This window comes from Cannabis sativa, chromosome 8 (assembly GCF_029168945.1).
Source record: "Cannabis sativa cultivar Pink pepper isolate KNU-18-1 chromosome 8, ASM2916894v1, whole genome shotgun sequence".
NCBI lineage: Eukaryota > Viridiplantae > Streptophyta > Magnoliopsida > Rosales > Cannabaceae > Cannabis > Cannabis sativa.
This window is the reverse complement of record NC_083608.1, coordinates 39,062,492-39,134,580: the sequence shown is the minus strand read 5'-3', so window position 1 is coordinate 39,134,580 and position 72,089 is coordinate 39,062,492. Positions and strand designations below refer to the sequence as shown.

The window sequence follows — 72,089 nt, the reverse complement described above, 5'->3', positions numbered from 1 at the left end:
ACGCGAGTGAAGGACAAAGCCTTCAGAGTTGCCTAACGCTCACAGATTGTAGCGTCAGAACGCAGCAGAATTTCAACGTGTAGGACTTCTTTTCTCAGCGCAAAACAACTAAACAACAACACAAAAACAACTAGAAAACAACTTAACCATAACATATAAATCAATTAAATTTTATCATATTATGCAAACAAAAATAAATTTATAAGACAAAAAACTTAAAAAAATACAATACTGAAATAACTTAATAGCAACGAATAAACAACACGATAACAATTCTATTATTTTAATATAAAAATTAATTGAGCATCAACTTAAAAAATAAAATAAAAACAACACACAAATAAAAAAACATATATATATATACATTTATTTCTCTGAGTTAAACAACTAAATAACAACAAAAAACAACTGCATAAACTCCACTACAATATGCAAATTACATAGGCATACATGAAAACAACTCTAAGAAAAATAAAAAACATGTATATATATATATTTATTTTTATTTGATTGAATTGTGTGTGCATGTGGTAAAATAGTAATAAAATATAGAAGATAAGTAAAAAACTTGGTTTAACCGTGTATAGGTATTTATGTAATAAATTTATCATTTTATAGATTTTTGGTGTAAAAATTTCTATCTAAAAATACATTAATTTCTAAAAAAAAAAAATAAAATAACTTTATCTAAAATTTTAATAAAATGAATGTGATATATTTTTATTTGAAATAATTTTGTAGGAAAAATAATTTTGCGGCACATTGTAAAAAAATAGGAAAGAAGAAAATACTGTTTTTAAAAATTAAATAATAAAATTTTAATCTAAAAATAATATTATTAGTTGGTCAATGTAAAATAACATTTTATTGGTCAAACAAAAATATAATTTGATATTACTTTTAATATTTTTAGAAACAAATAATTTTTTAGTCAACTAATATTATATTATTATATTTACCTTTTACTCTTAGAAAAAGAGAAATAATGTTAGGAAAAAATTACAATGTTAAGTTTTTTCTTTTTGAAACTCACAATGTTATGTAAAATATATTTTTTATTAAAAAAAAAAAAGAAAGCAAAATAACTCCAATAAACCAGTCAATAAACTCAGTAAGAAAAATAATAAAGAAGGATACATTAAATAACTAATTATACATTTCATTATTATAAAATGATTAAACTATAATAGTCAATAAACTAGTCATATGCATAGAAATAGGTATACTTACATATTTGCATTGCCTAATCAGGTAAGTTTGTGTCATAATGCAGCATCATATATAATATCACTAAACCACCTAATCAGGTAAGCTCGTGCCATAACTTGGTACCAATATATCGCATCACCTAATCAAACGAGCTCGTACCTATGCCCGGTACTCACATGTCACTAACGCGCGTACCTATGCCCTGTACATTGCCAGGAAAAAATCCAACAACAATTTTAATCTGTGCCATAACTAGCATTCTCATATCACTGCCACCCGTACCTATGCCCGGTACGTCGCCAGGTATATCACATCACCTAATCAGGTGAGCCCGTATTTCACATTCATGGTGTCATCACATCGTCATTGCCTAATCAGGCAATCGATAATTACAAAACCTATCATGCCATGTGGTACATTATACTTTTCTTACCTCAAATTCTGGTTCAGGTATGTTGGCCAACCTGCCTGGAGAAAGATCGATGATCTCGAGCCCTATGTCATAACAATGATAAACCAATAAGTGTTTATCCCAAAACACTACTTAACAGTTGCAAAGGACAACCTAGGGTTTTCTACCAAACCCCATAGTACAAATACACTAAAATAAAACTTATATTCTATCTCTAAAACATACACCATATTGTAAAGCTCGTCGGAAGCTTCGAAATAGTATATCGAACGTCCAAAATGGACACCCGTGTAAAAAGTTATGATAAAAATATAATTTTTGGTCTCCTTGGAATTTAAAGAAACGGTAAGCCGTTTTTACCAAAACAGCCGACCATTTTTTGGCATGCAAATCCCAAATTTTGCACTAACCAAAACTTCCCCAAAACCTATCCAAATCATTCCAAACTTCACAGGGCACATATATACTATAAATACAACAATCCTTATGTAACAGAAATTAAAATCAAGCCCTTAAATGGAAAACACCATTAATGTTCAGAATTAAGCTTTTAAAAGTTTCAAACTCAATTTCTAACTCAAAATCACCTTAGATTCCACAAGAAAATATCGGAACTAGTCCCATGACTACCCGAGAACAATTCTATAAGGTCAGAATCTCCATAACTATTCTAATTCACGAAACTCCTATATAAAACTAATCATTTTTAGCTTAAAATAAAATTAAACCATACCTTAAGCTTTCCTCCTCCAAATATTTGCTATCCCGCTATTGCCGAAGCTTAAATCGCTAGGTTTCGGGTTAAAAATTAAAAAAAAAAAAGGAAAAAAGATTTTTGTCGAAGAAGGAAGAAGATTTCGTTCAATTTAGTTTACAAACTTAAATCATATATATAACTTATTGATTTTATAAGTTTTATTATAAAAACTTTAATAATAATGTTAATAAAAACTTTATTTTTTATGATTATCTTATCATTTCTTAGCCACTCAAAAATTTATATTTTTAGGGCGCTAAGTCAAATTTCACATACTCCTAATTATCCCAATACCTACATTATTAACTTATCATAACATTCCTGTCAAACCTATTAATTAAATCTGTTATGATATTTCTGGCCCTCGATCGAGTCTCCAATGTCGCCAAACCTAAAAATATTTTTTGTAATATCCTAAGATTAAGAAAATAGATTAGCGAACCCTAACTAGGTAATGTGTATTTATTATGGAATTATATTATTATATAATTTATTATATGTGAATTAATTTGATAAAGGACATGTTAAGACCCCGTTGGTGAGCCAGGGACATTTTTTTTGTAATTTTGACACGAGAAGGGTAAAACTGTAAATTTAATGTAATTGTGTGCTTATGGACTATATTATTATATATATTGTATACTTGTTTTGTCCTATTTGAGGTGTTTACTGACAAGTTGGCGCGGTATAGTCACAATTGAGTATTTGGGCCGAACTGGGTTCGGGGCCGAAATATATTTTTAGAATTTTATATTAGAATGTTATTGATATATGAATAATCTAAATTTAATTGAATGTGGTATGTGATAAAAATGATATTATTGCCCTTGAGTGTATGTATGTGTGGTATATATGGCCTTAGGGCATTTTGGTCTTTTCAACCATTTAATGTATATTCAATAAAAGAAAATTTTGAAGAAAAAAGGATTATTTTTTTTTTTTGGACTTTTCCTCAGCCATAAACCAACCTCCTCTCTCTCTTTTACTTCGTCTCTTCAATTGCTAAGTGTTGGAGGAATTGTCTTGGAGGCTTGGATTTTTGGTGAGTTTTGGTGCTTATTTGTGTAGAGAGCTTGAGGTAGTTCTTATCCTTTTTACTTTTTGAATTTGTTGCTGGTGTGAGGATTGAAAAGCATGCTTTTATGTGTTTATGTTCTTGAAAATGCATGGATGAGAATTGGTATGAAATGATGATATTCTAGTTTGATTCCCTTGTTGTTGTTAACTCTAGCTAAGTTTTGGATGTTTAGGAACTTAGGTTGAGTTTTGAATGTGAGAATTTGGAGATTATAATTGATATTTCCTTGCTGTGGAACTTTGATAGTGATGCTCAAGTTTGTGGAGTGGTATTTTGTTAGATTTGAGTTCTTAACTTTGATGTTGTTGCTCATGTTGAGTTGTTGATTTTTGATGCATGATTGTTGAGTTTGAGCTTAATTTATGTGTCCTAATGGTTTGTTTTAATACCTATTTAACTATGGATTATGGTTTTGAAGTATGTGCATGATTGGGGTGAATTAGGTGTGATTTGGATTGATTTTCGTGTGGCTAGAATTGCAGTTTCCTGGGTTGGTGATGCTTGTACATGTTTGAGCCACACTAGACCAAGCGGGTTGGGGTCTACTAGTGATGTATTTTGTAATTCTAGTTTTTCCGCTTAGGTCGGCTCGTCAAATGAACTTGTAATATTTTTGTGAAAATATTTGCGGGATCCCGAAACATGTATCTTTTGGTTTATAAAGTTTAAGGTTATTACAAGTTTAATTTTCATTCTGTTTCAAATAAAGTTTAAAATTTCCCGGGCGTATTTTTCTAGTAATCCCGGATTAGGGGATTAGGGTTTCATATATAGTTGTCGTGACGTGCCTAATTGTTAGGGTGTTACATTTTTATTCAACATATATCTCATATTATATTCACACATGCTATATAAATTTCGTAATTAATAAATTACGCTTATTTACCCACTTATAGCAGATTTAAAATTTATGCTAAAATAGATTAGTAGGATCATAATCCAACTTATTACCTGATTAATCGATAATATAAATATAACTCCTAATTATTTACTGCTAGGCTTATTGAGATATTACACTATTAATAATCCTAAGACAATACATATATAAAAGAAATATCAATAAAATGATTACAATAAGCAAGGATATCTATGATAAGACAACCTAAATAAGACTAATCAACCTTACTATGAAAAATGACATTAATAACATTAAGGCAATCAGACTCCAACACCACTCTCTAATAGCCAAGACGACAAGCAAGCAAGACCCCAGAGTAGATACCCAAAGCCCCAGCAACGCCAGGAGAAAAATAACCATTCCAAGTCCAAGTACTATAAGCTAGGACGAAACCAGTATTATCACGAAACACCACCCCAGTCCCAGATTTACCCAACTCTAGATTCAACCCTGGATCACGAATTCGATTTGCACCACCTTAGCGGGTGGTTAAGACCATCTGACAATTGACTACTGATTCTCTAAAAGATTATCAAGACTAGGAATACAACTATTGGCATAAGAGTATCGTTGTAGATAATACATACTTCAATCAAACAAAAGGTCAATCATCCTTCACACAAAATTTTTCATTCATTCATTTATTAAACCGATACCAAATTCTTCAAAGATAGACTATGAACTTTTCAAACAAGGCAATAGACATAACATCTAGACAAGCATGAAAGAACTCATAGATTTCCCAACAAAGAAAAATAGGTGCCTGAAGATGGAGGGTAATAACCTCACGGATAGAAGAAAGCTTATTACAATCCCAAAGGGCATGCAAGGATGTCTCGATACCAATCAAACAAAAAGGGAAGGTAGTAGTAGCAGGGACACCACAGTGACTTATATTATCATTAGTAGGCAACTAATTATGAGAGGCCTTCCAAAGTAAAAGTTTGACCTTCGCATGGAGATGCAATCGCCAAACCTTATTCCATAATTCAAATTCACCATTGGAACTAGAACCTTCCCCAATGCCAAGAATACGTATAGTATCCCAGTACCCTCTCTTGACTGAGTAAAGACTTGATCTCTTAAAATGCCACACCAGATTATCAAAATGTGAAATATGATCCTGAGCTATGGCAAGTATAGCCCTAGCCTCATGCACATAGAAAGGGATAGCAACAGCTCATTCACAGTAGCATCATCAGGTAGAAAACGAGGAGAGTAAGACTTTTACCATCTAAACTAGAATTCCATCGGTCATGATAAATAGAAACATTAGCTCCATTGCTAATAAGCCAAAAACTATAAGTTTCAAAAATCTCCTAATCCCATAAAATAAACCTCTAAATAAAAAAGAATCTTTGACTCGCCCGTCATGAAAAACTAGGAGCTAGGATTGTAAATAGTCTTCATAACTCTAGCCACTAGAAAATGAGAAACATAATACAATCTCGCTGCTTGCTTAACCAAAAGAGCTTAATTAAAAAGAGGTAAGTCTCATAAACTCATACCTTTATTAGATTTGTGCCAACACAATTTCTCTTAAGATGTACTTTTTTAGGTTTCACCAAGCCACCTATAAAGAATTTTCATTATTATTTTTATTTATTTATTATAATTATTATTGCTTTGATCCATATTTGCTTAATTTTAAATTATTGAAGTAGTTGGTAGTTAACAAATTTGTTGCCTAAATAAACTAATATTTAGATAAAAAAGCTCCATATTTTTAGGGTGAACCGGTGGATATATAATAATGTTAAAATGTTATTTATTTATTTACTTAATTTAAAGTGGATAATCATTCTTTCAAAAAAAAAAGTGGATAATAATAATAATAATAATAATAATAATAATAATAATAATTAACTATTTACTTATATTTGATATTATTTATAATCAACATTATAATGGGACACTATTTATTATAATTCAAAATTATGAGAATTAATCTTATACATAAATTCTTGATTATAAATGTAACACTACCGCAAAATACTTGTGTGTGTTGTTTTATATTATTTATGTGTGAATAATTTGTGGTGTTTATATTATATATATTTTTTAAATAGGTGTTCATATTACATTTAGTAACTATTAAATTATAATTTTATTATAAAATTTTAATAATTGGAAAAATATTTGGTGTGATTTATAAAATAAGTATATTATATATATAATACCACCGAGATGGTATGTTATGAGTATTTGTTACATGCACGAAGGGGCCAAACAACACAACACAAAGAAAAGTTACGTATTAACATTAATGATGCAATTTTTCATGTATATCAATCAATTCACGAAGACCATTATCGATATATACTAATTTCATACGGTCGAAACTCGAAACAAACTCCCTCCAAAATTATTATTATTATCACTATTATTATTATTTTGCATACACTCCAGAATTTAAAAAAATAATAATAATAATAGGTAAGCATTTTCTAATAATATCACCCCACTAAAGACAAATATAGTACCAATTCAAATTTAATGGTACGACTTTCAAAATTACAATACATGATGATGATGATGATGATTTGGATAAAATCACAAATGTATATTTTTACAGAAGATAAAAGAAAAATTTATCATAATAACTACTATCTAGCTACTTGGTGATCAAAACAATAAATTACATGTAATTGGTCCTTCCACCTCCTAGGGTTAGGGTGTCTAATAATAAAACAAAGAAACTAACTTCTATAAGTTCTATTAGGTTCAAGTACAAGATCTACATAAATGTAGAAGATGTATATATACACATAATTGTAATAATAATAAATACATATATATAATATATAATCCCCAAAAGTACCCCAACTCTATTTTTGTGTCTATAGCTAAGCTATCCATAACCATAAATAATATCACTCAATACACTTTGTGACCTCCACATTACTCAAACTCATAATAATATAATAAATAAAAATTAAAAATAGAAAAGAGTTTGATAATAAGGAAGGAGACAAGAGATGAGAAGGTGGGATGGGATTGTGAAGTTGCCACATAGCCAAAGTTGCATGCTGATCCCTAATACTATGCAGCCACGCACCTATTTGCCCATACCTATTCTCCATCCTTGTCATCATTTTTAATTTTTGTATATCTATTTGTTCTCCTATATATAAAACCCTATTCTTTCTTCTTTGTTCCCCACCTCATCAACATTATATTCAACACCGCCTCACTCACTCACTCACTCACTCTCATTCTCTCTCAATAAATATATACAGTACTACTATATATATCATCATCATCTGATCTCACCTAGCTAATAATTAAATAAGTATATAATGACCACCGGAGTTTGTTCTGATCAGCAAAAGCTCCACCACCTTCTCCTTTGAGATATCAACATTCCGCCCAGAAAGCTCGTCGGCCGACGCCACCACGAGCTCGCTGCCGCAGCCGACATGTTTTCAAATGGGTCACCGAGGTTGATCTCCCCAGGCCACGACGACACCACCACCAGCGCTCTCTTTCAGAAGTTCCTTCCCTACAACAACCCCGGCGAAGGAGAATCCGACGACGATGCCGGAGGATCTGACCCTTATTCTTCCGATCACTTTCGGATGTACGAGTTTAAAGTCCGGAGGTGTACCCGGAGTCGGAGCCACGACTGGACTGACTGCCCTTTTGCTCATCCGGGAGAGAAGGCTCGCCGGAGAGACCCGCGCCGCCACCACTACTCCGGCATGGTTTGTCCGGATTACCGACGCGGCGGATGCGGTAGAGGAGATAGCTGTGAGTTCGCTCACGGCGTGTTCGAGTGTTGGCTTCATCCGGCGAGGTACAGAACTGAGGCTTGTAAAGATGGGAAGAATTGTAAGAGAAAGGTTTGTTTCTTTGCCCATACTCCTCGTCAGCTTCGGATCTTGCCTCTTCATTCTAATGGGTCTTCATCGGAAATGGCTTCTCCGGTTACTTCCAAGAAAAAAATCAAATACCCAATATCCCTCAATAATAATAACTCGCCTAATTCCAACCACTGCTGCGCTTTCTGTTCCTGCCATAACAACTCTTCTCCCACCTCTACTCTCATGGGCATTTCCCATTTCTCACCGCCCATGTCGCCGGAGAAATTTTCTCCCATTTCAGCCTACAAAGAACATTACGCCGCCGCCGCCGCTGCCGCAGCGAACGGTCACTATTCCGGTCAAGGAGCTGTTAGTTACAAGGAAGCCCTCACCGATCTGATGAGTTCCATAGAGTCGATGAATTTCAACGAAGCAGCTTCACCAATTTCTCCCATGTCGGTCGCCACCACCGGCGACCGTAATCATCCTTGGGTGGACGTCTTGCCGTTCAACTCCGGCGCCGAAGACCAACAACAATTTGTTCTTTCTCCCTCTACTCCGAGTTACCCATCTGGGTCTGAGAATTTCAGCCATTGGTCTAGCAAGAGGTACAATGATATTGTTAATGAGAATCATAATAATAAGCTTAATAAGCTAAACGAGGTTAACAATGCCGGGTCGGGTTCGGATCCGGATCTCGGGTGGGTCAACGATCTCTTGATGTAGAAGATGAAGAAGAAGAGAAGAAGAAGGGATTAGAGATCTCATACATATTATACCATGACGAATGAAGTTTCTGACAATGCAAAATATTTTGGTGATTTTCAGAAGTGTATATATATATGGATGCACCAGCCGTATATATACATGCATGATCATTATGACTCTTATTATGATATATATAAATATATCTATTTAGTAGTGTTTGTTATTTTAATCGTTGTACTATATTAATCTTCATTTGGATTATAATTACTATTGTTTTTTAAATTAATAAGATGTCTTCAGATGTGAATGTGATGTGATGATCTTCTTAATGTTGGAAGATCATTACTAAACTATGGTATCATTAGTTTTTTTTTTTTTTTTAATTAGAGCTTAGTTTTGATCTTTTGTATTTTGATCAAGATTTTTCTGAAGAGAAATGGAAAACTGATCTGTGTATTATATATTTTCTATGATCTTGTATATTGTGTTCTTTTTGTTTTTTAATTTTTATTTTAATGCAGTAATATTTACGTGCTTAACCTAACTTAATTAATAAATGGAAGCTATATGTTTTTATTTTGTTGGGTTAGAATATTATTGGATTGGCTCTTTACTTTTGGATTGGGTAGAGAAGTATAGTTGAAGATTGTGTTCATGTGGTACACTTGGCAAAGGTGAATTATTCTATATGTACATGACTCTGTTGTGATGAGTTGAGTTAGTTTTGGAGATCTGTGAGGATTTTGTGATGAAGAGACTGGTTATTGGACTCTCTCTGTATAATATTTTCGAACATAAATTGTGAGAATGACACTTGTGATTCTAGATAGTACGTCTAGTTAGATTCGATTGAGAAAAAGTTGCAAGTCAAAAAAAAAAAAAAAAGTTGGGAGGGTGTTAAAAGAACAAGTTCAGATTATGTATTTATAAAGAGTCTATATACTAGCTAGTACTACGGCTGGTGCCAAGTTAAAATTTATTTTAGAGAGAAGCTTTAGGAAAAACTAAGTTGACCTTTATGGCCTTACAATAAATAATAGATGTAACAATAATATTATTCTTAATTTCTAGCACAAAAAAAAAAAAAACAATATTATCCTTAACTAATAATTAAGAAAAGAAGGGGAAATGTTATTTTCTCAGCTTTAAAAGGGGAAGGATTAGACTAGAAAGGACTAAATTTGTTATGATTGTTTAAGACGTTTGTGGTTTTGGATATATGGATAAGATCATAAGAAGTAATTAGAACATTATCTTTGATCATTTAATTTGTGTTAACATACATGTATTAATTTTAAAAGTAAAGGCTAGACATGGTCATAATATCGGTTCCCTTGAATTACAAATTTCAGTTAAGCAAAAATAAATGTCACAAATATTAATTATATTATTAACTGTCAACGTATGTGATAAAATATATATGTTGAACCATCATTATAGTTAACTGAATAAATATATTAAGCGTTAAGCAATCACGTATATATATATCAAACAAATGATTTTTTTTTTCTAAAAATAAACAAATGATTAAAGTTTGTCATTATCTTTATATTGTTTGTATTATGTATGGTGGATTAGCCTTTAATCAAAAAAGCTCCCTTCCAAACAAAAAAAAAATCATAAAAGCTAAATAGCTATTTACTTAAAGGTATTTGATGAAACATATAAATCCTTCCAATTAAATAAAAGAATTTCAATTAATTAAGTTGATCAAACATTATTAATTGATAAATCAATCTTTTAATTAATTATAGAGAAAATTATATAAAATATTAAAAATTATGTGAAAGTCAAAGATAACCAATTACATTCTATTGTTAATTTTTCTCGTACTTTTTTTTCTTTAAAATAATTCTCACAAAATAATTTTTTTTGAAAAAATAAAAACTACATTTTTGCCAATTCTTACCTTAAAAACCGTAAAATTAAAAAAAAAATAATAATTAACCTTACAAATTAAAAGATGACTGAAAATCTAGTACTCATAAAGACAAGTACGGAATCTTTTTTTTTTATAACCAAAAGTAATAATCAGGAAAGATCAAGAATTACAGCGAGAATTGATAGTAATATCATAAACTATTCAAAGAGAAACATAGTTTAGTGTTTGTGCAATTCCACATCTTAAAATTTCCAACCAGCCCACATATTAATGCAACTCTTCACATAATTCAAAACAGTTTCAACTGCAAATTCTTATGCAGGCATGTGTGCATGAAGTCACATTCAAATAATAAGAATCAATATGCATGTATGTATGTATGAATAATGATACATGCACTCTAATTACACACTATATATGTAAATCTAATCTCAACCACACAATTAATAATGATATGGTTTCAATTATAAAATATCAATAGTTAAATATGTTAGTAAAACTAAGACAGCAAATTAGTTTTTCTTCTTTTTTATCTGTTAGTTTCTTAAGAGTTTAGTTAGGCTGCTAGTAAATAACAGAATTTGTTATTTTGCCTAAGAGTTTCGTTAGCCAGTACTGATGTATATACAAAGACCTCTCTTTAATAATAAAACTTAGAATATTCATTCAGATATTTCTCAACTGGTATCAAAGCAGAGGAGCTGATATATCGTGCGACATGCCAAAAGCATGTTTTCGAAGATAGAATTGGAAAACCAGCTCATTAGAAATCTAGACGAAGCCAGTGGTGAAACTCATGATTTGGAATTTGTTGTGTGCGATCAGTTGGATCTTGAATTGTTGGCAGTGGTCGAACACGCTCTCCAGTGAGAATCCCTCAAGATCATGTGTGTGAACAGATGGGAGCACCTGGGATCGCCAATACGGGTAATTTGTGTAGGTGAGTCTGAGATTCAGTGGAGTCATATTCCACTACAAGAAATGTCACTTTTACTAGCACAGTTCGCTACTGCGCTGGTAAAAGTAACGTTTACCAGTGCATTTCGCAAACTGCGCTGCAAAGAGGTCAAAGTTTTACTAGCGTACATTTGCATGGCTAAAATCTAACTTTTACAAGCGCATTTACGCGCTGAGAAAAGTCATTTTTGCCAGCGCTTTTCATTTTATGCTGGTAAAAGTTCTAATACCAACATTGATTTGCCAACCCCCTTTTGCCAACACATCCCAAGTAAATTCTATTTTACCAACGCAATACCAACTTTTGCCAGCACATTTTTGTGCTGGCAAAAGTGACATTTCTTGTAGTGTTTGTTGGGATGACTAGGACTGGAGCTAGGTTTGAATCAGGATTAGGCTGAGTATTTAGGCAAGGGTTTTTTGGAGGTGCTGTCATTGCAGAGAAAGAAGAGGATATTTCGTCAAGAATCGATGAGAGAGAATTTGACCTAGGTCAATCTAATACCAATTGGGATTTTGTTATTCTCTTTCTATTATTGAGCATTGTACATAAAGTTATAACACTCTTGGGATTTTGTTGTTCTCTTTCTGTTATTGAGCATTGTATATAAAATTATAACACTCTTTTCAATTCAATAATACAAACAGTTTCTCTTCTTCTATTATTCTTTCATTTCTTCTCATTCTTTGAATCTAATATCCTTACATGGTATCAGAGCATCATCATTTTTTCTATGGATCTTGCCTCAACATATCATTTGTGGTTCTTTGAATCCTACCACTTTATTTCAACAACTAGGAGCTCATCATCTTCCTGAAACCAATCTTGTATAGCTTTTTCTTATTCTTAGTCTGTTCATTTGGATGAAACAAACTACCATGGAAACAGCAAGTTATTGCAATAATAAAAAGGAGTCATCTCCAGAAATCTCTTTATCCAAATAGTGTGCCTCAGCAGTTCCTTACAGATGAAGATCAAAGAGTAAATCGTCTTAATCCAGATTTTGAAGATTGAGAGCAACAAGACAATGTTCTTGTGTCATGGTTACTTTTTTCCATGTTTGAATGAGCTCTTAGTGCTGCACAAATCTGGACTATCTTGAGAGAACACTACACTACTCTGAATCGAGCTAATATTGGTCATTACAAAACCTTACTTTGCAATACAACCCTCTCAATGACTATCTGCTCAAGATCAAAAGCCTAATCGACAGTTTAGCCTCAATATGACACTAAACCTCTACTCAAGATCACATAGAGGAAATCTTTATGGACTAACCAGTGAATATAATGTATTCATCACATCTATCAATACCAGAACAGATGCTTACACAGTTATAGAGATTGAAGGTTTACTAATGGCTTAGGAGGTCTATATTGGCAAGGCTGGAAGGGAGCTAGATATAACCAAGAATGAAGCAAATCTAGATCATACCAAATCTTTTCCAGGGTGTGGATCTTCATCTGTTGGGTTTCGACCTCGAACTAACTTTGGAAACAATTTGTCTGCAACAAATGGTCCACTAGGTTTTCCCTCCACTCCTCAGTATGGTTCTTCCTTTGCATATGGCTACTTCAGAAGTGACCTTGCCTCCTTTCGTGGTTCCTATGGCAATTTCAGAGGCGGTCTCTCTAGTAAATGGGTCTATTCGTTGTCTGGGATCAAAAGATTCAATGCCAACTTTGTCACAAAGTTGATCACACAATTCAACAGTGTTAATATCAGTTTGATAAGAGCTTTCTTGGACCTGAATCTAATCAAAATTTCTCTAATAATGTTAGTGCTAACATTGCTGAAATGCAGGCATACTTTGCTGCACCAGAAAGTGTTCTTGATCCCAATTAGTACCCTGATCCAGGTGCCACAAATCATCTCACCCCAATGCTCAGAGTTTGACCACAAGTTCTGAATTTCTTAGAGACCAACAAATACATATTGGCAATAGAGTAGGTTTGCATATTAGTAACATTGATCATTCCTCTTTTCTTTCTCCATATGAGTCTCAGCATCTTGTTCTTAATCAATTACTTTATGTGCCTCTATAACTAAAATTTTACTCAAGTTTCTCAGTTTACTTTAGACAACAATGCCTTCTTTGAATTTCACCCTTTTGTGTTGTCAAAGACCAGGTTTTACAGAAGACTTTAATGCTTAGGAAGCTTGACAAAGGCCTTTACAAATTCGATTCCACTCAACTCAATTTATTGGCCTTCACTTCTCAAACATCTCATTCCTCATTTGGTGCCAAACCAGAAATCAAACTCAGTTGTAATTCCCATACTTTGTATGTCTCAAATAATGTTCATTGAGGCATGTGAGGCTTGGACATCCTTCATCTTGAGTTGTTCAAGTTTTCCTCTCATCATGTAACATCAAATCAACAATAAAAATATTTCATCTTTTGATCTTTGTACTACAGGTTTTCTTGGAAAGCATCAAAAACTTCCATTTTCAATTTCTCAAACTGTTTACACTAAACCATTACAATTGCTTCATTTTGATTTATGGGGTCCAGTCCCTATAACTTCACCTAATGGCTATAGATACTATATAAGCTTCTGTTGGAAATCATATTTAACCAGGATCTTATTTTTACTAAACAAGTATGTTGATTATTACTAATCTAACGTCCTAAACATGGAACCTTAAACAATTCAAATTAAACACATAAAAGTTTAAGAAAACTTTACAGTGATTGTAGTGGAATTAAATACCTCCTTCTATTATGTTCTCTCACTCTTGTTTTCTTTCTGTCACAGAGTATAATCGAGAGCAGAACATGGATCTTTTTTGTAATGTGAAAGACTACACAGTCTTCTACACTATTCTGAGTACTCCCTTGATTTGTGCGGGCAAAGCTTAATAATACTATGCGCACAAAATTTAGAGAAGAAAACAATAGGAAAACTATTTTTATATTGTGATATTTCGAAAACATAATTGTGAATAATTAGAGTTTATTATATATTATGGATTAATCAGTGAGATTATAATCCTACTAATTTGTTTCAGCATAAATTATGAATTTTGCCATAAGTGAATAAATAAACGTAATTTATTAATTACAAAGATTTATTTAGAATATGTGAATATAATGTGAGTTATTTTTGGAATAAAAATATTTTTAGGTTTGACGACCTTGGAAACCCAAGCCAAAATACCCTAAGGTTAAGAAAATTTAGTGGCTAAGAAATTATATATAATTTATTATTATTATTATCTGAATATATATATATATATGATAAGTTTTAAAACAAAAACACATAACGCTAACCCTTAAACTCTCCTTCTCTCGTACAACCGAACCACTACCACTATCAACTCTTTTTTAATTTCTCACTCTAGAACCAATCTCTTCCAACTCTATTAATAGCTAGAATTGAAGCTAGTAGAGGTTAGAACTTGAGGTAAGTGTATAGTCTATTTTATTCTTTGAAAGTTTAGGTTTTAAAGTTTGACTGTATTTTTTGGCTATTATGGAGTGTGTGAGCGTTTAGTTTTGTTTCTAAGGTGCTATGGGATTGATTTTGATGTTTATTTGATAGCTTTGTTGTAGCTTTGAGGTGATAATCACATTTGAGGTGTTAAGCTCAAAGCTTGAGCTTTAATGGTAATTTTTATTTAAGAGCATGGTTCTGAATCCTGTCACGTAGAGATTTTTTATATGGATGTTATGTAAGTGTTTTGTGAAGTTTGGAATCAATTGGTTAGCTTTTGGTGGAGTTTTTAGAAGTTGAAACTCGAGTTTTTTTGTCCCTGCAAAAAACAATTAATCGTTTTTGGAGCAGAAAAAAACAGTTAACCGTTTTTGGTTTTTTTCAAGAGGAACGAAATTTATATTTTGGCCATAACTTTTCACTCAGGTGTCCATTTTAGACGTTATCTATACTGTTTCGAAGCTTGTAATGAGATCTACAGTATAGTATATACTTTAGAGCCAAAGTATAAGTTTTATTTTAAGGTGTTTATATCACGAGGTTTGGTAGAAAATCCTAGATTGTTTTAGGTGAATATTAAGCAGTGTTTTAGGATAGACACTTATTGATTTACCGTTGTTGCGACATAGGGCCGAGATCATCAGGAATTTTTCTCCACTCAAGTTGGCCGACATGCATGAATCTGGATCAAAGGTAAAAAAGAATATTTGTACTACATAGCATGTTATGTTAGGATATAATTATTATCGTTGTGAATCGATTAATATCGAGATTAAAATGTAATTATTACCATTATGTGATGAAAAGAGTTGTCTTATTAGACAATGATGTAAAGGTTGTCTTATTAAATAATGATAAAAAGATTTTCTTATTAGATAATGATAAAAATGTTGTCTTATTAGATAATGATAAAAAGGTGTCTTATTAGACAATAATATTTGAGTACCAAAGGATTAGGTATCAAAAGTCATGACTATACACGAAAATTATTGTTAGGTTTTCTATTTGTCGATTATCTTATTAGACAATGACAGATATAAGGATGACGGGTTAGGACATCAACCTTGTCTTATTAGGTAATGAGATATATAGATGTTAGAATAGCGTATCAATGTTGCCTTATTAGGCGATGAGACATGTGGATGCCGGATTAGAGCATCAAGGTTATCTTATTAGGCACCATTAGAAAATGGTTACTTTATGAAGTAACAAATATGGTTGGTATTATTAAACTAGATTGGTATATTATTAAATGTTTATACTGATGTTAAATTTGAATGAATGTTTGTATTGACTTGGACTTATGCATGCGAGTAATGTACGAATATTGATTATGATCACTTTATAAAGTAATGGATATGACTTGTGTTATTAGGTCACTAATTTTGTACATGTGAATATCTTTATACTAACGTTTATTTGCAACTCATATTAGTAGTGATTTAGATTTAATCTTGTGAGTAATGTGTGAACATCTGATCCTGATTTTTTGAGTATAATTGATAATATATGAATAATAATTTGTGATATTTTGTTGAGTCCTTATGACTCACGAGTGTTATATGGTGTAGGTAATAGGTAAAAATATTTAGACAACCATGAGTCAGGAATCTTCTCCAACAAATGTACATATGAGCTTATCTGGCAAGTGGTGATGAGTTGTTGCCAGGAATTGTATTTCAAATTTTATGAACTTTTACATGTATTTTTATGATAATATTGTAATGACATGTCTTGTAATATTTCAAATAGGGATCCCCAATTGTAAATGAATTATGCCATGATTTTATAATTTAGATTAGTTAGAAAAATTTTATTAAATCATATTTTACATAAATTGTTAGTTTATTATCATAAATTAGTTTATAAATGCACACACGTGGCGTCTCCTAAACATAGAGCGTTACATATATACTATAATATTATAACTCTCAAAACCTCACTTATCTGGCTAGAATTCTATCATCACTCTAAGTTGTATACACTGTATATACTAATGTATATAGGCGTGTACACTAGAGAGAAAAGAACATAGGAATTCAAAATTTATTATAACCAAGTGAAGGGTTATATCTAATGTGTAGATGGTGTTATTGACTGAGAACTATATAGAAGTTTATTTATAGTAATTTCTTAGGGTTAGGGTTAGAACTAAATAGAATTAAAAAAGATAAAATAGTCACCTTATTTTACTAATCCTTGGCCGAACTTATAGGTAAAGCCCATGGGTTTTATAAAGAGGAAATTACACTTAGTATGAGATTTTAAAAGTTCTTATGATAAATATGGCACATTTAAGTTTGGCCAATTTATATAGTATTTTTTTGTTTTTAGATTTTTTTATGGTATTTGATATGCCATATATATATGTAATTAGGTTTCTAAATCCCATATTTAATGTTTTTATTTATTTAGGAAGTTTTATTTGTCATTGATGCCGGAAAAGTCACCAGAATTTACTGCCGGTGCCGGAAAAGTCGCCGGAGTAGCGGTTCGTCCCGGAAAAGTCGTCGGAGTTGCTGCCGGTGCCGGAAAATTCGTCGGAATTGGCATTGTCACCGGAAAAATCACTGAAAAATCACCAAGAAACCGGTTTCTTGAAGTCTAAGAAACCAGTTTCTTGGTGATTTTTCCGTTGACAATGCCAATTCTGACGACTTTTCTGACGTTAGAGGCTACTCCGGTGACTTTTCCCAAGACCGACAAGAACTTCAGAAAAGTCATCAGAATTGGCATAGTCGCCGGAAAAATTATCAAGAAACTGGTTTCTGGTTTCTTGATGAAGAAACCAGTTTTTTGGTAATTTTTCCGGTAATTTTTATGACGACAATGGCAATTCTGACGAATTTTCTAGAGTTGGTAGCAACTCTGACGACTAATACACTAGCAGCTACTCCGGTGACTTTTTCAGTACCGACAGTAAACTCTGGGAAATTCGTCAGAATTGGCATTGTCCCCGAAAAAATTATCGAAAAAATCACCAAGAAACTAGTTTTTTTTGTTCATCAAGAAACCAATTTCTTGATGAAGAAACCGATTTCTTGGTAATTTTTTGTATTTTTTTTTCTCTATTTGGTTGATTGATGAAACTGGTTTCAATTATTTTCAGTGTATATCATTTTTGTTTTGTTTTCATAATCTTTATTATTGTTGTGTAACAAAATTAGTTCTTTGATGAAGAAACCACTTTCTTAGTGAAGTTCTTGATGAAAAAACCACTTTCTTGGTGATTTTCTAATGATTTTGCTGGCGACAATACCAATTCTGACGACTTTTTTTACGCCAGCAATAACTCCGGCGGTTTTTCCAACACTAGGAACTACTCCGGCAACTTTTTTAGCACCGACATCAAACTCCAGAATAGTCGTCGGACTTGGCATTGTCACCGGTAAAATTACCAGAAAAATCACTAAGAAACCGGTTTCTTCATCAAGAAACCAGTTTCTTGGTGATTTTTCCAAATACAATGCTAATTCGACGACTTTTTCGCCAAGCAGAACGCCGATGACTTTTCCGCACGGCGGCTACTCGACGACTTTTCGGCGCCAAGAAGAACTCCGGTGACTTTTCCAGCACGAGTGACAACTTCAGCAATCACTATAGTTTTATTTGTTTTATTTTTTTAAAAAAAAATAAATATGAAGGGAATTTTAATATTTTTTTATAGTAATTTAATTAAGTTTTTATTTTTTATGAATTTTAAATTCATATTTCTTTTTAATGTTTTATATGGTTTTTTTTTAGAAAAAAAGCCATATTTTTAGTTTGATTGGTTAGATAATACCATATTTAATGACACTTACTTTTTATGCCATATTTATCATAACCTTAATAATTTTTCCCATATTTTTGAAAATAGCCCTTTTATAAATGACATTTTAATTCTAGGCTTATCTCTTTACAAACATACTATTTTTCTATTCTAAGCCCTTTAATGTTAATTTTTTCTATTTAATAATTATATTTAATTATCAAATAAAATTACAATTTAACATAATTATTAGTTAGATTCTCCCAAGTCTCTTAATTAATACCTAAACTCTAGATTTCCTTTTTCTTCTTAAAATTTCCCTTACATGGTAAAATTCATAAATAAAACATAGAATTATTTAGAATCCTAATTGATTAACTAACACCAACTAATTGAGTCTTCAAGGCAATAAGATCTCAGGTAGTGTGAGGACCATGAGTCTATATAATTAAGCTCTTAATAATTAGTTATAGAATTTATCAAGTAAATTCTCTAGCTTATTAATTTCTCCCGACTCCGCTATAGATTTAGAATTGCACTATTGATTACATAGAACACTCTATTCTCTAAGAATAAACACGCTATTAGTTATCTATTATTTCAATCTAAATAATCAATGATCCTCTATAGATGATCTACATTGAATAGAAAATAAATTATCGTTTTACCCTTCAATGTATTTTATCCTTAAAATACTTAGCTATTTGTAAATGATATTTTGGAAAACTAATATAACTACCGAAGTGAGGCCTCAATCATTTAAACTCATTTAGCCAAGCTCTAAAGAAATCATCATTTCACTTCTAGGTACTTCTAGAAGCTATATCTATGACTAGTGCTCCCACTCAATTACACTATCATGTTCTCAAGATGTAAGTACATTAGCTAAACCATCGGGAAAAATTTTAACGAACAAATCAAAGAATATGTGAAACACAATTGAGCTACAACCTAATCATCTCAAGATTAAGATCACTGCTCTAAGATCAACTTTTAGATATTTACCTAGAAAATATATTACGGTAAGTTTACGATATCTTTCTACTGTGAATATTAGTCTAGTCTGATGTATAGCCAATACATTTGATGCTAGTTTACTTTACTAATGTCCTGAAGAAGACATTCCACTTATCCAAGTGTAAGTAAACCCCATCACTAATTATCACGTTAGTGTAAATTCAGTGCACTAATAAATCATGAGACTAAATAATTTGAAGCATATAATCACAATTACTTTCCAATGTGATGACATCTCTGTAATTGTGAATAACTATATGTTCATGATTAAATAGAACTTATATATTAAACATATAATCATGTGTAAAATATGTGAGCAAAGCTTATGACTGAGTCAAGATATGATTTTTGATCTTTATTGAAGGTAAATAAGATTACAATGAACTTGAATTTTATTTAGGACATAAAATCGCAACAGTTTCATAGATGCTTTCTCTAGGCATACATTGATATACCTGTTGAGAACAAAATATAAAGCCTTGTTTACTTTCATCACCTTCAAAACACAAGTTAAACTGCAACTAAATAAGAAAATCAAACTCATCTAATCTGATTGGGGAGATGAGTATCAAGCCTTCACAAGTTTTCTCAATGATTCAGCCATTTTTCATAAAGTTTCATGCCTTCATACTCATAAGAAAAATGGTGTTGCTGAACGCAAACACAGACACATAATTGAAAGTGGCCTCACCCTTCTTGCTCAAGCCTTCTTTGCTCTCAAATATTGAAATGAAGCTTATATGTCTTTTGTTTTTCTCATTAATAGGATGCCCTCTCGTCTTCTCAAATATCAATCACCTTTAGAGAAACTTTTTTAAACTCAGCCTGACTATTCTACTCTTAAAGTCTTTGGTTGTCTTTGTTACCCTAACCTAATACCTGTTAGGCTAAAATTAGTCTAAGTTTCGGGTCATATTTTCGGTTAGTTTTCACTCTTTGTTTCTAGTTTTAGGGCTATATTACGCTTGATTCTTTGGTTTCAGGTCCTCGGGCATTTAAAGAAAGTATGTACAAGAATTGAGGAAAAATGGTGAAAGAATCGAGAACAAAAACCAAGATTGGTGTCGCTGCCTGTTCCAGTCGCGACGGGAACTGGCAGAAAGTTTTCAAGAAGTCGAAGTTTAACTCCCGTCGCGACGGGGGCTTTGCCAGTCGCGACGGGGACCCCAATGACGAGATTTTTGGGCAGTTTCGTAATTTCACGAATTTTAAAGATGAGAATTGGTTTAAATAGAGGGAGTTCGTGAAAATTAGGATTCATTCAGAATTGGAGCCCTAGAAACAAAGGAGGAGGCTAGAAGAGCGACTTGTGGCGACCCGGATCAATTGCTTCAACTAGTTCTTTCTCTTCTCTTTAATTTTTCTATGTTCTTTTCTATTTCAATGTTAATTATGGATTTGATTATGGATGTTTTGAACTAAACTCCTATTTAGGGAGAATGATGAATGTTGTTTAAGTTTTTCCTAGTTAATGAATAATTGCCATTCCTCCATCTTGATTGTGAACACTATTCATATTTGTGTTTAATTTCCATGTGCAAGATTGATCACCTTTTACACGTTTTATGATCTCAATTCGAAATCTGAAAAGTGAGAATTGAGAATGCTAAAATTGGATAGTCTAGGTTTTGATGTGAAACGAGAGTATTTACATATCCTTTGTGACCAATAGATTATTGCTTAATGCTGATTTCATGTTAGTTTAATTAAGAGATTAATTAAAGAGCATGTGATTTAGAACCTAAAAGATCTGAAAAGAGTTAGGTTAATTTATAATCTGTCATTCACTTCAAGAGAAGGATAGCAATTAGACATTAACATTGGTAACTTAACAACATGATTCGTCTCCCTATTTTCTTATCTTGATTAATCTTCCTTTGTTATTTTTAATTTTCTGAATTGTCTTATTTAATTCATAAAAAGTATTATTTTACCAGATAGAATCATAAGTATAATTTAGTAGTAATTAGTCCAATTCCCTGTGGTTCGACCTCACCTGTGTGAGTTTACTACTTGATTGCGTATACTTGCATAGTGATCATAATTTTCGTAACAAGTTTTTCGCGCCGTTGTCGGGGAGTTGTATAAAGATTAATATTACCCAAAATTATACTAACTTCTACTTTGGTTTATTTTTCTTGCTAATTACTAATCTTTTTCTTGCAATATTTTCATTATCTATTTCAGGAACCCTAGTGTATGCGCCGTCAAGGACAAGCTGTCATATTACTAGTTGATCCTGAAATCGAGAAAACTTGTAGGAGAAACTGAAAGAATAAGAGGCAAGAAGGAGTTTCAGCAACTGCTGAAACTTTAGAAATCATGGCTGCTAATGTGAATGCTAATGCTGCAAACAATGGAGGTAATAACGGTAATAATGGTGGCGCCGTCGAAGATCAAGCTAATGGCCGTAGCTTGAGAGATTACATTCTCCCTACTCTGACGGGAGTGCAGTCATGTATCAGGCCACCGGCAGTGGATGCGAACAACTTTGAGATTAAACCTGCCATACTTCAAATGATGGAGTCTTCAGTTCAGTTTGGTGGCCTCCCTTCTGAAGATCCTAATCTGCATCTCTCTAACTTCATGGAACTTTGTAAAACTTTTAAAGTTAATGGAGTTAGTGATGATGCCATTCGACTGAGACTGTTCCCATTCTCGCTCAGAGAACGAGCCAAGAGTTGGTTAAACTCCTTGCCACCCAACTCTATTGCCACCTGGAATGATCTGGCAACAAATTCTTGTCAAAGTTCTTTCCTCCAGCAAAGTCTGCAAAGCTAAGAGGAGAAATCAACAACTTTTGCCAACAAGATAATGAATCTCTCCATGAGGCTTGGGAGAGGTTTAAAGATCTGATCAGAAAGTGCCCTCATCATGGTATAGAGAAGTGGATGCTGGTCCACAACTTCTATAATGGGTTGGTTGGTAACACTAGAACTCTAATAGATGCAGCAGCTGGCGGAGCCTTTATGAGAAAGAGTGCTAATGAGGCTTATGATCTATTGGAGGAGATGGCTCTAAACAATCAGAAGTGGCCAACTGAAAGGAGTCAATCTAAGAAGGTAGCTGGTGTGTTAGAGGTTGATGCCATCACTAAGTTGACAGCTCAGGTTGAGGCATTGACAAAGCTAATTGCAGGGCAAGCTAAACAAGCCCAAGTTGTTTGTGAGATATGTGGAGGAAATCATCACTTTTCAGAGTGTCAAGCAGATGTGGATGATTTGCCAATGGATGAAGCTAAAGCCATTGGAAATTTTTCGCAGAATAACAACAACAATTATGGGTTCAACCAGGGTAATAACCGAAGAAACAGTGGGTTCTATCAGCAACAAAATCAGAACCAGAATCAGAACCAACAATTTAATCAGCAACAAGCCTCTGGTGGAAATTCTAGTTTGCAAACAGATTTACTGCTTCAATTCATGACTGAAACTAAATCTTCAATCAAAGACCTGCAGACTCAGATGGGCCAACTAGCGACTCAAGTAGCAACTCGTCCTCAAGGGAATTTGCCTAGCACAACTGAAGTAAACCCCAAAGAAGAGAAAGATGGAGGATTATGAGACAGTGGCTCTAACTGAAGAGTGCAGCGCCATTCTACAGAAGAAACTCCCTCCCAAACTCAGAGATCTAGGGAGTTTCACTATTCCTTGTACTATCGGGAGAATTGAAGGAATAAATGCACTATGTGACTTGGGAGCCAGCATTAACTTGATGCCTCTATCAATGTTTAAAAGATTGCAGCTGGGTGAAGCAAAGCCAACCACGGTAACTCTCCAATTGGCGAATCGATCACTAGCTCATCCTAGAGGAGTCATTGATGATGTGTTAGTTAAAGTTGACAAGTTCATCTTTCCAGCTGATTTCATTGTTCTGGATATGGAAGAAGATAGCAATGTCCCAATCATTCTTGGGAGACCATTCTTGGCAACTGGCCAAGCCTTGATCGATGTTCAAAAGGGTGAATTAAAGCTGAGAGTCTAAGGAGAAGAAGTGGTCTTTAATGTACTAAAGGCTATGACATACCCAAAGGCAAGTGATAACTGTTTCTTCATTGATTTGATTGACGAATTTGTGGGTGAGAAAAAGCTGCTTGATGATCCTCTCGAACTGAGTTTAACTAAAGATGAATTGACGGAGTAAGAGGGACAAGAGGTCATGGGTTATGTGAAGTGGCTTGATTCCTATGGGCCCTTGAACAGAAGGTATTATGAGGAATTGGGAGCGGTTCCAAAAGAGTTGATGCCATCTACAGAAAAGCCTCTAGAACTTGAATTGAAGGTGCTTCCTAGTCACTTGAGGTATGAGTTTTTGGGTCAAGATAAAAAGCTGCCAGTTATTGTTTCAGCTTCTCTTTCTGATGTGGAAACTGATAGACTTCTGAGGGTACTCCGAGCTCACAATAAGGCCATCGCTTGGACACTAGGTGATGTCAAAGGAATCAGTCCTTCAACAGTGATGCACCGAATTCTAATGGAAGACAATGCCAAACCGACAATCGACGCTCAACGAAGACTCAATCCACCCATGAAAGAAGTTGTCAAAAAAGGAGTAGTCAAGTGGTTGGATGCTGGAGTTGCTTATCCCATTTCAGATAGTAAGTGGGTCAGCCCGGTGCAAGTGGTTCCAAAGAAAGGTGGAATGACTGTGATCAAGAATGAAAAGAATGAGTTGATTCCCACAAGAACAGTCACTGGTTGGAGGATTTGCATCGATTACAGGAAACTCAACAAAGCAACACGAAAAGATCACTTCCATTTGCCCTTCATTGATCAAATGCTAGACAGATTGGCGGGGCAAGAATATTACTGCTTCCTTGATGGCTACTCTGGATACCACCAAATAGCTATAGCACCTGAAGATCAGGAAAAGACTACTTTCACATGTCCCTACGGTACATTTGCTTTCAGAAGTATGCCATTCGGTTTGTGTAACGCCCCTGCTACTTTTCAAAGGTGTTTGATGGCTATCTTTTCAGACTTGATTGAATCTTGTATTGAAATCTTTATGGATGATTTCTCGGTCTTTGGTTCCTCCTTCGATCATTGTTTAGAAAATTTGGAAAAGGTGCTAACTAGGTGCGAGAAGTCTAACTTGGTGCTAAACTGGGAGAAGTGCCACTTTATGGTAACAGAAGGAATTGTTCTTGGGCATAAAATTTCAAAAGCAGGAATTGAGGTGGATAAGGCTAAAGTTTCAACAATAGAGAATTTGCCACCTCTAGTTTCTGTAAAATGAGTGAGGAGTTTTCTAGGACATGCTGGTTTCTATCGATGATTCATTAAAGACTTCTCAAAGATCTCTAAGCCATTGTCCAGCCTACTTGTTAATGGTGTACCCTTCGAGTTTGGAGATGACTGTTTAAAGGCGTTCCAAGTTCTTAAAGAGAAACTGATTTCAGCACCAATAGTTACTTCACCGAATTGGGAGTTACCTTTCGAATTGATGTGTGATGCGAGTGACTATGCAATTGGAGCGGTCTTGGGTCAAAGGGTTGACAGGGTGTTTCACACAATCTACTATGCTAGTAGAACCCTGAATGATGCTCAACTGAATTATGCCACAACGTAGAAAGAGATGCTGGCAATTATGTTTGCTTGTGATAAGTTCCGACCCTACCTGATTGGGAATAAGGTTATTGTCTACACAGATCATTCAGCGATCAAATACCTTATGACCAAGAAGGATGCAAAGCCGAGACTGATTCAGTGGGTACTTCTACTTCAAGAGTTTGACTTAGAGATAAAAGATAAGAAGGGCACTGAAAATCTGGTAGCAGATCACTTGTCAAGACTAGAGCTGGAAGAAAGTCAGAACACGAAAGAGGTGTAGATAAATGAGCAATTTCTTGATGAACAACTCTTTAGTGTGAAGGAAAGTCTAATGGTACCGTGGTATGCTGATTATGTTAACTTCTTGGCTGCTAACATAACTCCTCCTGAGCTCTCTCGTCAACAATTGAAGAAGTTCTTTTTTGAGGTGAAACATTACTACTGGGAAGAGCTAATCCTTTACAAGCACTGTGCAGATCAGATAATAAGAAGATGTGTGCCTGAAGAGGAGATGTACTCTATTCTCAATCACTGTCATGCTCTACCGTGTGGGGGACATTTCAGTGGAACTAGAACAACTGCCAAGGTGTTGCAGAGCGGATTCTTTTGGCCAACACTTTTCAAAGACGCTAGTACTTTTGTGAAGGCATGTGATCGTTGTCAGCGTACAGGAAACATCTCAAGGAGAAACGAAATGCCTTTGACAGGAATCTTGGAAGTAGAATTGTTTGATGTATGGGGGATAGACTTCATGGGTCCTTTTCCTTCATCTTTTAGCAATGTATACATCCTATTAGCTGTGGATTATGTGTCAAAATGGGTGGAAGCTGCAGCAACACCAGCTAATGATGGTAAAACAGTTCTTCGGTTCCTTCAAAAGAACATATTCACGCGGTTTGGTACTCCCCGAGCAATCATAAGCGATGAAGGGAGTCACTTCTGCAACAAACATTTCGAAGCACTCCTTTCGAGATATGGTGTTCGTCATAGAACTGCTTTACCTTATCATCCGCAAAGTAATGGCCAAGTTAAGATTTCTAACCGGGAAATAAAGATGATTCTGGAGAAAACGGTGCAGAGATCAAGGAAAGATTGGTCAAGAAAGTTAGATGACGCACTGTGGGCCTATAGAACAGCGTTCAAGATGCCAATCGGGATGTCACCATATTGGTTGGTATTTGGAAAGGCTTGTACCGGTGGAGTTAGAACACAAGGCGTACTGGGCAATGAAGACTCTGAACATGGATTTAATGCTGGTCAGAAAAGATTACTGCAGTTGGATGAGTTGGAGGAATTTTGGAATGAGGCTTATGAGAACACTAAGATCTATAAGGAGAGAACTAAAAGGTGGCATGACCGAAACTTAGTTAGGAAGGAGTTTCAACCCGGGCAACAAGTTTTACTTTTCAATTCAAGGCTGAAGTTATTTCCTGGTAAGCTTAAGTCAAGATGGTCAGGGCCATTTACAGTGGTCAAAGTGTTTTCTTATGGAGCGGTGGAACTGAAAGGTGAGGCCCTAACACTTTCAAAGTTAACGGGCAGCGGTTAAAGCTCTACTTGGGAGGTCAATTTGACCAAGCCAAGTCTGCCATGATTCTGGCGCCACTATGAAGATCTCGGTCAACGTCTAGCTGAGCGACGATAAAGACAGCGCTATTGGGAGGCAACCCAATCTTTTAGTTAATTTTAATTTTACTTTATTTTTCTTTTGAATTTTTAGAAGACAATTACAAGTGCTTTGTATCACTTTAATTTGTTTCATTGCATTTAGGTTAGATTTGCGTTTGTTTAGTTGTAAATTAAAACCGTGAAAATCGTGAAAAAAAAATAGAAAAATGGAACAAAAAGGGGCCCCTGCTACAGTAGTCGCAACGGGAGTAATGCCCGTCGCGACTGGGCTTCTTACGAAAAGAAAAAAAAAGCATGCTACAATAGTCGCGACTGGGGCATTGCCCGTCGTGACTGGGAAGCACACGAAAAAAATTGGAAATCTCTGCCATATCCCGTCGCGACAGGGCACCTAGCCCGTCGCGACGGGACCCCCCCTTCAGCACAATAAAAACCCAATTTCACCCAAGCCCACCATTTAACCTAAAATTCAACCCCAACCCGATTTCCTCTCTTTTCTCAGCCACCACACCTCCATTCCACCATTAAACCTCAAATCTCTTCTCATTCTCTTCAAATCTTCCATCCAAATCACCAAACACCCAATTTTCTTTCATCAATCTTCATTTTTCTTCAAAAATCACACCACAAATTTCCCTTTTTCACCCAAATCCAAATTTGCTACTATTCATCATCTTCAACCTTGAGTTCTCCATGGATGTGCAACAATGGTGGTGGATGAACGGCATTCTCGCTTAGTAAGTCTCCTTCTTGTCAAAACTTTGATTAGTTAAGCGAGTTTTCCGAAAGTTTTAATAATTTTCTAGAGCATTTGGGAATTTGTGGATTTATTTTGGAGAAATTGTTGAATATTTGTGAAATATTATTGTTGTTGGATTATTGTGGTATTATTGTGATTTTCGGGAAGTGAAGAAATTAAGGGGAGGTGCTGCCGAATTTTTTCCAAAATTTTTTGTGTGGTAATTTTGAAGTGTGTCATGGGTTCCAAGCGTACTAGAACAGGGCAATCTGGTGCTTCATCGTCAAAACCGCCAACACCGGCGTCAAAGTCCAATTATGAAAAAGATAGATTTGTGAGTTTGAAAGCACAAGAAAGATACTTTGAATTGCAAAAGAGAGCTTTCATTATGGATCGAGGTATCGAATATGACGGCAATCCCACCCCGAATAGCCCATTATTCGAGACCATGAGGCAACAAATTCAGACCCCCCAATGGGAGCAGTTAGTGCGAATTCCAGAAAGAATCAATCAAACTCTGGCTCTTGAATTTTTAGCCAATTGGCCTGAGGCAGAAAACGATAGGGTACGGGTCCGCAAAACAAATGTGCTTGCAACTTATGGTTCCATCCATAGACTGTTTAACTTGGAAATGGTGAATAGACAACACTACAAAACGTTTATGGAGACAACGTTTGATCCTGTGAACTTGGCAGAAACAGTTGGTTTTCCGGGGTTAAGATTGCATGAGGTGGATGATGAGATCCAAGCGCGAGCAACTTGATTCAATTCACAGCGATAAAGCATTTGGGGCTCATCATCCACCTCTTGCAATCTCAACCCCGGAAAACCAACTGTTTCTGCCAAGTCCACAAGATCAAACGTTGTCTCCATAAACGATTTGTAGTGTTGTCTATTCACCATTTCTAAGTTAAACAGTCTATGGATGGAACCATAAGTTGCAAGCACATTTGTTTTGCGGACTCGTACCCTATCGTTTTCTGCCTCAGGCCAATTGACTAAAAATTCAAGAGCCAGAGTTTGATTGATTCTTTCTGGAATTCGCACTAACTGCTCCCATTGGCGGGTCTGAATTTGTTGCCTCATGGTCTCGAATAATGGGCTATTCGGGGTGGGATTGCCATCATATTCGATACCTCGATCCATAATGAAAGCTCTCTTTTGCAATTCAAAGTATCTTTCTTGTGCTTTCAAACTCACAAATCTATCTTTTTCATAATTGGACTTTGACGCCGGTGTTGGCGGTTTTGACGATGAAGCACCCGATTGCCCTGTTCTAGTACGCTTGGAACCCATGACACACTTCAAAATTACCACACAAAAAATTTTGGAAAAAATTCGGCAGCACCTCCCCTTAATTTCTTCACTTCCCGAAAATCACAATAATACCACAATAATCCAACAACAATAATATTTCACAAATATTCAACAATTTCTCCAAAATAAATCCACAAATTCCCAAATGCTTTAGAAAATTATTCAAACTTTCAGGAAACTCGCTTAACTAATCAAAGTTTTGACAAGAAGGAGACTTACTAAGCGAGAATGCCGTCCATCCACCACCATTGTTGCACATCCATGGAGAACTCAAGGTTGAAGATGATGAATAGTAGCAAATTCGGATTTGGGTGAAAAAGGGAAATTTGTGGTGTGATTTTTGGAGAAAAATGAAGATTGATGAAAGAAAATTGGGTGTTTGGTGATTTGGATGGAAGATTTGAAGAGAATGAGAAGAGATTTAAGGTTTAATGGTGGAATGGAAGTGTGGTGGCTGAGAAAAGAGAGGAAATCGAGTTGGGGTTGAATTTTAGGTTAAATGGTGGGCTTGGGAGAAATTGGGTTTTTATTGTGCTGAAGGGGGGTCCCGTCGCAATAAGCTTGACGATAGTTGTATACTGCTGATTAGTGTGATGTGTTCTGAAATTGTAGAATAATTGTGTGCTTGATTCTGTTAACTCTTTGGATTAATTTGGATGCTTAGAAACCTGTGTTTATCTGCAAATATTCAATCTGTGAAAATTGTTATAATTGTTTTACTATGGTTTGTGGTAAGATTGACAGGATAGCTTAGAACTTGCATGTTTATTCTTTTGAGACGAAATTCTTGATAGTGTTCAATTGGAATAGGATTTAGGCATTTGTTGGATAGTTTGAGCCTTTCAAGCCTACCGTAATAAGGTGTATCCCTAGTTAACCTTTTGAGCCTAAACATGTTATGTTTTTCACCCATCGATTTGAAAAATTGCAACCACACTATTAATTTTTCTTCACCATGTTATCCATGATATCATAAGCTACATAATTAGTTTGGCGGAGGAGAAACATTTAGTGTGAGGAAATAGTTGAGAGAGAGAAAAACTTGTAAGATTGAGAAGAAAAAAATTTCGTGTAATTCAATGTCACTGAAAGAAAAATGAAATATGATGAAAAATAAAAACACAATAAAAAGTAAAAATATGTGTGAAGAAAAAAAAAAGAGAGAAAAAATTTCAGTGATGTTGGAAAAAAAATAATAGAGATGTCTTAATTCGGGAATATTATGGGATCTTAGAAAAATGAAGGTAAGAAGCTTGTGGGTTCTGTTTGTGTGCTTATGATATCTTGAGCCAAAGTTGACTTTTGCCTATCCCTGAATATCTGAGCCATATTACCTAAAGCCTTGAAAAGACCTAATGATTTCAAAGAATACTGTCAACATTAGTGGAGAAAGGTAAGCATGCAAGCTTATGAGATATCGGGCTGTGGAATTGTTGGAAAGAGTAAAACTTTTATAACAATGTTTCACATTTGAATAAATTTTTGCAGTTGTACATAGTGTTGTAAATTGAGCATCTGAGTTAATTGTTAGAGTTAGTAGGAACGAAATTCTAGTTTATGCAAGGAAGAAAACAGAGCATGAGTCAGCAGCGTAGTGATTATCTGATAGCGTAGTTATTTTTTTTTTGCTTACTCGGGGGCGAGTAAGAATCTAGTTTGGGGGAATTTGTTAGGCTAAAATTAATCTAAGTTTCGGGTCATATTTTCGGTTAGTTTTCACTCTTTGTTTCTAGTTTTAGGGCTATATTACGCTTGATTCTTTGGTTTCAGGTCCTCGGGCATTTAAAGAAAGTATGTACAAGAATTGAGGAAAAATGGTAAAAGAATCGAGAAGAAAAACCAAGATTGGTGTCGCTGCCTGTTCCAGTCGTGACGGGGAATTTTCCAGTCGCGACGGGAACTGGCAGAAAGTTTTCAAGAAGTCGAAGTTTAACTCCCGTCGCGACGGGGGCTTTGCCAGTCGCGACGGGGACCCCAATGACGGGATTTTTGGGCAGTTTCGTAATTTCACGAATTTTAAAGATGAGAATTGGTTTAAATAGAGGGAGTTCGTGAAAATTAGGATTCATTCAGAATTGGAGCCCTAGAAACAGAGGAGGCTAGCAGAGCGACTTGTGGCGACCCGGATCAATTGCTTCAACTAGTTCTTTCTCTTCTCTTTAATTTTTCTATGTTTTTTTTTATTTCAATGTTAATTATGGATTTGATTATGGATGTTTTGAACTAAAATCCTATTTAGGGAGAATGATGAATGTTGTTTAAGTTTTTCCTAGTTAATGAATAATTGCCATTCCTCCATCTTGATTGTGAACACTATTCATATTTGTGTTTAATTTCCATGTGCAAGATTGATCACCTTTTACATGTTTTATGATCTCAATTCGAAATCTGAAAAGTGAGAATTGAGAATGCTAAAATTGGATAGTCTAGGTTTTGATGTGAAACGAGAGTATTTACATAGCCTTTGTGACCAATAGATTATTGCTTAATGCTGATTTCATGTTAGTTTAATTAAGAGATTAATTAAAGAGCATGTGATTTAGAACCTAAAAGATCTGCAAAGAGTTAGGTTAATTTATAATCTGTCATTCACTTCAAGAGAAGGATAGCAATTAGACATTAACATTGGTAACTTAACAACAGGATTCGTCTCCCTATTTTCTTATCTTGATTAATCTTCCTTTGTTATTTTTAATTTTCTGAATTGTCTTATTTAATTCATAAAAAGTATTATTTTACCAGATAGAATCATAAGTATAATTTAGTAGTAATTAGTCCAATTCCATGTGGTTCGACCTCACCTGTGTGAGTTTACTACTTGATTGCGTATACTTGCGTAGTGATCATAATTTTCGTAACAAGACCTTACAATAAAAATAAATTACAATACTATCCCAACCATGCACATTTATAGGCTATAGTCTCTCACACAAAGGTTATAAGTGATTATCCAAAGATGGCAAGTTATACATCTCTAGAGATGTTCTCTTTTGTGAAAGTGTTTTCCCTTTTTCTTCAACTATATCCTTCTCTAATGATAATTCAGTGTCTTTTCCCAACACTAGAGCTTCTCCACCTATTATAACACATTCAAATACCCATTATCCAGCTACTATAGAAGCTCCTGACTTAATTCCAACTCATCAAGTCATACTTAGTGTGTCATCTCAATCTGACACTAGCCAACTCATTATTACTAATGCAAATCCACTTCATGGTTTGGCTACTAACAATTACAATGCAGGTGTCTCTCTAATTTCAAATGATAAGATTTTGATCGACCACCTGTAGAACTGCCTTCGCACCTCAATACAGCTCCAAATATTACTACTACTGCTCCTTCTGCTATTCTTAATGCTACAACAGAAGTCACTTCTAAGTCTGTTGTTGTTTCACTAAATAACACAACATCTATTCATCCTCAACTCAACACTCATCCCATGAAAACTAGAGCAAAGCCAGGTATTAGAAAGCCTAAAGTACTCATGGCCTCTCTAACTCTGAAATCTCTCAAATCTTCTCTACAAGATCCAAAGTGGCTTGCTGCTATGGACACAGAAAACACATCTTTGAAGAGAAATAAAACATAGGATTTGGTGTTACTGCCTCCAAACAGAACTTTAATTGGATGTAAGTGGGTTTATAGGATTAAGGAAAATGAAAATTGTAGTGTTATTCGATTCAAAGCAAGACTTGTGGCCAAAAGTTTTCATCAACAAGAAGGATTTGATTTCAATGAGACCTTTAGTCCTATGATTAAGCATATTACCATTCGAATTGTACTCTCTCTGGCTGTTACAAAAGGGTGGCTTGTGAGGCAGCTAGATGTCAACAATACATTTCTCAATGGGAATTTACATGAGGAGATTTATATGACACGACCACCTGGCTTTGCTGATGCTTTTGCTCTTAAAAAAGTGTGCAAAGTTAACAAGGCATTGTATGGTGTAAGACAAGCTCCAAGAACCTGGTTTGAGAAGCTCTCTATTGCTCTCATTAGTCTTGGTTTCACCTCTGCCAAGACTGATTCATCTTTATTTGTTTAAATAACACCTTAATCTTGCATCTACATATTCTTATTTATGTATTTGACATCCTAATTACAGGTAGCAATAACACTCAAGTTTCCTCACTGATATCTACATTAAGTGCAAAGTTTTCTCTCAAAGACTTAGGCAATGTCAACTATTTTTTGGAAATTCAAGTTCTACCTACATCAAATGGTGTGACACTCTCTTAGAAGAAATATACTCAAGACCTCCTTTGCAAGACTGAAATACAAGGTGTCAAAACTCAAAGCTCACCAATGAACAATGGCCTAAGATTATCTAACTATGGAAGTTACCCAATGATCAATGTCTCTGAATATAGATCTATTGTTGGAGCTTTTCAATATGTACCATCACTAGACCTGACATTGCATTCAGTGTTAATAAAGTTTGTCAATTCATGCATAACCCTCTACAATCTCACCTTGTTACAGTAAAAAGAGTATTGAGGTACCTTTCTGGCACTATAGACTATGGCCTACAGCTCAAATCAATAACTCACTTCTATATTCAAGCCTATTGTGATGTAGACTAGGTTGTTGACCCAGATGACAGGCATTCAACTTCTGATTTTTGCATCTTCTGGGGTGATAATGTGCTAGGGTGGCAGTCTAAGAAGCAACAAACCATATCTTGATCCTCAACAAAAGCATAATTTCGAATTCTTACCTCTATTGTCTCTAAGATTAATTGGATCCAATCATTTCTATCTGAGCCTAATGTTCCAGTCACCACTCCAACCATTTGGTGTGACAACATTAGTACCGTTATGCTTGCTGCAAATCCAGTCTTGCATGCTCAAACGAAGCATATAAAGATTAATTTCTACTTTGTTCGAGACAAAGTGCTCAACAAGGAAATCGTAATACATCATGTTCATGTTGAACACTAGTTAGTAGATACTCTTACCAAACCTATTTCTAACTTTAAGTTTCCTTTTCTTAAAGATAAACTTGGAGTGGTTTGCTCAACCACCCTAAATTTGAGGGGGCCTGATAGTAAAACTAAAACAGCTCAATCATCAAGTTAGTTAGATCAGTTAAAATGGTTTGGTTGGTTATAATTCTATTATTCTCTTTTCGTTATTAAACACTGTATATAAAGTTATAATACTCTTTTCAATTCAATAATACAAACAGTTTCTCTTCTTCTATTATTATTTTCTTTTCTTATTTGTTGGATATAGGATCCTTACAAAATACACATTATAATTTATAATTAGAGTGTACAAATTAATATGTACATGTTAATTTGAATGTGATATCATATTACTCTTACAAATATAATATACATTATAGGAGAACAAAAGTTGTGCCTTGCCATGGAATTGTAGTCATTCCACACAGATAATAGAATCTTGGCTCCATAAAATTAAAACAAGTTGGTATGATATATGAATACATCATGTAATGTACACCCATTCTATAATTGCACACCATTTGTTTCCTAGGAGGGGTATTTTTCTGAAAGACAGCTTGGATGGTAGGGAATTAACCCATGACTTTTGCATATGTACAAATATATATAAATTATATTTCTATGGCATTTATATTTGTGGCTTTTACTGTTAGAAGGCATTATTATTTTCAATAAATCATAACATGGACATCTAAGGGCTAATATGCATTTGGAATATGCATATCTAATAGCTCAAATGCATGCATTCATTCATGACCTTAACAACACTTTTATTTTGTTTTATATTCCATATATATATATATATACTAACTTAATATTATGTACAATACATTTACTTAATTATATTCTTAATTTTTATTTTAGGTGTGTATAATTTTAGGTATATAATTAATTTTAATTATATATTTAATTTATTACTATTTATAAAAAGAAAATATAATAATTTTAAAATTTATTGTTAATTATAATTTTAGTTTAACTATTTTTTATTTTTTCTAGAACTATTATATACTTTTTCTAAAAGAAAAATAATAAAAAAAAATATTTTCTTAATAACTGCAATAGGTAACGACATCACAATATTTTTTGTTAAGAAACATAAACACTTTTTTTATTGTTTAAAAAGAAAACAATAAAAGAAAATATATTTTTTTAGATGTATATGAATGGGGTAAAATATTGATAATAGAAATATATTTATTATAAGACAATACAAGATAAAAGACATTATACACATATGTTTAAATTTGAATTGTAAAAAATAACAACAATTTTGGTTATATAGTCACATTTAATATAACATAGATATATTTATATAGTAAGTATTTATTTGCTTAGAATTGTATTAGTGTTGCTATTACCTAATTAATAATAATAATAATAATAATAATAATAATAATAATAATAATAATAATAATAATAATAATAATAATAATAATAATAATAATAATAATAATAATAATAATAATAATAATACAATTCAATTATATTTTTTAAATATATAAAATTTAGTCTAGTTTTAAATTTATTTATAAAAACTTATATATAACTAATTCTATTAGACAATCAAATAAATAAATAAGTTTAAATATTTTAAATAATATAACTAATAAATGTGTTATAAAGTAAAAAAAATAATTATTTAATTTTGTTGAGACTTTTAAATTAAATTTAAATATTTAAAATTAATTTTTAAAAAAAAAAATAATCAATTGATTGATTTGAAGGTGTTAGTTTGACCGTTAATTTTAACGTGAAAAAAAAAACCGTTAAACTAATAATTCTCCTTACATAGACACATTTAATATAACAGGTATATATATAAATATATTCACTCTTTTTTTTTAAATGCTACTCGTTTGGCTAGGTGCAATGTTGGGTTAGGTAGTGATTGTCCAAGTATCACAAGAAATGGTGTGGAGTGAGGGAACAACCCATGCTAAAATGACCCATGATAAGGTTTTTGTGGAAGGGTCCCCTACCAGCCCTACCCTTATTGACAATGTTTCTTTTCTTTTTCTTTTCTTTTTTTCCTTTCAAAATTTGCATTTAAGTTTGTTGCTATGATTTTGGGACAAGAGGCCCATACTCATAGAGCAACATGCTCATGTCATGACCCTTCTTTAACCAAGAAGGTATGGTACCTCGACATCTGTTAAAGGAAGTTTTTTTTTTGCTAACTCTGTTAAAGGAAGTTATAATATGGATTCTTCAAGCTTGGCCCATGAATTTTATATATGATGATATGATCTATATCTGCATGGACAATGAGTGGATTGGAAACTACTTTTCAGAGCTTTGTGGTTGAATTTCTTATTAGGAAGATGAAGATGTAATGATCCCTAGTGTGGGACATGAATGCTGAATCCCAAGCAACTCATTATGTTTTTGTAGGTGTTTCAAAGGGAGGTGAATTGTTATTCCACATAATTATTATATACTAGTGTGTCCAAGGCTGTTGTGTATATTATTCATTTATTATCAAAATATTTGTTTATAGAAAATTAGAACAAAAATGACAATATAGTAAAAAGAAGTAATGAAGTCAATTTTCACAACTTCAATCTCTCTTTTTCTATATTTGTTTTATGTATATATGTAATAGGTATATATTCTTTCTGTAAGCATATATTGTAACTTAGTAGTGTGTCAATAAGAAAAAGACAAACACAAAAAAAAAAAAAAAGAAACAAGAAAAAAAACAAAAAGTATAAAAAGACAAAAAGGTGGAATGGGGTGCTTATTCATATTTATAATAATAGAAAAAAAAAAAAAAAAAAAAAAAAAAGATAAAAAAAAATTCACTTTCCAATTTTTGCACTTGTAAACTCTTGCTTCCTGAATTGTTTTGCTTGGTAAAAATAAAAATACCTCCCGAACTATAACACTTGGAAACTTTTATCTTTTTCGTCCAAAAAATTTACAATGTGACCGTTAAAAAAATTATATTTTATGATTTTTTATTAATTAATAATTTTTTATGTTTTTAAAAAATAAGTAATATTTGTTAGGATTTATAAAACACTTAAAAAATATATATAAATCACAGATCTAAACATATTTCTAAAAGTGTTTTAATATAGAAAACCCTAAATTATAAATTTATAAAATCTTTGCTAAATTAAAAAAGAAGAAGATGATAAAAGATGAGCGGAAGCACTAAACTGAAGTCATTGTTGGAGATTGCAGAAAAGGTTTTGATCTTCCAAGAATATACTATTTTCTAAAGTATTTTCTCTGATGGGAAAGAAGAGAATACAAAAACCCTAGTGTTTCTTGGAGACCACTACCTATTTATAGACCCATCTTAGAATGAGTTTTGAGTATTTATAACTTGACCCTCAACAAATTATAAATTAACTTATGGTTTCTACATATTATTTCCATGACTATCAAAAATACGTGAATTATACAATTTTCATGGGTATAAGTATAAGCTATCTCAACCACTTGAGGCTAGCTTAAGTGGCCATAGGTGAGTGCGTGTTTTGGAGGTCCTGGGTTCGAGTCCCAGTTAAAACATGATTGTAATATATAAACGCTTGAATAAAAAAAAAAAAAATGTAAGCTATCTCATGAAAAATTATACAATTTTCATGGGTATAAGTGTAAGGTATCTCATGAAAAATGATCTGTTTGATCTAATTTCAACTCTACAATGTATGCAGATGCAACAACTTTTATACCATCCATTCCGCCATAAGGGCTAGCAACTTCCAATAAAATGGCATTAATTCATTGAACCAAAAAGATGTTGGTGAAAGAAAAGGTGTTATGGTTAGATAGATGACCATTATTATGGGGTACTTTATGGTGAAACTTATGTGAAGCTCGCCTTGATTGATAGATGACCATAATATAAAATATGTTTACCACTGTATGCATAGCCCACCTATGATACATAACCATAACGTGTTAGCATCGTGTGCGAGTGACCGACTCAAGTATTATTCCACATTCTGCATTAATTATGTAGTCCCCACAAACTAACCTAGTACAGATTCCATCTCAAGGGGGCAGGAGAAAAAGGAAAATAAATGGGTGGTTCATAAAAGCAATTCCCAACTGTAATGCAATTCTACTTTTTTTTTTTCAATTGATTGATAGAAAGATGGCTTCTCAGAGAAGCAAAATCTATTTTAGTTTGATTTTAGGTATAAGTGGAAGTGAGACTGCAAAATTATTGGCAAACATTTGGGTCCAGTATTAAATTCAAGCATGTATAGTACAAACACCAACCAACAACTTTAAATTTAAATAGTTTCCTTACTCATCGTTAGGTCTGCGTTGCTCCTTCTCTCTTTTGTCTCTCTTCAGCTTGGGTCTCCAGAATATGACAGAAAAAATGGAAGACAGCCGAAGACCACAGTGCTCCCCTTTCTTTCTTTTTACTATAACCATGTTTGACTAATTTATATTCACCTAAAAATTACTCCATGTCACTCAAGAAAAACTCATCTATTTAATGCCATTACCACTTTTAGTACAAAGATAGACTAGCTCTTTTCCAATCGGATCAAAATTGTATAATCTTACCAAACACGCCCTACGTGAAACCTACCTTGCTAGGCGTTAGAGCTATATAATAGTACAAAGATTTAATGAGCTTCCGGAGAGGACTATAAGAGCTACCTTTATAGGTGACAATCAACCTCAATAAACTTCAAAAAGAAAACTCACCTCAATTAACCCAAAAACTCTCTTGCAAGTAAATTCTTCTTCATATGATAGCATATAATTATGAATAATTTATTTTTTAGCAAGACCAAGAAAAGGAATTATTAATTCTGAAGAGTTCCTTTAATAGGAACTTCAATAAATCTATGTAATGTATTGTTGTTAAATACAGTGCTACCTATTATCTGTTCGTGTGTAGCTCAGTTGTCCTTGCAATTTCTTGAGTAGTTGGATGAGGACAATCTGGACTGTGACTGAAAAAAATCAAAAGGCGGAACGGTTCCGAAAGATCTTCGAGTGGCATTTGGTGAATCTGATAATAGGGGTTCGTAAACTGGATTTCTGTTCTTGGGTTGAGTTATGGACAAAGGAGCAACATCTTTCTCTACTGATCTTGCTTGGGGCTCAATGATGTTGCCCAGTGACAGAATAGGTCCACCCAAACGTTCAGCTTGCTGAAGCGTATTGATTTTACTTGGTCTGTACGTATACCGGAAGAACTTTATAGCAAGAATAGGACCCATCCCTGCTGCAACTATGAGCTGTAATAAAAAAAGGAAAAGAAAAGTTTCCATTAGTATATAAAACTGCAATGCAAACAATGACCCCCCAACTTTGACTTCTCTAAAATAGAAAATTCAGTTACCAATCTGACGTTGCATCAAGGAAGATAGTAATCTTGTCATTTGCACTATTATTAACTGAAAATTGAAATCTTCTTTCTTGCCAACTAATAAGAAACTAGGTCTCTATAGTTGACTCCAAATTATTGGTTCATGGTTGTGTTTCAAGCAAATAAAAAATTGAGTACCAAAGCCATTCTAATTTCTAAGTAGTCGGATAGATCGCCTCCGAGAAGACTATCTGGGATTTCCAATCCTCAGGCAAACAAAAAAAAAGGAAAAATAAACTATCCTATTTTCATCACCATTGAAAACCCAGATGTTACGAAGAGATGGGCCACCCCATTTCCAAAATTATGCAAGTCCAAATTATATGGTTAAGAAAAACTTACAATCAAAGTTATCCAATAAGACGGTTGTCTGCACAAGCGAAACATAATTGTATACATCCCTGATGATGGGATGGCACTGAAGATCGAGTTGATGATATAAAAGCCAATCAAATTCCCCCATATAGCAAGATGTTGTAGTATAGTAAAAGAGCTGCAAGGATCAAAGAAAAACTCAAGCATCGGGATGAAATAAATAACATAGAATTTTCTTCTTTAGTTCTAAGCTGTTGTCAAGTCAGAACATTAGAATCCTAGCATGCCAAATATTGGATAAAGCATCGATATATTCTTTAAATAGAATACTGGACTAAGAATATCATTCAGTGTTTATAAGATAAAGTAACAAGAAGGCTTGATAAAGAGTCAAATTTGAATTAACAAGTATAATTAATAGAAAGAAACTTACTTAGTTTCCAATATCATTACAAAAGCCTGCAACCAAATACATCCAGAGAGTGCGACCAAAGAGATCTCCTCCATTTCACTTTTTTCATAAGCATAGGCATGTATGCTGATTACAAATACAACAATTGCCTGGACATCAGTGAAGCCTGGAATCAGTATCACTGGATTAAAAGCAACTACCATCTCTATAGTTTTGTTCAATGTAATGGCTCTTAAAGTAGCCTCTCGATTTAACTCAAGTTTTGTCAAAGTGTTTTGAACTAAATAACTCTGTAGGCCAGAATATAAAAGAACAAAAGAAGCGAAAAATAAATTTTCAGGAGTGGAACTATTTTAACAAATACAGCTCACATGAAAAAGAGATCTTCCAAACCATCCAGCGAATGTACTAGGATTCAGCAGTCTGTTACTCCCAACAAAAAAAAAGGTAAAAATTAGCAATTTAGGTAGTACAGTAAATTCAAAACAACAATTCTGATGGGAAAATGTCTCAAATAAACAAATAAGGATCAAGTTCAAGGTGAATGATATTACAAAGTACCTTCCCGCTTGACAATAAAACAAAATTTGTGGATGCTGCATCACTGTTTCTTCACTAAGATCTTTGTCCAGGACACTGACTAGAACAGGAACACTTGTATAGAAAACATTATAAGCCATCAGGCTAACAGAATTAAAAAGACTAGTCCCTGAGACGCCTGAAATGAAAGAGAAGCTGAAAACATACCTAAGTCAGTACACAAGACATTTTAAAATAAAAAATATACCAGATCAGAAGGAATAATATTTACGTGTCAATTATGAACGATATTATTGCAAGAAAAAAAAAATTACGAAAGATATAAAAGTTGAAAATAAATCGGATTGTTCAGAGGAACTCACAAGATCTGGATGAAACATATCACCAGAGACTTGTAAAATGAGTACTGGGATAGAAATGCTGTTCGATTGTATGAGTAACGTCCATGAACAAGTACCAATCTTTTCAGAAACCTAAACTCTGCAAAACAATAAAATAATACCAAAACAAATCACTCAACCCTGTTTGTTCTGTAAAGTTTCCATGCAGAGAGAGGAAGTGTTACAGTATCAGCAACTTACTCCCAATACTATAATCAGCTGCTCTTGCTGCCTGCAGCCCCTCTCTCCCACTGATTCCAACTCCGATATCAGCTTGTTGTATCATCCTTACATCATTACCTCCATCCCCAATGGCCAATGTTCTATAATCACATGACTTTAAAATCTCCACAAGCTGCAAATAGTGTTTAAACACAACATGTAATTTAGATATTCAACATTTTATGACAGCACACGTAAATGTAAGAGCCTTTAAATTTGAAAAGCAAGGACTCTAGGATGACAATGAAATGACAAAATTAGTATATCTTTTTTTTTCTGGGTAGATCTATCAATAAATTACAATTTAGATGTATGAAGATCATTAACTATCCTAGATAGCAGAAGGGTTCATTTGCTAAAGCAGCAACATCAGCAATCAATTTTATGACTCAATAGTGTTCCCCAGCAAAAACTTTAACTCCTGGAAATATTTTTTTTTGAAAACATCTGATATCTTTTCTAGCTTTAAATCATGCAAGTGAACTCCAACCCTCATTTAACAGAAGGGTTAATTTGCTAAAGCATCAACATCAGCAATCAATTTTATGACTCAATAGAGTTCCCCAGCAAAAACTTTAACTTTAACTCCTGAAAACACTTTTTCAGGAAATCATCTGATATCTGTTCTAGCTTTAAATCATGCAAGTGAACTCCAATCCTCAAGTTCAAAAGATTAACTCCCCTCAGAGATGAAGAGAGGAAACCTAACTATTCAGCATAACAGCTTCATACAAATTGGTGAGAAAAATATTATAGTTTCCACCTTGGTAATGTGAGCACTGAGCACATAGCTAATGTCTACCAGATCCTTCTATGTAAGAATAAATTTTAAAATCTACCATTGTTCACAGGTCCAGTGATAACATATAGAAGGATTACCTGTGCTTTCTGTGATGGTGTTACACGACAGCATATAGCAGTCCTTGACAATATTGCTAATTCAGTAAAAGCTGTTCGATAATGCTTAAGTGCAATTTCAAGAGCCCAACCATCAACAACAAATGCCACATCCTGTTAAAAATTGGAAGAATAATAAGACAAAGAAGCTCATAAAGTACAAACCACAAATGATTAAAAAACAGAAAGTAGAGAGAAAAAAGTAATAGCTTCTTCACAAAAATATTCCAAAGTCTACAACAAACAACACATATAGGTGATGTTTGGTAACAATTAACTAATTACTTTTCGGTTTATTTAATCAAAAACTATGAATGTTTACAAAAAAAAAAATAAATAAATAAAAACTATGAAGGAATGAGAAAATTTTGTTTAGTTGAATTGAATAATAAAAATACAAAAAGTAGGAGTTTTGCCGAACAGCACTATAGTGTCAATAACTTTATCAAATCCACCCACGTCCATCACAGCAATTGGAACCAACTAGATCTATGGCTTAGAAAAACTTTTGAAGAAGCCTACACTTTCAAACCATTTAGTATTAAAACCTACCTTTATTATGCTTTTTTATTATGTGCCATTTTATGAAAGGCTATGTTTTATATGAATCTATGCTTATTCTTATTTCTCATAATTTTACGACCTTATTTTTTTGTTATTCAACTTGCACCTTAATCAGATTTGAAACCTACGTTTCGATTCGATAGAGGACATTGCTTTCAATCCTGATATAGTTATTTTTTAACTTTTTACTAGAAGAATGAAATTATACTTGTTCACACACAACCCACATATAGATAGAGCTTGAATGAATCTTAAACTGTCAGATGTAACAACATTTTAATGCAGCTTATAATGTTAATAATGACATAGATAATCTAAAGTTTACTTCTTACAGCTAGGAGTTATATATAATACCTTGGGTTCTGACGTTGTAATCCTCATTGTAAGTAGAACTCTCTCTAAACTTCTGCCGACTTCACCTTCTGTTTTGCCATTAATTAATAGAAGCTGTCCTTTTGGCTCTGTCAAGTCAGAATGCATAGAATAAAGCATATGATATTTAACTAAATATTGATAATATTGAAGAGAAGGAAGAAACATATCCCTTAAAAAGCTATGGAATGCAACAAAATCAAACCATCAGATTAAGAAATAGAGCTAGGTAGAGCACACCATATGAAGTTACTATTGTGAACATTGTCCCACATTGAATAAATGGTAAAGTATTGAGCCATATATAAGAACATGGGCTACTCCACTCATCACCAATTAGTTTTGAGATGGAAAACCTTGATTCTCAACAGTTACAGTCATCTCTCTATTTACGCTACACAAGTCAATCTTCAACCCCAATTGTCACAAACCAATATATTTTTGTTATCTTTTCGATTAAGTAAAGAGCATTGTAGAAAGAAATAAAAATAAAATAAATAATAAAAACGAAGGAAACTATCAATTGAAAAAGTTGGTAGGCAGCGGAGCAAGGTAATTATCTGAAACAACTAGACATATTAAGTCCTGGTGTCAATCTCATTTCAGATAATTCACTCCATTCTCCTTTGTCCTGCTCCCTCATTACATTTATCTACAACATAGCATATGGGCTAATAGTACTTTTATATAGAAATAGAAAGAGAGACGGGAAGACAGAGCAAGTTAATAATCCAATTAGTTTGACTACCTGGTGAAACAAAATTGCAAGAAAGAGCAATCTGTATGGCAGTATTCTGCTTGTCACCCGTAAGCATCCAGAAATTGATTCCAGCTTTTCTTAATGTCTCTATTGTCTCTGGTACACCATCCTGAGTTAAAGTTTAATACATCATAATAAATATGGTTATGGGAAACTCCAGTATAATATATGTTTAAGCATTTTTTTTCTTTATTTATTTATGAAAAAGAAATAAGTGCATTATGTCACCTGTAAACGGTCTTCTATTGCAGTAACTCCAAGGATCACAAGATCATGTTCTAATCTTTGACAGACCTCAGCTAGTCTCCACTGCACAAAGTAGTGAAGTTAAGGGAGTGGATAGACAGACAGCTCATAACATGTGAATGAGTTTGTGTGCTTTAGGTGTTTACCTCTCTATCAACAACCATACTACTGGCCTCTTTAAACATCAAAGACCATTCCTGATACTCATCTTCCTCCAATACACGCCAACCAAGACAAAGTGTACGAAGACCTAATTGAGCATATTGTTCCACAGCTTCAATAAATGTCCTTGTTTGCTGCGCTGAGGTACATTGGAAAACATCATACACCAATATGCATCAACCATATGTTTCTAGATAACTAGTAGCATATAACATTAAATAAGTGAGAGCTAATATAAATAAGCAGAACAAAAGAATCAAAACCTATTTCATGGGATTATGTATTAAAATGAGTTATAAGAAATCAATTAGTACAAATTCAACTATAAGTATATAAATCCCCTGAGCCAATCACACCCACATATATTTCACCTTATAGGTGACTAAGGGAGGGATTTTAGTAAAAAGAACAATCAGTTTTACCAGCACTTGCATACGGAAGAATCGCTTCATCTGCACCCTTCGATAAAAGAATAATATTCCCATTCTGGCAATCCTTCACCACGATCGACATTCTTTTCCTATCCGAAGTAAACTCCAGAGTTTCCAAAACCTCATATCGAAGTGTAGAAGCATTAAATTTGATCTCTGTAATATATTGATCAATATCACATAACCAAACCTAAGATCAAAACAGAATATCTAAATAGCCAAGAACAAACAATGTACCAAGAATATTTCCACTTTTATTGAAGAAAACCATATGAAATTGAGCAGCAGCTTGGACAAGTGCATCCTCATCCTGGGACTGTGCCTTGTACATGATAGCACCACTTTTGCTACAAAGAACAAAAGAAGGATGTGAAGATCAGAATCTGTATATAATTTGCATTTATTGTCTTTCATATCTTCTACATGCTATCTCAATAAATGGTATTCTTCTTAATCTATGGGAAAACCAAGAGTTCATAAACCCATAAAAAATATATATACATGTATAAGCAAATTCACCTCTGTACCGGTATAACTGTATTACATATTGCCATAACTGTAAGGAACCTTATAACATCAGGAGAGCCACTTGCAACAGCATTGAGCAGCCTTGCATCTTTTTATCATAAAACAAAACTAATCAGAATACAAAGTTAAATCATAATCCAAAAGAGTCCTATGATTGTCAATGATGACAAATCAATGACTGAAATATATTAGCCAATCACCAAGCCCATCATTAACATATTTTGTTTATTACTTATCTTTCCACTGAACCTACTCCATAACACGAGTAATTGAGCTATGAACATAATCACATAGCCTAACATTCATAGATCTTAAACAGATCATTTAGGGCTCGTTTGGAACGTCGTATTAGGTCGTATTGTGTTGTATTATATTGGATTATATATTATATTTTTATATATTACTATGTTAAACTTTAATTTATACTAAAATATTATATATTTAGGTGCCTATAAAAGTTAATACCACATATAGTTTTACATAAAAATATTGCATAAAATACAATTTAATATAATACTATACCATACAATACGGTGTAATACGACGTACCAAACCAACCTTTAGTGGACTTGTTTGACAAGGCTATGAAAGCTTGTCCATAGCCTAAATGTTACTTTTCTATGAGTGTTGGATGAATTTAAAAACTTAACACCAACTTACAACCCCATATTAATTTAATAACTCATAAATTTAACAGAAACGTTTATTCAGAAAAACACCATACCTTTCAAGGCATCTCCTGTCTCATTTCCATAGAAAATGCCATTGATACAGCACCTTCTAAAGATCATCTTATTTTCTGTTAGCGTACCAGTTTTGTCAGTCAAAATGTACTCAACCTGGCCCAAGTCCTCACTGATTGCTGTACTGCCACATTATATAAACCTCATATACATATTTTCAAAATAAATAAAATAAGGAAGCATTGACAATTGCTCCAATATGAATTACGCTTACTTTGTTGCATGGGCTCGAGTAACAGTCTCATGGTCAATCATTTTATCATCCCAATCAATAAATTTTGCATATAAGCTCTTCACAAGGTCAAGAGATACCTGCCAAAGATATAACAGTTTACATGAGAGACTATCAAAGCCTTCACACAGAAAAATGCTAACTTTTGTTAACAAAATTCCCACGCCTTTTATTCTTACAATGATTTATGAACCAAAGTTTCTCACACATTTTATACATAAGGATACCTTAATTGATATGGGGATCATGATTGAACAGAGAAGTTCAAAACGAAGTGGAATGACCAGCAGTTCATACCATGGACCTTCCTCGGGATACTCAACATACCATTGCTGCAAATGGTATAAATGAGAATAAAGTTAAATTTTGAAAGTAAAAGGATATACTGAAAAGGAAAAGGCAAAGGAGAAAATAAAAATCTCCTCATCATTAATAAGGTGATTCCTTCTTCTTCTTCTTCTTTTTTTTTTTTTTTCGGTACTGCGGAATCAGAGATATAATACCCCGCAGTCAAGTCAAGTTTTTAGGGGAAGAAAAAAAGACTTGCCTTCCTTGCTTCCGTATCCTTCCATACATTACCAGCTACACCAAGAACCATAACAACGACAATTTGAAAAACAAATATAGCTCCAGTCAACTTGTCAATCATAGCATCCATAGCTGTAAGCTTTGGTTCAGGTATCCCCTTACTCATACCCAACTTGGTTTCATTGCCTGATAAGAAAAAAAATAATTCACTATGTAAACTTGCTGAGATAACATTTAGCTACATGTATATAATGATATTCTAATATTACAGCACCAAACCCTCTGGACACTTTCAGAACTAAAATTGGTCAGATTGCAGAGAAGGTAAGAAAAATTGTATCACTGAAGCAATTAACCACATGACAACCTTTAAAAAGAGAAGCATATTAACAACAGATATATCGTTCATTCATTTATTATCATTCAAAATTCTGATAAGTTATAACCAAACAAATAAACTAACCAAAAACCCTTTCATTTCATTTCAATTCATTTTTAATCCATCATAAATATTGGTGATCACCACCATTTATTCTTGTTGACATGGCATCCAATTTTATGCCTAATTAGTAATTACTCTTTCAACACCATATCATATACCTCATTTGTTGGAGTTTCATAAAAATCCCACTTTCACTTTCACCCCAAAGACTCAACATTTTCATAAAAATCCCACTTTCACTTTCACCTCAAGAAAAAGACATTCTTTATTACTGCAATGACCAGCCAATTAATTACAAGTAAGAAAATATTAAATTATAAGACAAACACCATCAAGTGACCATGTCATAGAATCAATAAACAGAGATTACACACATTATGTTTTCAAATGGTTTCAAATGCTTATTATCAGATAAAAACATATTGTTTTATCTGATTTCCTTAATGAATGAAGATTGGGATAATTAGTATATTCTCATCTCTTAGCTAGTTTACTCATATGTATAATCAATAATTTAACAGGTCTCTCAGGTCTAAAAGGTATAAGATGAATTATGATAAGACCCTGACTACAATGGTACAAGAACAGTAGCTCAAACAAGAACAATAGCAGAGAAATAGAGAGAGCTTTAAAAAGAGAGGCATATATATATATATTTATAATATTTCCCTTGGAATAATGATGTTGATATTTGATATGAAAGTTATCAACTTCACTCATGATTATACAAATTTTAATGTTTTTTTAATCATATTGCTCTAAAACAAAATAAATATGTAACTGCGTGAACAGAGAAGTATGCACTAAGATATAGCCTTGAAGACTAAAATAAAGGAACTTGCCTGTATAAACAGCTACTCCACATGCCCATTCTGTATTCCGCAAGTAACATGACTGAAGAATTGTGTTCTTAATGGTTAATGGGCACACATCGTTATCAATAAAAGGTGGAAACAACCGTAAGTTTGCATCAAATCTTCTGATGTCCTTGTCAGGAACAGGGCACTCAATCACACCCTGAAGAGAGAAAATGAGATGCATCATCACTTATTAGAGTGAAATAAAGCCTGATAAAAATATTTGTGGAAAGCCTACCTTGATTTTGTGCAAAAGTTCAAGATCAATCCCCATGCAAGCTGTGGGAATGACCCTGGTCTTCAGATCAGTTTCACCATCTAGAGCAGAAGTCTGGAGGAAGTTACATCATCAAGTTCTAGATATGTTTAAGCAGACGTAAAGGTCAAAAGGAAAAGCATTGCAGGATTACATATAAATACCACCCTTGCGATAATGATACAAGACATGATTATAAATGGAAATTTAGTATACTATACTATTTTTGCTTCTTCAGAAATTGAATAATCTTCTAACTTCTAAGCATGCAAGCAACATCAAACGAGGTCAGAGAAATGAAACCCCAAGGGTGTAGGGGTAGAGGTAGAAACACACTAGGCCAATAACCTAGCTAAGGTCCATTATGCAAAAATAACTTTCTCAGTTTCACTAAAGAATTGGTTTGTTTCCAAATTCTATTGCCCCACAGGGTGTACGTTAACAGCATCACTATCGTGTCGCTTATTGCACCAAAATTGGTCAGTTATTTGTCAAGGATTTTATATTTACCTCAACATAGCACATTCCTTGCGGATCAGATGTCCCAATCAAAACCAGATCACATGGCACTTCATCATTCTCTCTTAACCATACTATATTACCCACATGAATATCCTGTGCTTGAACCTAAAAGTGGATACAACTAGTCAGTTTGTCACAACAAAAGAAATGCAATCAAAGAAAAGGAAAGAGAATAGATTTCTATACATGTTTCTTTATGCCCTCCCTAACAACCCAAACTTCTTTCTCATTTGCTTTCTTGTCTGAAAGAAATCTATGGTAATCATCCCATGCCTCTTTTGTTGCAGAGACAGCAAAAATGAAAATAAGTGGACCCCATGTACTGGCAGGATTTACTGGAGTAATAAGAGACCATAACTGAAGGCACGCTATTAGCAGAAAGTACTGGTTCATGAAGCGGCTGAAAACATAGTATTTGATAGTGAGAGGCAGGACAAAAGAGAATAAGAATGTTTGTGCAGTAGAAAGTTATCACATAGAAGTACATGTCGTTGGATAGAGATAAAACATAAATTTGAAATGCAATGCCAAATATAAGATTCGAACCCTTTCTTTTGAAAGTAACAATAATAGAATTAAAAACAATGAAGGTTTGGCAGAATAAAATCAACAGAAACAAAAACAAGGTCTAGGCTAGAGCATAAAATCTAAAGTAAATGTTTTCTAAAATTCTTCAAGATTAAAGCCTATGATTAAATATATCGTGTTCCTTAACAACAAATTCAAATAAAAAAAAAAGGGAACAGAAAAACCAGTAACCAAGACATAGATACATACTACATGTTTAGCATAAATTTCATTTAGCCAAGAAAAACAGGAATGGTATATAAAGTATATTATAATAACAATCCAAATCGACTGAATTACCGCAACCAATACTATATCAAGAAATTGAAAACATCAAATCATAAATCACCTGAACTGTTCCCATAAATTCTTCGGCAGGAAGTTGAACAAATTATATTTTGTGTTTGAAATGCGATTGGCACAATACAGATCATGCGAAGATTCATCATCATTGATATAGACGTAACGCTTCATTGCTGAATTAGAAGCATGTAACCATGCTCAGCTACTTGTTCGAAGTTAGCAACAACGATACTAACAGTGCTTAGAATCCTGTTACAAAAAACACTGCATAAAGCTCATCCCAATTTATTTATTTTTTCCTCAAAAAATACAGTTATTTGCATTGAATCTTGGGCTAAATTGGCACTGCTTATAGAGAACACCAAAAGTCCCAAAAGGAAGAGCACCATCATTTCACAACAACTATATATCATCAAACACATTGACCGATCAAAACAGAACGCATAGGTAAAAGAATTCATAAAATATTGGGAACTATGCCCAATCTACAAAGAACTCAAATAAGGGCAACGCAGCATATGTTTAAAAAAGCATACAGACCTATTAGCAACAAAAATCACATAACCCAGAAGACAAACACAAATCCAAGTTTAATACGCTGTTCCCATAATCGCATCAAACAGCCAGAAACCATTAAAGAAAAAACAGATTTCTTGCGTCTTCTGAATTTTCGGAAGACAAAAAAATAACAGATCACTAGAACGAATTTAAGAGAAATGATCATTACTTAATCGATTTTTAAGGAGTAAATGATTGAGACGCGAACTTGAAATGGGAGTAAGATCGTACCTGGATTTACAGCTCTGCCGTTCAAACCAAGTTCATCGTCGTTGGTCCTACTGGTTCGGGGTCACCTCCCTCTCTATGAACCTTCGCTAGTCTGATGAAGGAGACGCAATGTTAATTTGTGCGCGCCTTCAGTGGTAATATTGTGCGGATGCGATTTCTTGCGCCACGTAGTTTCTAGGCTGACGTGTCCAACAGCACAATGGTCTGGATCCACACCTATTTTGGGCTAGGCTTGCCCTTACAAGCTTTCATTTATAAGTGGATATTATTGGGGCCCACATCCTCTATCCTCTGGCTGGTCACTTAAAGGTTATTTAGCCATTAATTTATCATTTTTTTTTAATATTATATAATTCAAATGTAAACCTAAGGATTCTTTTTTTTTATTATTATTAAATTAGTGTCGAAATGCATTAGATAAAGAAACATAATTAGACCTCACGGTCATTACAAAGTAGGTTCTCCGGCAAGGAGGAGACCGGAATACAGCCAAACCTCTGGTGGGTAAAAGCCCACTTAACCACATTATGGGCAACATAGTTACAACGTTTACTAACATTCATAAAGTTACAACTAATAAAAGAAAGAGTGGATCTCATACAAAAGGAGACAAAGTTCTCAAGTGTCCAATGGGACTCCTTCCCATTGAGAGCATTGATAGCTAGTATAGAGTCACTCTCAATAATAATAAACTTTAAACCTAAGTCAAATGCCACAAAAATGGTTGAACAACAAGTCGCCGCCTCTCCGCATAAAGCATCCAAAAAGTCCAACTGAGACGTGTGGATCCGAATCACCTTGCCCAAGTGGTTCCTAGCAATAATAGTTGTGCACATGCTTGCCAATCCCACTCTAACATTACAATTCAGTTTGATCCAATCCTCAGGGAGTGGATTCCAGCTTTCCGTCAAAATAGGAGTCGAGCATGGCACCAGAGAAGTATGTAATTTTACAAAAGAAGTATGAATAAGGTCAATACATTTTAAAACATCCGGGTGATTTTTATTGTGTATTTTTTCATTTCGCGCCCTCCAGATGGTATCAACCACAATCGAAGCATAAAGAAAAACCTCCTCCACTCGGATACCCCTATTGTTAAGATTCCAAAGAAATTTCACCCAGTCCCACACACAAATCCCATTGCCACAGACCGGATATATGCCCAAAGGAGATGAGCGTCAAAGGTGTAACGCCACATCGCACGAGAGAAATAGGTGTTCAACAGATTCCTCCCCCACTCCACACAAAGGACAGCTTGTATCCTCTATTTGGAATCTCCTCCCGATCACTGTTCTGACAGGGAGCGCCTCTGAGAGAATGCACCACCAAAGGATCTTATGCCGCTCAAGCACTTTGCTATTCCATAACTTGTTCCATAGCATTGGGGCCACCACACAATGGCTGGCTCTTTCCTGCGCTTGAGTTAGGTAAGCTGATTTACTTGTGAATCTCCCGTTAGACTCTAAGGTCCAACCCCATTTATCCTCCTCCTGCCCCGAAGGATTGCCTCTTTTCAAAATAGCAGAGACAATGTCTTTGTCAAACAGATTATTTAGTTTAGAAATGTCCCAAGAGCCAGAATTTTTGAGAAGATCAGCCACACAGTTCAAACCAGGCGGAATTTCTCTCATTGGTTTCAGAATGAAACCTTTTAAATGAGGAATCCAAGGATCCCTCCAAATGCAAGTGTCTCTACCATGACCCACGAACTTACAAGCCCCTTTTCTCAGGATTGCCTTAGCTTTGACCACATTCTTCCAGAACCACGAGTCAGAATCTTTATATTTGCAGTTTAAAAAACCTTTTCCTCAAAGATATTTGGCCTCTAGTAATCTGCAACATAAATATTGACAACCATTTAGAATCTTCCATCCCCACTTAGCCAGGAAGGCCATGTTCATTTCTTTCGTTTTTTTCGAAAACCAAGACCTCCAAGAGACTTTGGAAGACAAATTTTATCCCAAGCTCTTAGATGCAGGCCATGGTTTCCTTTCTCAAAACCCCACCAAAAATCCCTGACAAGACCATCTATTCTTTTAACCATGCGATCAGAAAGTTTGGTGGTTTGCATGGCATAAATCGGAAGCGATAGGCCAACAGATTTAATCAGGGTCGCACGCCCTGCCTTGGAAAGCGTCTTTGCTTTCCATCCCTGCAATTTAGATGTAAGTCTATCAAGGATGAAATTGAAATCTGCATCTTTTTGTCTTGATCTAAAAAGAGGCAGACCCAGATATTTAATGACACCCTCCTAAGAGCCAATACCCAACACATTCTTAATGCCTCTTCTCATCCCATTGGGAGTATTCTTGCTGAAGAAGATTGACGTTTTGAGCTTGTTCACTTGTTGACCAGACCAGGAGCAAAACTTTTCCAGACAATTCCAAAAGCATTTGGCTTCATTCACATTGGCCCATCCAACCAGAATTAAGTCATCAGTAAAGAATAAGTGTGTTAGGACCGGCCCTCCCCTGCTTAACTTTATGCCTTTAAAGTCGCCCTTCCTCAGGCCCTTTTCCAATAGTTTAGACAGTATTTCAGCAGCACAAATGAAGAGGTAGGGAGAAAGAGGGTCACCTTGGAGAAGCCCACAAGAGGGCATAATCTTTCCCACCATTCCACCGTTAAGGCATACATTCAGTGAGGTGGTGGAGATGCACTGAGAAACCCAATTACAAAAATTCTGGGGGAAACCGAACCAATCAAGAGCATGATTAATGGACTTCCAGTTTAACCTATCATAAGCTTTAACAAGATCAATTTTTATTGCAAAATATCCTTCTTTTCCTCTTTTCCTGATAAAGGAGTGGATGATCTCTTGCACAATCACATTGTTATCCTGTATATTCCGACCCGGGACAAAGGCCGCTTGTGTAGGGCATATTATCGAAGGAAGGATAGGTTTAATTCTATTTGCAACTATCTTGGATATAACCTTGTACAGCACATTACACAGAGATATAGGCCTGAAATGGTTAGGTCTTGTCGGATTCCGAATTTTTGGGATGAGAACCTATAAGGATTCTTAAATAGGTAGAGATAGACTCAAATTTTACACTCAAATTTTACAGAAGTTGATGCAACATAAGTCTTTCAGTCAAACTTGAGCCCTCTCTCAATTTTCGAATCCTTCTCTCTCTTTCTTTTCAATTTTTCGAGCTATGTGAATGAGTACATGCCCACACATAACTAATCTAGCACTCAATCATATAAGATTGTGAAAAATCCAACACCTGAAGGAGAATTGGGCTAAGATCTTGATAATGCTCTGCAGCAGAAAGGAACAAGAATTAGAAATTTGAGTGGAATGAGTCATTTAATTTCGCTGCAATCAATGTAAGGTTTCTTGAACTTTATATGTGTTTAAATTCTATTATTTTATAAATTCATATTTAAAATGTTAAACAATATATATGGTAGTAAATTTACATCTTGTTAAAATAATCCCAATATTAAATTGATTTCATTATAAAAATATATATAAAAAAATATAATTTAAAACTTAATAATTAAACATATATAATAAACATTAGTTTAGTCCAACCTAATTCTCATAATCTCATAATAAAATCGCTAAAAATAAAATTTATTCAATATGCATTGACAATTTTATAGCGTTTAGGAAGATGAGAATTAATATTTTAGATTTAATTTTTTAAGGTATTTTTTCATTAATCTCATGTGTTAAATGTATATTAAATTAATTAATATATATTTTAAAAATATAAATATAATTGGATGGTCATTAGATGATAATTAGATCGGTTTGGTCGGTTATCCATTTAATCGGATGTCTTATCCAACAACCGATTCGATCCGATTGAATTTTTAAAATTTACATCCGATCTAATCCAATTATAATTAGACATCCGATTCTATTAAATCAATTTAATACATTAATTCATCTACATTATTTATTATAAAATGTAGTGAATTGATTAATGAAACCTCCCCAATCAAAAGTAGTAAATTGATTGAGAAAGTCACATTCTTTATTAGTTATGTTATCCATATGTTTTTATTCCGATTATTATATACATTATGGGCTCGTTTGGTACGCTGTATTGTAATGAATTGTATTGTATTCTGTTGGATAGTGTTGTATTGTATTGTATTGTATTGTATTAGTATTATTTAATACAATACAATGTTTAGTATTGACTTGTATTAATTGATTGTGTAAAGTTATAATATATTTTTAATACACTTGATCCCAACACCAACTACGGGTCCGGGTTAGGGCCGGGAAAATGGGTCAGACACGATGACACGACTCGAAACCCGCACGAGAATTAGCAGGTTTGGGTTATCCTTAAATGGGTTCGGGTCGTGTTTGGGTTGACTCGTATAACCCATTTAATAAACGGGTCGTGTTCGGGTTGACACGGCTAACACGATATTGACTCGTTAATGACCTATTTAAAGTTATTTTAGTACTTTAACGTGTCATGAATGGGTTATAAACGTGTTAAATACTTCATAAACGTGTTATTGGCTGACATGTTTAAACAAAATATGCTTATAAACGGGTTACACGGGTCATGCCGTGTCAACCCGTTTATAAACGGGTCGTGTTTGGGTTTTATTTTTTGACACGATTATTAAACGGGTCGTGTTCGGGTCAAGCATGTACTTGTTATACATGGGTCTCGACGCAACACGAACACGACGCGCGAACACGAATTGCCACCTCTAGTCCGGGTTCGGGTCCCAGGTCCCGGGTCCTGGGTCCCGTGTCCGGGGTTCGGGCTCGGGTCCCGGGTTCGGGTCCGGGGACTGGGTCCGAGTCCGGGTCCAGGCTCGGGCTCGGGTCGAAGATTGGTGTTGACCCCAAATCCTTTGTAAATATTATTATACAAACTAATACAGATTATTTATTATGTATTAAACAATACAACATACATTATATTAAAAAAAATTTGGTCGTAATAATTAATACAATACATTACTTAATCCAAACATAGTGTTATTTATTATTTAATACAATACGACACTTATACGGTGTACCAAATGAGCCCTGTTTACTAGTGTACATCACAAATTTCATTGTATATATCCTACATTCTCTTAACTATTTTTATTTTGAGAAATGCTAAAGGGCACTAGTGGTGTTTAACACCCTCCTATGTGTCAATATCGGTATTTGTTCAACTAAGTATCGGGTCACATATAATTTAATATAATATTATTTAGGAAGTATCGCTAGCCAATCGTAAATTTGCGACATGCACGATTGGTGCCTAATAGTTGTTAAATTTTCATTGTGTAATTATTGAAGGCTTTATATATAACTTAAAATTATCCATAAAAAGTAAAATCATCACGCCCAAGTGATTCAGAAGTATGATCTAACGATGATATTTGTCTTATAATTATTCACATTCAAATATTAATTACACTTTTGTATAAAAAAAATAAAATAAAACTAATAATGACACAGTAATAATTAAGAGCTAACATGTGCTAGTATATATTATGTGACTCTTGGTAACTCACTATTGATAGTCAGGTTTTGTGGAAAACGTTAAACATTTGAGTGTAGTAATTTTTTATTAATAAATACCCAATATTTTAATAGCTTCTACTGACCCTTTTTTAGATTCATGCATTGTTGAACTGATTCCACTCATTTTTCAAATCTATTTTCTCTTTATTTTTTCTTTTGTTTTAGTCACCAAATTTATTATATTAGGTGGTGTTTGGTTTAAGGGAATATAATTGTAATAGAAATAGAAATACAGTAGAACCGAATACTCTATTCAAGAATAACCTCTAATTTGTTATAAAAAAATCAAGTCCCAATTTTAGCCAGTTATAAATAAGAATAACCTCTAAATTGTAATTAGTTATATATTTTTTAAGTCCCGTATTACCAAAGTATACCTCTATATAAGAATAATTACATCTTAATAAAATATATATATGTATTTTGTAAATTTATTTATGTAAAATTAATAATTTTATTTTAAATTATAATACATGTATGAATATTATATTTACTCTAAAATATTTCTATTATTGTATAGTATTAATGATTATTTATTGTTATTATTGTTACGTTGATATTTTTTGGTTTTTTAATTTTTTTTTCTAGTATAACTCTATTTAGTTATAATCTCTCAATTAGAATATAATTTACTAAGTGTATTCTTGGATAGAGGTTTTACTGTAGTAATAGAATGTAATGATAATAGTAATAGGAATACTATTACTATATTTAGTTTATTTTATAATGAACATTGTAATCGAAATTGAATTGACAAAAATACTTTTGCTTTAGTTATTATTTATAAAGAAAGAGAAAGGGTAAAATTATCTTTTTATTATTTAGTAGTGATTGTAATCCTCATTCATTCATGTGGTGTAGGAGTATAATGAGTATTCATGAAATTGGTGTAATACCCATTACAATGGAATTCTATTACAAAGGTTTTGGTGTAATACCAATTACAATGAAATTCTATTACAAAGGTTAAAAACACAAACCAAACATTGTAATGGTAACTTTTATTCCATTACAATATTCATTCCAATAAACCAAACATGCTCTTATTTCCTAGAAGTGTTCATCGGTTTGGTCGGGTTATAGTGTATTTTTACCAACTCAATATAAATATCGGGTTGCAAATATCTAATTGTAACCCGTCTAATGAAAAAAAAAAAAAAATGTTACCCGCCCAATAATTTTTGTCGGTTTGTTGAAATCACCGTCTAGATGACTAAATTGTATGTATGGATCTTAGTATTAATTGTGATTAATACGGAAGAAAAGTATTAACACATCACGTTTTCGATAATAGTGCATTATAAATTTAATATTTTATTAAAAATACTCTTAATTAATTAAATTTTAAATTGATATTATATTAAAATTAATTATAAAAAAAGTCTCGAATTTTGCCCTAGATCCCTCGCTAGCTTGAGACAGCCCTGCTCTATTAGTGTCGATTATAATTTCTCCAATATTATAACTCATCCATCCAGTTTTAGATGTACGTAACAACAACAATGCAAATGCAAAACCACGAATCCAAGATTTTTTGATTAACTTGGCTAAAAAAAGAAAGAGCAAAATTTCTATTAATTTAATAAATTAAATAAATAAAAAAAATAGTTATATGGAAGAACACATCCTAAGCAAACATCTTATCTTATCTTATAAGTAATAAGTCTCTTATTCCCCTCCAGCTTAATTTACTTTAAAGCCCCTATCTCAGCTGCTTCGTAAATTCAATTGTATTTTCACACTAAATCCTGACACGTATTCTTCCATTTTCTTCTAACTGCCATTTTAAGTTTAATCTCTAGCGATACTTTTCTTCTACTTTGTTTCATCTATATTTTTTTTATGGGAATATACACAATCAGTACCTCATGTTTTATTAAAATATATATTTGGTACTACATTACCAATAATACTTAAAGGGTACCTTATATTATGAAAATTAGTTCAAAATGGTACTTTTTGTTTCAATTTGATCAAAAAATATATTTTTATGACCATATTACCTTTTTTCATGAATTGATTTTTTATTATTTATAATGATTTTTTTAAGAATAAATTAACAAATTAAATATATTAAAATAGTTATGTGGGTGATATTGCATTGGTGAAATGGTCACTATTTTCCATGTTGTAAATTCGATGGTAGGCTAATTATCTCATTATTTCTTCCATGCTCTCTCTCTCTCTCTCTCTCTCTCTCTCTCTCTCTCTCTCTCTCTAAAACTCTCATCTGTTCAATGTCATCTGGTTTATGATGTTTTTGGATTTTATTAATGAAGTATTATCAAAAACAACATCTTGATATAGAAACTTGATTTGCAGCAATAAGAAATCAACAAGACAATGAGAAATTCATATAGGCAATATTATTGCTCTCCATATGGGAAAAAAGATTGTGATGATTTTCTTGGTAGAAGAAACAATTTTGGGACGAGAGTAATGATGAAGAAAAAACTTCAAGTCTATAGAATTTTTAGATGATCGAGCTCCTCCAAAGATTAATGGCAAAAATACCAAAAACTAGCTATTAGAGAATTTATGCACAAGTGTTCTTTTAGTGATGTTGGTTCTTTCTTAATATTCAAGATGTAATTCAGTTTTGCAGAAAAATATAGTGCAATTTTAAACTATGTACTTTGCATCACTAATATTGCCATAAGCAGAATATTCATTTAAAATTTGGGTTATAAAATGTAGATTTTTCTTAATGGTATAAAATTGACTGGATAAAACACAAGTCTTTGTCTTGTCTTAGCTTGGATTGCAATTGCATTACAAAATTAAAACCAATAGAAAAATGACAAAAAAGAAAAGAACAGACATTCATCTATCATTGACAGAATAAGTAACTAAATCAAAAGTTTTGCTTTAATCAAAATATATCACTAAGCTAGATTCCAATTTTTCTTTGTACTTTTGGCACCTTAAAAATAGAACTAACATTGTCTTTGACCTTGGTACCTAATAAAAAGGACTAGCATTATCTTTGACTTGCAAAATAAAACCAACAACATGACATCAATATTAAGAGATATCATTCCAAGTTTTTTGCTATAAAAGATGATATAAAACTTAATAAACATCAATGCTTCAAAAGATGTTGCTGGTTGTATATCTGTTAAATGATGCTTCATGTGATATCATTTCCTCTATAGATGAAACCTGAAATATAACAGTTTGTTTATAAGCATAACCATAGTAGAGGATTACAACCAAATTGGAATCAAGCATTGAAATCTAAAATTATTTACCTCAAAGGATATTGCTCTTGCTCTACCTCTACCTTGGCCGATTCATGTGCCTCGACCTCCACTGTTGCTTGTTGTTGGTGTTTCTTGTGGTTTAGATTGACCTTGAAATTCTTGTTGTTGTGGTGCAACTTGTTTTTCTCCACAAATTGGTTTTCCTTTGGCTTTGCGTGTTGTTGGAGCAACTTGTTGTTGAGGATCTTTAGATTGTGGATTATTGCATGTTCTGTTGTTATGGCCAAATTATTTACAGTTCTTGCACTTCTTAGTACTAGAAACTCCCTTCCTACATTTTTGTTTTTCTAGTAAATGTGGCAATGGTCTTTCTTCTCCTGCTACTCGTCTTCTGCGATGTTTCTTAGGTCGCCCTGGTGGTCTTCTTACAAGAGGTGGTAATAATTTCTCATCATTAAACTCAGGCCAGATAGATTCATCAGGTATGGGATGCATAACACCCTCAAAACTTTTTTTCCACATTTCAGTTGTAAAGTATGGTGAGCAATAATCAGATATATATCAGCCCTTGTGGTGTTTATGCAAGCAGCTGCGTGCAAACAAGGTATTCCTCTCGCTTGCCATTGGCCACATATACAGTAGCCTTCACTCAAGCGAACTGTGCAACTTTTTGTGTCATATTCCACTTGAAATTCATCATTCCCAACTCTTGTAACACGTGCATGTCGAGCTCTTTTGAGGAGTTCTTGTATCTTATGATGGACCTTTGGAGTAAGCTTGAAATCCCATCGTTCAGCAGTAACTTTCCTTGCATACATCATAGATGTATGTTGCATTCTAATGCCTTCTAGCAATTCAATGGGAGGTTTGTATCGGTGATCATCAATCCAATCATTGAAACTTTCAACAAAATTATTTGTAATATGTTCTACCTTCACCTCAGTATCAAACTTGCTTATTGTCCAATGCCCAAAGTCAATATTTGATAGCCATTCATGTGCTTCTGTGTTGAATTCTTTTATCTTCTCCATTATATGCTTGAAATTGTCAAAATTTCTTGTCTCAGCTGCTGCCCAAAATAGGCCTCTTAGTTGTGAAGAGCCAAATTTTTTTATCATGTTATTTTCGATATGAAAACAACAATATCGGTGTGTTCCTTCTGGTATGGCTGCCACAGCCTCAATCAAACCCTACAAATATGAATAAAGAATTTATCATTAAACTTTTATTGCATTAAACATAACATATTATTTAACAGTACTAACCTTTTGTCTGTCACTCATAATACACCATGGTTGTCCATTGGAAGTATCACCAATTTCTCCCCTTAATAGGTCCAAAAACCATCTCCAACTATTGACATTTTCAGCTTCAACAATTGCATAAGCAATGGGGTAGAAATGTAGATTGGCATCGATCCCCACTGCAGCCAAGAGGATGCCCTTATATGGCCCTTTTAGAAGGCAGACATCTAAGCCAAAAAAAGGGCGATACCCTCGTAAGAAACCAGTTTTGACCCCTTCATAACAAATAAAGATCCTAAAAAATTGTGGCTGCATTTTTGGGACTTCATCATTCTCACCGTCTTCATTAACCGCCACTAGTTGACTCTGGATAATAGCAGCAGAACCGGGGTTAGTTTGATGAATCATATATGGCTGCATATCATCTCAAATTGCCATAGGAATAGGCATAATCACGACCCACACCTCCTCTTGCCTTCTGCCTAGCTTTCCAAAATTGTCTATTTGTAGCCTCGATGCCAAAATTATCTTTCAACTCAGTTCTCATTTTATTCAAGGTAATTTTAGGATCATTAGCAAACTTACTATGCAACTTTTTTGCGATCCAACCTGAGGTAACTACTCTGTTCTTCACTACACATTGACATTTATGTTGAGGATTCAAAGTTTTAATAATGAATTCTCTTCCATCAGGAGATAAGGATGCATGTATTCTCCATGTGCATCCTTCTGCTTTGCACATTGAAGTCACTCTACTTCTAACATGCTTCACTTTGCGAAGCTCAAAACCTTCTTGGATTGCATAGTCTTTCAAAACATCCCCAAAATGCTTATGATCCCTAAATCTTAACCACCTCCTTAGTATTATTTTTCCATTTACATATATATCCTCAATTTCTGGTATTGGCATTTTACTGTTAGGATTGGCCTCATCTTCATTCCTTTGGACTCTTTTATAACATATATGACCAGCCTCATCACTATCATAGTACTCTCCAAATAATGCCTCTATATCAGGCTCATCACAACAGTTCTCACTATTAGAATCGTCTTCATCATCAGTCGAAGTATCACTCCTCCCTCTTCTCCATTCCAAGTCACTTTCATCAGTGGGACTCAACAATTGATCATTTAGTGTGGGTACATCTAGTGTGGCTTGCGTTTCATCTAGTATACTTGCATCTTCAAATTCAGCAAGTGTATTTTCATTGATAGTATTAGGAATATCAAATGAAAATGGTATAGAACTTTGACCAACTTTCTTACGCACACGTTGTTTCATGCGCCCACCACTATTAAGTCCTTTAAGATCAATCATATTTACCTATTTTATTACATAATATAATATCACTTTTATTATAACTACTTTTTTAGTAAGTAACTCAAGAAAAATAATTAAAGAAAGAAAAAAAAATGCTATAAAAGCTTTATATATGTAGACATCTTCTAGTATATTTTTTCATGGCACATCAATTTTGAGTTATTCACTCATATATATATATACAGTAGAACCTCTATTTAAGAATACTCTATTCAAGAATAACCTCTAATTTGTTATAAAAAAATCAAGTCCCGATTTGGGCCAGTTATAAATAAGAATAACCTCTAAATTGTAACTAGTTATACATTTTCTAAGTCCCTTATTAACAAAGTATACCTCTATATAAGAATAATTACATCTTAATAAACTATATACATGTATTTTGTAAATTTATTTATGTAAAATTAATAATTTTATTTTAAATTATAATACATGTATGAAATAATATTTACTCTAAAATATTTCCATTATGATATAGTATTAATGATTATTTATTGTTATTATTGTTACATTTATATTTTTTTGGTTTTTTTTTTTTTTTTCTAGTGTGACTCTATTTAGTTATAACCTCTCAATTAGAATATAATTTACTTGGTCCCAAGTGTATTCTTGGATAGAGGTTCTACTGTACATGCAAATTCTTAACGGTGTGTTTGGAAAGCCACAATGTAATTGGATTTGTGTGTAATTGGAGGTAATTACACAATTTGGCATGTTTGTCTGACCATGTAATTACACTGTAACTGTGTAATTGGAAGTAATTGAGGGGTTCCAATTACACTCTCCAATTCTCATGGCCCCCATGAGAATTGAATGTAATTACTCTGTGTAATTACTAAAAACTTTCCATATTAAACATTACTTACTAAAAAATATTATTTTCCCATATAATTACTAACTATTTTGCCAAACAAGATATTAAGAATTCATATGTAATTACCACCTCATATCCAAACCTTTCATTTTAAAATATAGTGTAATTACTACACTGTGTAATTACCACCCTAGTAATTGCCCTACCTAGTAATTACACAGTTACTTCTAAACGCACCCTAAGTCAATATTAAATAGAACTTCATTTGCTAGTTCTACATACCCAGATAACAATATCATTTTTATTACAAGAAAAGAATATAATAAAAAATTTTAATTACCTTCAACTTTTTGAATGCAGATGGTATTTTTGCTTTCTCTGTTGATGATATCTAAAAGAGGTGGTTCTTTTAAATCAAGCAAAACAATCTTGTAGTATCTTCTCATGCTTTCTCTTCTCTGTTGAAGATGACTTCTCATGTCCTCTTAGCTTGTAGAAAATAATACCACTTCCTTTATATTTAACTAGAGAACTAAGCCGCGCTTCGCGCGGTATTGTTCAACTTTTGTAAACATTTTATAAATTTTTTTTTACTTATGTAATGATATAATCTAAAATATAATATTTTTATGTGTACGGTTATTAATAAAGTAATACTATTAAAATAAAAAAAATTATTATTTTTATAATACACAAAAAGATAACAAATTTGTGATAAATATTAAATAGTGGAATTAACAAAGAAATAACATGTATTTTTATAATAAAATAAAAGAAAAAGAAAACAGTCTTTGAATTTAATAATTTAAGCTTGTGACTGATGATGTAGTTATTTTTGAATTATTGTTTAAACGTTTTTCTTAACATACTATTTATAAAAGTTTTAACATTTTATTTTGTGGTGTCAGCGAAATGCTTTTTCTACAAAATATTGAATGTAGGATGACAACTGTAATATGGGCTATCACAATATTATATATTTTCTAAAACTAAAAAAATGAGGATTTTATATAAAAAATATTAGTGATAGAATTTTTCTATATGAAATGTTTGGTAAGGGGATTAATTTTAATAAATTATGTAGATGTGAAATTTCTACCTTAAATTGTAATGATGAAAAGAAAATTATAATTCATGCGACTAATTATTTCTATAATTTATTTGTCTTACTGTTTTGTAGTAACTAAAATTTTATAAGTATCGTATGAAATTAGTTGAGCACTCGCGAGATAGTTATAAACATATTGTGTCTCATGCGATTGTTATAATTATTGAAAAATAAAATAAAATTTATGATTATTTTATTATTTTAGAAATTCATATATTAAGTAATTGTTAATATTTTTATTAAATAAATAAAATATTATAAATTATTCTTTTGCTATTATTCAATTATTTTAAAATAAAAAATAGAATAATTTTTTATTATTTTATATATGTAATAGTATTATATATATTGAATTAAAATTAATAATTTAAAATAAAAAAATCTATTTTTTATTTGTTAAAAAACTTAAAGGATTTTTTTTTTAATTTTTAATATTTGACATGTACCGAATGAGTGCAATATAATATTCATTATTTTTTTTTATACCGAATGAGTGTAATATAAAATATACTATTGTGTTATAAAAATTATGATAATTTTTAAAATTATGAATTTTTTAAAAGAAGTTTGTAATAGTAAATATCTGGGTCAACTAAACCACATGACACGTGACGTTAAAATTTCATAATTTATTAATATATTTATTATTATTAGCTCTATTACAAATGTTATTAAAATTTATTTATTATTGATTATATAAGAAAAATATATGTTAATTATTAAATTATTAGAGTGTTTATTTTAATACTAATAGACTGCAATAATATTTTATATTAAACTAAATGATTTTAAAATTTTATGATAAATATGATATTAAATTGAGATTTTTTTTATATATTTTAACAGTGTTATAACCGTCACCATCAACTATCATTATGGCTATTGTCGCTGTCAATTCCCATATATCCAAGTTAGTATTGCCACGATATTTTGTATCATACCATACTATTAATTTGGAGTGACCACCACTATTAAATGGTTATATTAGAAATTTAATAAGGAAAAATTTCTAGTAATATTAATACCAACTTTAAAAGTGTTTTTTTTTTCAAATATTACTACACATAAAGTATATAACAAAATTTATACACAATACAAATAATTAATTTGTTTTATAAAAGACTAAATAATGAAGAATCAATCACTATGAGATTATTATTATTATTATTATTATTATTATTATTATTTTAGACTAAATAATATTTCACTAAAAGAAAATCTCATTCTAAAATAATAATAATAATAATAATAATAATAATAATAATAATAATAATAATAATAATAATAGTGTAAGTTATAAAAAGTTAAAAAGACACTATTAATTTTATTAATAAGAAATGATTTGATGATATATATATTATTATTATTTTATTTTAATAATATATATTTATATATAATTGTTAAATCAAAATGAAAGATAGTTGATATATTGGTTTGCTTAAATTTGTGTTGTTTTGAAAGTTGAAATAAGTTAATGGTACGTATATATTTATTATGTTGAAATAAGTTACTTAGGGAAAAAGTAAAAAAAAAATGCTATATATTTATTTATATAACAATATATCATATATATTATAAGTTATTTATGAATTATATATAAATGTAAAAGTAGATGAAAAGAGGTATATGAATTAATAAATCAATTACATTATTATTACATAATTATGATTATTATAAGAAATTTAATTTAAAAATAATAAAGAAATGTATAATAATTAAATAATTAAGAATATGATGATTTTTAGAATAATATATAATTTTAATTATATTTTTAAATTTAAAATGTAATATATCATATATATTTTATTCTAATTATAATAATAGTAATTAAACATCCAATTTAACATACAATTACACTTTTTTCTTTAAAAGAAAAAGAAGAAAACATGATTATAAAATATAAAAATTACACATAGAATAAAGTCACACATACATGATAGCCTAACAATTTAGCTTGAAAATTCCTCTAATTTTTTGTCGAAGATTCCCTTATTGTGAATGAAACTTTGTTTAAATATATATACATACAACTAAGAGGGTGATTTCTTAAGAGAATGACATGACTAATAAACTAAAAAGATGATGATCAATACTAAACTTCTATAAATACACTCGATACACACACATATTTTTTTTGGGTGTGATTATTATTACTATTGTTAAACTTCTTCTTCATAGACATTGTCTTTGTGATTGAGATGATAATGTTGATGATGATTTATTCTCCATAGCCATGCATTTTAATTTTTTCCTCCCATTGTTTTTGAAAATGAAAATAGAAAAAACAAAAAAAAAAGTTTTATAAGATTGAAAGGAAGAGAGAGAGGAGTGTGAGGAGATCAAGTAAAGAATGAATTATATTTATAGAGAAACTATTACATGATTGTGAGATGTTATGTAGAAAAAAAAAAAAACTTGAAAGGTTGGTAGGAAAATGAAAAGACTTTGAGGAATTGTAATAATCAAAGTGAAGTGGAGGAGTCTCTACTTGATATATATTGTGTATAATTGATTAGTTAATGCTTTTTAATTTTTTTATATATATAATTATAATTGCTAATATGACTATTATTATGTGTAAATATAAATTTATGGTATTAGAGTCCTTATAAAATTTTCTTTTATAATTGAATATATATATATATATATAAATTTTATTTTGAAAGGATTTGTAATTGAATATTTAATTATGTATATATTACAATTATATATATTAATAATAATAGGTAATAAATATATATAATAAAATATGTTGTTAAATTCTTTTTAAAATTCATCATAGTTATTTTTCAATAATTCTTAATAGTTATAAAATTTTAAATATGGATATTTTTTATTTAAATATTAAATAAATATAAATTTAAATAACTAATAAAATGACAAAATAGAATTAAAAAAATATTACAACTATATAGTGAATTTTTTTTGAAAAATTATTATTATTGTTTTGACTTTTTGAAGGGATTATTATATCATTGTTGGCTTATGTTTTTTTTTTTAATTTTTTTTTTGGTAATAATTAATTGTATTTTTATTTATTCGGTTAATACAAATATAAATATAATAGGTGTTGTATTTAATTATCATTCTATTAGTATAAATTATTTTGAATGACCTTTGGTTTTTATAATACTTATTGATTTGGACACATAATTTCTCTTTTACAAACTTAATTAAGTTATTATTGTTATTATTACTAATTTATAAATTATTATGATGTAATTGAATGAAAAAGTAATTTAAAAACTAAATAAAAATGATAAATGGAAATAGCAAAGAATTAGAAAGAAACTTCATATAAGATGCCACCTAGAATGCTTTGTGCATTCCTTTATATAGATATATAGATCCTATATCTTAATAGATTTAATTTATAAATTTTATTTTTTATAAATGACATTTAATAGAAAGAAAAAGAAAACAATGATTCATAAAAGGGCAATTCAGTCATAATAAAAAAATTATTCATCAGATTTTAACCAAAGGTACCATTTTTTACTGCTTTTTATAATAGAGGATATTATTAATAATAGAACGTACTAAACTGACATTTTAATAAAACACAGGGTACCCAAAGAGTCCGAACCCTTTTTTTTATTAGAATAAGTGGGCTTGAGTTAGTTTTTTTTTATTATTATTTTGTTCTTGCCTTTATTGAATTCTTATGTTACAATCCTTTCTCTCGATTTATCCCTCTTTCCTTTGGTTCCCATGCTATTCGTCTACACCTCTGTCTAAGATTCCGTCGACATCAACAAAGCCACCCAAAGAACTGGGAGAACCCCAAAATCTCGAAACCCATTCTCTGAGCAACCGACGAGCCCAATCCGAGCCACTAACTTCACCCTGTCCTAATCAAGAGCCCATAAATCGACCCTAAAAATCACACCTAATCCTTCTTTCTCTCCGTCTAACCCACCGGACCGCGAATCCCTCCCCCTCTCTTGCTCCTTTTCTATTCCTCTTTGCCAAATCTTCGAGAACCCACCACCAAATCCCAAACTCTCCTTTCTCTCTCGATCTCCATCTGAAAACCCACCGTCAGATTCTAAGAGGATTGTGTTGAGAAAGTCAACCGCCCCAAGCTCTTCTCTAAGCTTAATTTTCTTTTTTCTAAAAAAATATGTTTGAAATGTATAAATATTGTGAGATTGTTATGAGTTTTTTTTTTCTTTTAAAGGAAGATTGTTTAAATTTGGCAAATTTCCTCTGAGTGTTTCGTATTTGTTTTGGGATAATTTTCAAACTATGATATTAATAGCATAAAATTGAGAGAGTTTAAAATATGACAATTTTTTTGAATTAAGGTGACATTTTAAGCATAGAAACATAATTTCCCTTTATATTTTATTTGGTATGAATATAATTCAAGGAAAATGGCGGCAAAACCCCCAATACTTTCGTTTTGGTTTCATTAAACCCCTAAAATCCAAATTTCTGCGGGTAAACCTCAAAACCAGGAAACTGTTAGCAATTTACCCTTTCCGTCCAAATTTAGCTGTTAAGTGCCATGTTGGCTTGTTCACGTGGACACAATATACACGTGGCACTATTTTATTGGTCCACGTAAAAAATTATTTAAAAAATTAACAAATTAAAATAAAATTAATTTAAAATTAAAAAAATATATATAAATAAAAAAAATTCTTTCTTTTTTTCCTTTCTTTCTTTTTCTTTCTTTTCTTTTTCTTTTTCTTTTTCTTTTTCTTTTCCTCTGAAACTTCTCTCGGTCTATCTCTCTCGTTCTATCTCTCTCTCTCTCGATCTCCTCTCTCTGTCTCTCTCAACGCCGTGCAAATTGGAGCTCGTGAAAGTGGTGTTCGGCTGGTGTTGAAGCTTCGTGGTGGTGGGTGTTTCGTAGGTAGAATGGAGATGGTTAACAGTGGGTGTTGAAGCTTCGGCTGGTGTTGAAGCTTCATGGTGGTGGTGATGGTTAACAGTGGCTGGTTGAACGGAGCTTGCTCGGATGGGTTCTCGAATGGGGGTGGCGATGGAGTTGCTGGGTTCGTGCTGGTGCGAGTTCGTGGTTGCTGAAGCTTAGTCGAATGGGGGTTACGGCGAAGGTTGGGACTCGACTGGGGCAGTGGTTCTGCGTGTCGTTCACCAGCCGCGTGTGCACCGACGTCGTCCAAAGGAGAAGAGAATAGAAGAGAAGGTGACAGATTGTTTCACACCAGAACGAGATCTGGGATCTCGATCTTGCTTCTTGCCCCTTCGATTAGGTTTTTTGTGGATCTAATTTAGGTTTTTTGAATTGAGATTTTTTTTGTGGATCTAATTTAGATTTTTTGTTGCTGGGATTTGAATCTGAGATCTTGGCAGGTTTAGGTTTGTTTGATTGTTTGGATATAAGTTGCGGAGTTGTGTTTGAGTTGGGGTGGAGTTGGTGGTAGTTGTGGTTGTTTGGATATAAATAACAGGTTAACAGTGGGTTTTGAAGCTTCGGCTGGTGGTGCCATGGTGGGCATCTGTGGTGGATGATGGTGGTGGTGGTGACGATATTTTTGAAGAGGAGTGATGGTGGTGGTGAGATAGAGAAAGAGATGGAGTTACAGTGAGGGAGAGAGAAAAAGAAAGAAAAGAAAAAAAAAAAGGAAAGAAAAAGAAAAAGAAAAAGAAAAAGAAAGAAAAGAAAAAAGAATTTTTTTTAATTTATTTATATTTTTTAATTTTAAATTAATTTTATTTTAATTTTTTTAAATAATTTTTTACGTGGACCAATAAAATGGTGCCACGTGTATATTGTGTCCACGTGAACTAGCCAACATGACACTTAACCGTTAAATTTTGACAGAAAGGGTAAATTGCTAACAGTTTCCTGGATTTGAGGGTTTATCCGTAAAAATTTGGGTTTTTGAGGTTTAATGAAACCGAAACGAAAGTATTAGGGGTTTTGCCGCTTTATCCTATTTTTTTTAATTGGTATGCTTAATGATATGATAAATGGAAAATATTTGAAAAGATATAATTTTTATTCTTGTAAACAGAATGACTGGGTTTAGCCTAGGGCTGTACATATATTTTCGTAAACCGCCTAAATCGAATAACCCGCCTAAACCAAACCGAAAAAACTGCCAAAAAAAAAAAACCGAAAAAACCGACGAAAAAAAAAAACCGCCCAATCTGTATATTGGGCGGGTTGAAAATAAAGTAACCCGCCCAATTAAACCGACCTAACCCGACCTAACCCGACCTACCACTATTAATTTTTCATTTTTTATTTTTTATTTTTTAAAAAATATTATTTATTTTATCCTATTAAAAAAACTAAAGTGGCAGGTTTTTTAAAAATAATTATCAGATATTTATTAAAGGTAAAAGTTTAATAAAAAAACCCCAAATCTAAGACTCACTCACGACTCACTCGTCTCTCTCATCCTCATCCGCTCTCGCTTCGCCGTCACCATCTCAGGCGGTCTGAGATTCTCGCTCACGTCTTCACGCAGCCACTCCAGCAATTGGTAATCTCTCTCTCTAGGTTTAGAAATTTTATGGTACAAATTCTCAAGCAAGTAAGATGTAGACTGTACTTAATCACATTTTCTTACTATTTTCTCTCGTAAACCTTGGATCTATGTAATTTTAATGAAACCGAGATCCTCTGGTTACTTAAAAATTGTTGAACAGATATATAAATTTACCTATATAGCAAGTTGTCTTATGTATTATATAAATACTATATAGTATGCGTGAATATATACTCAATCCTAGATACAATTGCTCAAACCATAAGCAAAAAATCTACAGATCTATTTTTTAGAAAAAGAAAAGGTTTGGCCGGTTTGGGCGGGTTAACCCGACCAAACCGACCAAACCGTTAGTCGGTTTGTAGTTTTTTTTTTTTAAATTGGGCGGGTTGCACTTAAATTTTAGCAACCCGAACTTTAAATTGGGTTAGAAAATATATAGGATAAACCGCCCAACCCGACCGACGTACAGCCCTAGTTTAGCCTATGTTTTTTTTTTTGGAAAATTGTATATGAGCCCGTGCAATGCACGTGTCCTACCACTAGTAACTAAATAAGACTCGTTGGGGCGGCCATTTATTTTGAAGAAAATGACGACAAATGAAATCCCATTCCATTTATTTATTGTATCAGTTTATTAATCAAAATCTATAAAGGATGTTAGGTCCTTTCGCAGTTATTATTATAGAATGGAACAAGAGTCCACCTATACCTATCCAACGAAAAATAGCTTCTTTCTTATAAAATAATGTAAATATATATTTGTTTAACTTCCAGCAGATAAGTAAATTTATTTGAATACAATGCAAATACGTATTGTTGTAACTCAAAAGAGAAAATAGATTTCCCTAACAAAAAAAAAAAGAAAAGAAACCTAGCTAGAGGATAAATTCACCGGTAACAATGGGCATTATCAATACGGCACCGCTTCGTCCACAACGTGTCGTTCTCAAATTTAATTTACATCAATACATTACATAGCCGCCCAAAACACCGAAAATGTAAATTTTATATGATTATTTATTCAAAAGAAAAACAAAAAGAAACTATGAGGTGGAGAGATTGCAACACGTGTCGATTAGTAGTGATGAATGATAGTGTGAGTGGGACCCAGGAGTCACGAAATCCTCAAAAGAGCATTTTGACGAGGCCAAGCCAACCCTGGCGGCGTAGCTTTCTGTCGTCTCCTTTGGACATGTCACAGTCTTTTTCGTGGCCTCACTGCGCCGTACGCACACACCCCCACGTGCTATGATGCTTCTTTCTTTGTTCGTCACTCGCGCGGCAGTAGGGTGCTCATCTAATATTTTTGGATGTTAGATTACACCATCAGATCTGATCTAATTAATTTCAGTTATCTAATCGATTCAACATCTATTCAATGTTGGATTGAATCGGTTCTATCCATTGATATATTTTATTTATATTTATTGGTTTAATTTTAATTTATCTAATATTTTAGACTTATATTTTTTTTTGGATCGGATCGAATCCATATAATATTTTAGGTCTAGTATGTATTGGATTGGACTGGATCCATCCAATCTAAAAAAAGAGTAAAATTTAATGTTAATTTTATAACACATAGAATTTACATAAAAACAATAAAAAATCTAATTATTCATCAAAACTAAATGAAAATACTAATTAGTTTAATTGGATGTTAGATGTATTAGATTTTTAGACACCTCATCCACCATCCGATTCGATCCAATTGAATATTTAAAAATAACATCCAATCCGATTGGATCACAATTAGATATTCAATGTTTGGCGGTCGATTGTAATTGAATCGGTCAATTTTTATTGGATTAGATTGATTCATGCACACCCATACACGTCACCCTTCTTCTCCACGCTCCTACCACTTTCCATGCTCTCCAAACGTCCGACA

At 32.8% G+C, this 72,089-nt stretch overlaps 3 protein-coding genes and 1 non-coding gene across 4 annotated transcripts; 2 read left to right on the top strand and 2 right to left on the bottom strand.

Annotated features, from left to right (window-relative positions):
• Positions 1-7,257: 7,257 nt before the first annotated feature.
• LOC115699620 (zinc finger CCCH domain-containing protein 2) lies at positions 7,258-9,328 on the top strand. Its single transcript, XM_030627114.2, has one exon. The coding sequence runs from the start codon at positions 7,774-7,776 to the stop codon at positions 8,881-8,883; it is 1,110 nt and encodes a 369-aa protein (XP_030482974.1). The 5' UTR covers positions 7,258-7,773; the 3' UTR covers positions 8,884-9,328.
• Positions 9,329-22,684: 13,356 nt separating this feature from the next.
• LOC115701589 (small nucleolar RNA R71) lies at positions 22,685-22,791 on the bottom strand. Its single transcript, XR_004008584.1, has one exon. It is a non-coding gene; the product is annotated as a small nucleolar RNA R71 (small nucleolar RNA).
• A 3,827-nt stretch (positions 22,792-26,618) lies between these two features.
• Positions 26,619-27,011, top strand: LOC115700234 (uncharacterized). The gene has a single exon (XM_030627802.2). The coding sequence runs from the start codon at positions 26,619-26,621 to the stop codon at positions 27,009-27,011; it is 393 nt and encodes a 130-aa protein (XP_030483662.2).
• An 11,805-nt stretch (positions 27,012-38,816) lies between these two features.
• On the bottom strand, positions 38,817-50,809 carry LOC115701368 (phospholipid-transporting ATPase 2). The gene is made up of 25 exons (XM_030629147.2): positions 50,533-50,809; positions 49,790-49,992; positions 49,060-49,273; positions 48,862-48,978; positions 48,334-48,426; positions 48,081-48,255; positions 46,816-46,982; positions 46,496-46,600; positions 46,251-46,348; positions 46,018-46,160; positions 45,285-45,381; positions 45,003-45,112; positions 44,757-44,921; positions 44,319-44,473; positions 44,155-44,235; positions 43,915-44,035; positions 43,149-43,255; positions 42,213-42,344; positions 41,313-41,466; positions 41,094-41,211; positions 40,753-40,926; positions 40,563-40,614; positions 40,213-40,340; positions 39,807-39,957; positions 38,817-39,333 (listed from the first exon to the last, which is right to left on the bottom strand). Exons 2-25 carry the CDS (start codon positions 49,912-49,914, stop codon positions 38,992-38,994), a joined length of 3,324 nt encoding a protein of 1,107 aa, XP_030485007.2. The 5' UTR covers positions 49,915-49,992; positions 50,533-50,809; the 3' UTR covers positions 38,817-38,991.
• Between the last annotated feature and the right edge of the window lie 21,280 nt (positions 50,810-72,089).

What these genes read in the sequence shown, in the direction of transcription:
- LOC115700234 (XM_030627802.2), top strand. Translation starts at nt 26,619, where the DNA reads ATGTCACCATATTGGTTGGTATTTGGAAAGGCTTGTACCGGTGGAGTT.
- LOC115699620 (XM_030627114.2), top strand. Translation starts at nt 7,774, where the DNA reads ATGTTTTCAAATGGGTCACCGAGGTTGATCTCCCCAGGCCACGACGAC.
- LOC115701368 (XM_030629147.2), bottom strand. Translation starts at nt 49,914, where the DNA reads ATGAAGCGTTACGTCTATATCAATGATGATGAATCTTCGCATGATCTG. An exon ending in AACTTTTGCACAAAATCAAG is followed by an intron (nt 48,256 to 48,333) that starts GTAGGCTTTCCA and finishes TTCTCTCTTCAG; the next exon opens with GGTGTGATTGAGTGCCCTGT. An exon ending in GTATGGTTGTTGATAGAGAG is followed by an intron (nt 44,236 to 44,318) that starts GTAAACACCTAA and finishes TACTTTGTGCAG; the next exon opens with TGGAGACTAGCTGAGGTCTG.